Source organism: Lolium rigidum, chromosome 2 (assembly GCF_022539505.1).
Source record: "Lolium rigidum isolate FL_2022 chromosome 2, APGP_CSIRO_Lrig_0.1, whole genome shotgun sequence".
NCBI classification, from domain to species: domain Eukaryota; kingdom Viridiplantae; phylum Streptophyta; class Magnoliopsida; order Poales; family Poaceae; genus Lolium; species Lolium rigidum.
The window spans coordinates 220,853,846-220,923,835 of NC_061509.1; the positions used below are offsets into that span (position 1 = coordinate 220,853,846).

At 43.9% G+C, this 69,990-nt stretch overlaps 3 protein-coding genes across 3 annotated transcripts; all 3 read left to right on the forward strand.

Annotated features, from left to right (window-relative positions):
- Window positions 1–46,398: 46,398 nt before the first annotated feature.
- On the forward strand, window positions 46,399–49,771 carry LOC124693003 (ADP,ATP carrier protein 1, mitochondrial). The gene is made up of 4 exons (XM_047226443.1): window positions 46,399–46,506; window positions 47,758–48,258; window positions 48,669–49,040; window positions 49,161–49,771. The coding sequence occupies exons 2-4, from the start codon at window positions 47,767–47,769 to the stop codon at window positions 49,455–49,457; spliced, it is 1,161 nt and encodes a 386-aa protein (XP_047082399.1). The 5' UTR covers window positions 46,399–46,506; window positions 47,758–47,766; the 3' UTR covers window positions 49,458–49,771.
- Window positions 49,772–51,673: 1,902 nt separating this feature from the next.
- LOC124693004 (threonine--tRNA ligase, chloroplastic/mitochondrial 2) lies at window positions 51,674–56,001 on the forward strand. Its single transcript, XM_047226444.1, has 8 exons — window positions 51,674–51,994; window positions 52,206–52,352; window positions 52,446–52,593; window positions 52,677–52,930; window positions 53,318–53,695; window positions 54,108–54,416; window positions 54,509–54,709; window positions 55,620–56,001. Exons 1-8 carry the CDS (start codon window positions 51,716–51,718, stop codon window positions 55,878–55,880), a joined length of 1,977 nt encoding a protein of 658 aa, XP_047082400.1. The 5' UTR covers window positions 51,674–51,715; the 3' UTR covers window positions 55,881–56,001.
- Window positions 56,002–57,728: 1,727 nt separating this feature from the next.
- LOC124693005 (rho GDP-dissociation inhibitor 1-like) lies at window positions 57,729–60,008 on the forward strand. Its single transcript, XM_047226445.1, has 5 exons — window positions 57,729–58,001; window positions 58,127–58,193; window positions 59,052–59,270; window positions 59,344–59,468; window positions 59,574–60,008. Exons 1-5 carry the CDS (start codon window positions 57,729–57,731, stop codon window positions 59,652–59,654), a joined length of 765 nt encoding a protein of 254 aa, XP_047082401.1. The 3' UTR covers window positions 59,655–60,008.
- Window positions 60,009–69,990: the final 9,982 nt, after the last annotated feature.

Consider the following 69,990-nt stretch of genomic DNA (forward strand, 5'->3'; position numbering starts at 1 on the left):
TTACATAAGAACATATTGCAAGCATTATAAGACTCTACACTGTCTTCCTTGTTGTTCAAACACTTCACCATAAAATATCTAGACTTTAGAGAGACCAATCATGCAAACCAAATTTTAACAAGCTCTATGGTAGTTCTTCATTAATAGGTGCAAAGTACATGATGCAAGAGCTTAAACATGATCTATTTCAGCACAACAATTGCCAAGTATCAAATTATTCAATACAATATACCAATTACCACATGAAGCATTTTCTGTTTCCAACCATATAACAACGAACGAAGCAATTTCAACCTTCGCCATGAACATTAAAAGTAATGCTAAGAACACCAGTGTTCATATGAAACAGCGGAGCGTGTCTTTCTCCAATACAAGGAATGCTAGGATCCGAGTTTATTCAAACAAAAACAAAAACAAAAACAAAAAGACGCTGAAAGAACATTTCCCGCCCTTTTGGGTTTTGTGTGTTTGACGTCAACACTAGTTATAATTTTATGTGTGTTGATGTAGACAGGTACAAGATTTCAAGATATATACTTGGCTGATGAATTGGAACGACAAAAATGATGCTTTGCTGGTTTTTCTCTTCCGGCGGAAGTTCCGGCCACTGCCAGCGGAACTTCCGCCCAGGGGCGGAAGGTCCGGCCACCGCCAGCGGAACTTCCGCCCAGATTCTCCCCTCAGAGCACCTCTCAGTTGAAGCTTTTGTTTAGCTGGCCGGAAGTTCCGGTGCAGTTGGCCGGAAGTTCCGGCCAGCGGAACTTCCGCCCAACTTGCGGGCTAGTTCCAGAAATCGGCAAATTGTGGCTCAGTATGTCCAGTAAGGTTTTCTCGAAATTCCGGAACTTGGCCGGAACTTCCGGTCGCCGGAAGTTCCGCCCTAGTTCCGCCCCAATCTCTTTCTGACCAAGTCGTCTGCGCGGAATTTACCTGGCGGAAGTTCCGGCCCACTTGGCCGGTACTTCCGGTGCCAGCCGGAACTTTCGGCCCTCCTGGCCGGAACTTCCGGTGTTACTGGAAAGCGTACAAACGGTCAGATCTAAGAGCTCCAATCATATAAATAGCTCTCTTCTCCAATGGGACAAGTTGCTCAATCGTTGCACAAAAATCTGCCAAGCTTCACCACCATTAGAGCCACCTCAAGAACTCAAGATTTGCAAGATCTCCTTCATCCCCCAACCAAAGCTCTTGATCTTGGAGATTCGAAGGAGAAGACACCGATCTACATCCTCACCGAAGTGATTTACATTTCCCCCTCATTTGTTTGAGGGCCCCCTTGCTAGTGTTCCTCTTTGGATCCCTAGTTGTTTTGTGTTGATGTATTGTTGTTGATTGTTGTGTTGTTACAGATTTGGGAGCCTCCAATTCGGTTGTGGATGTGTGCCCCAAGAACTTTGTAAAGGCCCGGTTTCCGCCTCGAGGAAATCCCTTAGTGGAAGTGGGCTAGGCCTTCGTGGCGTTGCTCACGGGAGATCCGAGTGAAGCCTTCGTGGCCGTTGGTTTGGCTTTCGTAGCAACCACACTCCTCCAAACGTAGACGTACCTTCTTGCAAAGGAAGGGAACTACGGGAATCATCTCCGTGTCATCGCGTGCTCCACTCTCGGTTACCTCTATCCTATTCTATCTCCTATATATTGCGTAGCTATATCTTGCTTAGTTGGTAACCTTGTCATATAGATAAATTCACTTAGTTGCATATCTAGAGAATTTACCTTTGTGTCAAGCCTAAATTGAAAAAGAACTAAAATTTGGTTAGCACCTATTCCCCCCCCCCCCCTCTAGGTGCGACATACGATCCTTCCAATTGGTATTAGAGCCTCGGCTCTTATTTCGGGCTTAACCGCCTAAGAGTATGCCGGACGATGGGCCTGCGGAAGGGGCCGCTAAGATGGTCTCCATGGATGACTTCAATTCGTTGAGGTCCTCCATGGAAGCTCAAATGGAAAGCATGAGAAAAATGATTTCCGAGCTTTTGACTCCGGTCCCTCCCATGGCTCCCGCCGTAGAGGTAAAGGACACGGGTGTGTTAGAAGAGGGAGGTGCTTCGGCATTGATACGTCCAAAACGTATCTACTTTCCCGAACACTTTTGCTATTGTTTTGCCTCTAATTTGTGTATTTTGGATACAACTAACACGGACTAACGCTGTTTTCAGCAGAACTGCTCTGGTGTCTCGTTTTTGTGCAGAAATCCAACTTTCGGGAAAATCCTCGGAATTTATGCAGAAGGCCCTATTTTCCTAGAAAACTGACGGAGCCAGAAGGACAAGTCAGGTGGAGGCCCGAGGGCCCCACACCATAGGGCGGCGCGGCCCAGGGGGGCCCACGCGGCCATGTGGTGTGGCCCCCTCGGCCGGCCTCCGACGCCCTCCTTCGGACTACTTATTGGCCTCGACCTAAAAACGCACGGGGAGAAGTCGAAGTCGCCAGAAACCCTCCAGAACGCCGCCACATCGCGAAACTCATTCGCGGGAGCCAGAAGTCTCCGTTCTGGCACTCCGCCGGGACGGGGAATTGGAGGAGATCATCGCCGCCATCACCGCCAACGCCTCTACATCAACCAGCCATGTTTCCCCCATCCATGTGTGAGTAATTCCCCCGCTGTAGGCCGAAGGGGATGGTAGGGATTGGATGAGATTGGTCATGTAATAGCATAAGATTGTTAGGGCATAGTGCCTAGTGTCCGTAATTGGTACTTTGATGATATTGTTGCAACTTGTTATGCTTAATGCTTGTCACTAGGGCCCGAGTGCCATGATCTCAGATCTGAACATGTTATTGTTTCATCATGATATTCATTGTTTATTGATCTTACCTACAAGTTGTATACACATATCACTGTCCGGAACCAATGGCCCCGAAGTGACAGAAATCGGGACAACCGGAGGGAATGGTAGCGATGTGAGGATCACATGTGTTCACGGAGTGTTAATGCTTTGCTCCGGTACTCTATTAAAAGGAGTACCTTAATATCCGAGTAGTTTCCCTTGAGGCCCGTGCTGCCACCGACTGGTAGGACAAAAGATGTTGTGCAAGTTTCTCATTGCGAGCACGTACGACTATATATGGAACACATGCCTATTGATTGCTTTGTGCTTGGACACCGTTTTATTATTATCTGCAAATGCCCTGCTATGATTGTTACATGAGTTTCTCTCATCCATGCAACGCCCGTCATCCGTCCCCGTGCCTACAGTATTTTAATCCTGCTGTTTACTAAAATCACTACTGCTGTCTTTGTTACTCTGCTGCTCGTTATTTCATTATCGCTATCTGCTATAAAGCTGTTACTATCGATAAACTCTTGCGAGCAAGTCTGTTTCCAGTGCAGCTGAATTGACAACTCCGCCGTTAAGGCTTCCAAGTGTTCTTTGTCTCCCCTTGTGTCGAATCAATAAATTGGGTTTTACTTCCCTCGAAGACCGTTGCGATCCCCTATACTTGTGGGTCATCAAGACTATTTTCTGGCGCCGTTGCCGGGGAGCATAGCTTTATTTGGAAGTTCACTTGGATTGATATTGTTTGCTGCAAATTCTCCATCATGGGTAAACCTCGCGATTCTAAAATCGCCATATTGCCATCCACTACAAGAAAAGGTACAATTCTGAGTACCTCCGCTACACTTGATTCACCATCTGTGATTGATAAACTTGTTTCACCGCCACATGCTTCACATGCGGGTACTTCTGCTGAATCTGAAAACTCTCATAATATTGATAATATTTCTGCTGTGCTTGATGATAGTGGTTCATTGGGATCCTTTCTAGATTCTACAATTGCTAGGTCTAGACAAATTGAAAATGCTGAAACTCCTAATGAAAATGCTACTACACCTGTTAATTCACCTGAACTTGATTATTTTAGTGATGATCCTGATGAAGATTATGTGGAGCTTAATGATGATTTTATTGAAAAATGCAATGCTACTACTGATGCGAGAAAAATTAAAAAGTTGCTTGCGTAACATGCTCGTTAGATATAAACTGTCTCCGATCCTAAATTTGCCACATCTCCTATAAACATTAAGGATAAAGATTATGATTTTTCTCTTGATCTATCTCATATAGCTATTGTTGAGAAAACACCCTTTTGTGGTACTCGAAAAAGAAAGTGCTGTTGAACATATGACTGAGTTGTCTACTCTAAGTAGCTTGTTTTCTGATGATGTCAAGATGCGTACTTACTTTGTTGCTAAAATCTTTCCATTCTCATTAAAGGATGACGCTAAAACTTGGTATAATAGTTTGCCACCTAACTCTATTAAAAGTCCAAAAGAATTGCTTGATGTTTTCTTCCGTAAATACTTTCCTGCTAGTGCTCAACATATTGCTTTGCAGAGAATCTATAATTTTGACCAGGGAGATGGAGAGAAATTGCCTGAGGCTTGGGCGAGATTCTGCTCTCTTATTAGAGCTCGGCCTGATCATGATTTGGAAAAGCATGATTTACTTGATATATTTATAGTGGACTAACCATTGAGTCTAGGGCATACCTGGATAGTTGTGCTGGTTGTGTTTTCAGGAAAAGATCTCCAGACGACGCTGAAGAATTATTGGCTAAAATAGGCCGGAATCATGATGATTGGACTACGCCTGAACCAACTCCGACACCGATACTCGAAGAAGAGGGGTATGATTAAATTAAATGATGAAGATATGAGGGAAGCCAAGAAGTCTCTCAAGGAGAAAGGTATTAAATCTGAAGATGTGAAGAATCTTCCCCCATAGAAGATATATGTGAGATAATTCCCCTTCATCCATGATTGAGGTAAACTCTCTTCAACGCTTTACTAGGGAAGATATTTCGTATTCGAAACCTCCCGCACAATGCTTAGATGAGTTTGATAATTATATTGTTAAGCAAGAAAATTTTAATATGAGAGTAGAGAATCATTTAATGGAAAATTCTCGAGCTATTAGTGAATTGCATGATATTGTAGAGAGAACCTCCAATGATGTTAAGATGCTTGTTAAACATTTTCATATGGTTCAAACTCAAATTGATCAACTCACTAAAGTGCAAAATGACTTGTTGGGAAGTAATTCTAAAGAGAAACATGCTTATGAAGTAACAACTAGAGGTGGTGTCTCTACCCAGGATCCTCTATATCCTGAAGGGCATCCCAAAAGAATTGAACAAGATTCTCAATGCATTGAACCTAGTGCTCCTTCTAAGAAGAAAAAGAAGAAGAAACATAAAAATGTTGTAGAATCCTCTGAACCCGCTAATGATCCTAATAGTATTTCTATTTCTGATGCTGAAACTGAAAGTGGTAATGAACATGATAAAGATAATGATAAGAAGGATGCTTCTGATAAAGAAGAGGTAGAAGAAGAACCTGAAAATCATGCTAAAAATAAAAAGTACACTAAAGAAGATTTTATTGCTGAGAAACATGGTAATGAAAGAGAACCTTGGGTTCAAAAGCAAATGCCTTTTCCTGCTAAGAAACTAAAATCAAAGGAAGAAGAACACTATAATAAATTTTGTGACTGGATGAAACCTTTATTCTTGCAAATCCCTTTGACTGATGCTATTAAATTGCCTCCTTATTCAAAGTATATGAAAGATATTGTTACTAACAAAAGGAAAATCCCCAATGAGGAAATTTCCACTATGCTTGCTAATTACTCTTTCAATGGCAAAGTGCCAAAGAAGTTGGGCGACCCAGGTATACCTACTATTTCTTGTTCTATTAAGAATAATTATGTTAAAACTGCTCTATGTGATTTGGGAGCCGGTGTTAGTGTTATGCCTTTTTCTCTTTATAAGAGACTTTACTTAGATAAGTTGATACCTACTGATATATCTTTGCAAATGGCTGATAAATCTACTCGCTATTCCCGTTGGTATATGTGAGGATGTTCCTGTTCAAGTTACTACTAACCGCTTGATATTAACTGATTTTGTTGTGTTGGAAATGCCTGAAGATGATAATATGTCTATTATTCTTGGGAGACCTTTTCTTAACACCGCAGGGGCTGTTATTGATTGCAATAAAGGAAAGGTTACTTTCAATGTTGATGATAAAGAGCATACCGTCTATTTCCCCAAGAAGATTGATAAAGTATGTGGAGTCAATACTATTTTTAATGTGAGAACTATCAAAGTGGGAACTATTGATTGTCCTATATATGAGCCTAAAGAAGAATATCAAACTCTCGTGATTGGATCCATATCAATACAATTCAAGGTAACATGATTGATTTGAGGTTTATTTCTTCTTATGCTATGTAAAATTTATTTGGTGGCAAGACTTGATCAACCTTGTTAACGAATACTTTTTATATGCATAGAGGAGGTAAACAACATCTCTTTCTTCCTCCACTTGCTCTAGTTGCTGTAGCACTTTTAATTTGCAAAGTTCCTTAGTTATTTAAAGATTTCAAAAAATTTCCTGGCCAGTAATAATAAACTAAATACCCAGAAATGTGCATTTTTCAAAGTTTTCAAAAATTCGTAAAAATTATACCGTTGGTCCTATTTTTCGACGAGGCACCTGGGAGCACCAGAGGATGACCTGTGGGGCACTCCAGGGTGCCACACCACAGGCCGGCGCGGCCAAGGAGGGGGGCGTGCCACCCTGTGGTGTGGGCCCCTCCTTGCCCCACTTTGCCATCTCTTTCTCCCAGCATCTTCTCTCTCCCGAAAAAACTCGCACCAGGTTCCTCTCACTCGCGTTTTTGCTCAAGAGTTCAGAATTTTTCGATCTCTTTGCTCAGCCCAGATTTTTGTCTGAGATTTGGCACATTTGCTCTCCGGTATGTGACTCCTCCACCTATCCAAGTAGAATTTTGTTTGGTTGAGTATATCTTGAATATTTTGCTGCAGTAGGTAACATGTTTAGTGAGCTTGCATGCTTGTTCTAAGTTGTATAAACTAGTTTTGATGCATGATTAGTACTCTAGCAAGTTCCTATAGTAGTTCCCCTTGATTATATGTCACCAAATCAAATTTTATATCACTTGTTGAAAATTTCAGAGAAGAGATGAAGAAGTTCAACTTTGGAGAGTTGTTCAAGAAAGGAACAACCAGCACCGAGAGGCCTTCTAGGGCCGCCACCCGGCTTAGGCGATCGTACAATGAGGATATCATCGCGCCTAGCTTCGCGCCCGAAGAGGACAACGGGGCTCCTAATGCTTCATCCTTCCCATGTTATGATTTTCTGACAAATGCAGGGATATTGGATGATTTCTTCACCCTTGTTAACAAGGCGGGCTTAACCACCTACGTGGGAGACGAAAGGGAGCAATACTACATGCTCACCAAAATTTTCGTCGAGAGCTTCCAGTTCAACAATACGCAATATGAGCCAACAGTTGCATTCAAGATCTATGGTAATCTTGTTACTATGGAATTGAAAGAATTTTGTCGTGCATTGGATATTGCCCCTGTAGGTACAGCAAGTAGGATTGATGACAACCCCCGGGACTTGTTGAAGCTCTATCGAGGGATCACCGATGATGATTGTCGCACCATTCAGCGTGGCAAGATAAGGAACATTCAACTCCCCGCCATTAAATATTTTGCATGTTACATTGCTACTAGCATTCTTGGTAGGGAGAACACTAGCAATATTTCTAGTTACCATCTTGCTTTCTTGAATATTGCACTTACTGGTCGGACATCTTATCACCTTGGTTCTCTTATTGCTCGCCGCCTGTCTAATAGGGGGCCTATTTTTGGAGGAACTATTGCACTGCGCGTTTTAACATATTTAAGACTTCCTCTTGATCCTAATGATGTGCCATTGATCCCTAGGAGACTCGATATTGCTGCTATGAAGAGTCATCATTTTGTTACCACTGATTCTACTTTAGATAATATGGTCTATAGAATGTTGTTTGCTGACGGGGATGAGAAGGAAATCCCTCTCCCCCAACCAGGTTTGTTCAGTATTGACAGGCAATCATGGTCGTGCACTAAGGAGGAGGTGGATGAACATATGAAGATACAAGACTTCCACTAGCGGCATGACTCCGAGGACGCCGAGGCTTCCCACGATTACACCGTCACGTATCCGGGTGCTTCTTCTAGCACATACCCGGAAGATGATCCATCTTCGTCGTACTACGGAGATACTACCTCATGGGATCGATGGGATTGAACTCCACTTAGGCCAAAAGCCTAAGCTTGGGGGGAGGTATACCGGCATCACTCATTCTTTGCATATTATGATTGCTGGATACTTGTACATACTTGTTTAGTTTCTTTGAGTGGTTTTCTAATGAGAGGGAGATGATATTTGGGGAAGTGCTGCCTGAAAACAGATTCTGGGCTGTTACTAGAAAAATTCGTGCGCACAGCCAGAACGTTATTTTGAGCTGCCAATTTTTGTGCAGGTTTCCCAGGTTGTTATCTAACTTTCATTAGTTGAACACTTTTCGAGCTGAGCAACATAAGATTTTTGTAAAAATCGATTTCTATACTCGTTGTCGAGTTTTGGCAGATTTCGCCATCTCGCTTTTCTGTGTTTCTTTTAGTTTTCATTTTCTTGTTCTTGCTTTGTTTCTTTCCTAAAACACAAAAAGACCAAAAATATTTCTGTTGTTTCTCTTCACCATTTGTTTGCTTTGGTTTCTTGCATTTGTTTCGCTTTATTTGCTATTGCCAGTTTGCTATAAGAAAACCCAAAAAGATTTTGCTTTGTTTGTTTGTTTCCTCTTGTTCTTGTTCTCAAATTCAAAAACACCAAAAATATTTGCTGTTCTTCTTTGGTTTGTAAAGTTCATCTTGAGTTCAATGGTCTTCGGTGGCTGGAGCGTGGTTTTCATTTCATATTATCCAAGCTACACAAGTGAAAAGGCAATAATGACGATTTACGACAATTGGATTGTGGTGAGAGGCTGGTATGAACTCTATTTGTTTTCATTTTTGTACATATACTCATCCATGTGAGCACATGTGAGGTATATGTTATTTGAGAAAGTCTAGTAGTTTATGATCTCTCATGTTTAGCTCCAATCTATTAATATGAGTAGCATGTCATGGATGTTTGCTTGCATTGTTTTATTCATAAGTAAGTATGGCATTGTGGTACCCTCCTCTGAATAATTCATTTCTATCGACTTGGCACATGCTCACGCATGCATATGACTGAACAAAAAGTCAATTAAGCCTCGATGATTTATATTGCTTTAGAGTTCTTGTATCACTTTTATGCCTCCGTTAATTTATTTTGCCGCAAGCATGATTATGACGATTCATCGCTCTCTTGATTTGTCGCTCCCTAGTCTATTGCTAGCCTCCACTTGTACTGAGCGGGAACGCTGCTCGTGCTTCCAAACACATGAAAACCAAGTTATTCCGGAGTGTCCACCATAAATACCTATGCATGGCATTTCAAACCATTCCAAGTAAATTCTCATGCGCTACCTTTAAAACCTTCAAAATGCTTCTCAATTTGTGTTTATGTTTCATAGCTCATGAGGAAGTATGTGGTGTTTAGCTTTCAACCTTGTCATTTACTTTTGACGGACTCTCATATGGACTAGTGGCACATCCGCTTATCCAATAACTTTGCAAAAAGAGCCGGCAATGGGATTCCCGATCCCAAATTAATTAACTTAAATAGACACTCCTCCATGGTTTGTGATTGTTGGACTGGCACCCGAAGGATTCGGTTAGCCATGGCTTGTGTAAGCAAAGGTTGGGGGGAGTGTCATCATCATAATAAAAATAAAATAAAAAGGCACTCCTTCATGGTATGAGATTGTTGGCAGGCACCCGAGGATTCGGTTAGCCATGGTTTGTGTACGAAAGGTTGGAAGGAGTGCCACATAAATATGCAATAATTCATGGGAGCCGCTCTTGAAAGTCCGGTTGGCGAGGTAGTTAGTGTACCCATTACCATTCGTTGACAACAACAAACACCTCTCAAAATAATTTTACTCCTGCTTTACAAATGAAAAGCTCTAGCGCATGTTAATCCCTGCTTCCCTCTGTGAAGGGTCAATCTTTTACGTTTATGTTGTGTCTCCATTATTTCTTTGAGCACTATCTTGAGAGCACAACTGTCATTCTTAGTATAATATGCTTGTCTCAAAATATGATTGATAGTGGTATAACTTTGATGCATTTATCTTTTGACAATCACTACTTCTAGTCTTTCTATGAACTCCGGAGGTGCCCGGGCATTTATGTTTTGCCAATCAAATACGAGCAAGCGAGATACCACTTTATCATACTCTCTTATGAACATTGCAATCCCGCTTATATACATGATTCATGATGCTTATTATTAATTGTTGGTACCTCTTCATGATTGACATAGCTGTTAGATGATCTTATTTGCATGTATCTCATTATGAACTCGCTTAAGTATTAGCCATAGCATGAGAATATATACATCATATGAGCAAATGTGTTCGTGAAAGTTCTTTTATCGCTCGGTTGTTAACTCGAATTGCTTGAGGACAAGCAATAAGCTAAGCTTGGGGGAGTTGATACGTCCAAAACGTATCTACTTTCCCGAACACTTTTGCTATTGTTTTGCCTCTAATTTGTGTATTTTGGATACAACTAACACGGACTAACGCCGTTTTCAGCGAAGCTGCTCCGGTGTCTCGTTTTTGTGCGTAAATCCAACTTTCGGGAAAATCCTCGGAATTTATGCGAAGGCCCTATTTTCCCGAAAACCGACGGAGCCGAAGGACAAGTCGGTGGAGGCCCGAGGGCCCCACACCATAGGGCGGCGCGGCCCGGGGGGCCCGCGCGGCCATGTGGTGTGGCCCCTCGGCTGGCCTCCGACGCCCTCCTTCGGACTACTTATTGGCCTCGACCTAAAAACGCACGGGGAGAAGTCGAAGTCGCCGTAAACCCTCCGAACGCCGCCACATCGCGAAACTCCGTCGCGGGAGCCGAAGTCTCCGTTCGGCACTCCGCCGGACGGGGAATTGGAGGAGATCATCGCCGCCATCACCGCCAACGCCTCTACATCAACCAGCCATGTTTCCCCCATCCATGTGTGAGTAATTCCCCCGCTGTAGGCCGAAGGGGATGGTAGGGATTGGATGAGATTGGTCATGTAATAGCATAAGATTGTTAGGGCATAGTGCCTAGTGTCCGTAATTGGTACTTTGATGATATTGTTGCAACTTGTTATGCTTAATGCTTGTCACTAGGGCCCGAGTGCCATGATCTCAGATCTGAACATGTTATTGTTTCATCATGATATTCATTGTTTATTGATCTTACCTGCAAGTTGTATACACATATCGCTGTCCGGAACCAATGGCCCCGAAGTGACAGAAATCGGGACAACCGGAGGGAATGGTAGCGATGTGAGGATCACATGTGTTCACGGAGTGTTAATGCTTTGCTCCGGTATTCTATTAAAAGGAGTACCTTAATATCCAGTAGTTTCCCTTGAGGCCCGGCTGCCACCGGCTGGTAGGACAAAAGATGTTGTGCAAGTTTCTCATTGCGAGCACGTACGACTATATATGGAACACATGCCTATTGATTGCTTTGTGCTTGGACACCGTTTTATTATTATCTGCAAATGCCCTGCTATGATTGTTACATGAGTTTCTCTCATCCATGCAACGCCCGTCATCCGTCCCCGTGCCTACAGTATTTTAATCCTGCTCGTTTACTAAAATCACTACTGCTGTCTTTGTTACTCCGTTGTCGTTATTTCATTACCGCTATCGCTATAAAACTGTTACTATCGATAAACTCTTGCGAGCAAGTCTCGTTTCCGAGTGCAGCTGAATTGACAACTCCGCTGTTAAGGCTTCCAAGTGTTCTTTGTCTCCCCTTGTGTCGAATCAATAAATTGGGTTTTACTTCCCTCGAAGACTGTTGCGATCCCCTATACTTGTGGGTCATCAGGCATTACCCTCTTTGATGACGCGTAAAGCACACGCTCGTTGGGAACCCCAAGTGGAAGGTGTGATGCATACAGCAGCAAGTTTCCCTCAGTAAGAAACCAAGGTTTATCGAACCAGTAGGAGTCAAGAAGCACGTTGAAGGTTGATGGCGGCGTCTCTGGAAGGTTTTCCGTATCGTGGCTCTCGGTATCGGGGGTTTCGTCATGGAGGCTTTAAGTAGGCGGAAGGGCAAGTCGGAGGGGGCACAGGGGCCCACACCATAGGCCGGCGCGGCCGGGGGCCGCGCCGCCCTAGGGTTTGGCCACCCCGTGGCCCCACTTCGTTTCGTCTTCGGACTTCGGAAGCTTCGTGGAAAAATAGGCCCCCGGGCGTTGATTTCGTCCAATTCCGAGAATATTTCCTTACTAGGATTTCTGAAACCAAAAACAGCAGAAAACAGCAATCGGCACTTCGGCATCTTGTTAATAGGTTAGTTCCAGTAAAATGCACGAATATGACATAAAGTGTGCATAAAACATGTAGATAACATCAATAATGTGGCATGGAACATAAGAAATTATCGATACGTCGGAGACGTATCAGCATCCCCAAGCTTAGTTCTGCTCGTCCCGAGCAGGTAAAACGATAACAGAGATAATTTCTGGAGTGACATGCCATCATAATCTTGATCATACTATTTGTAAAGCATATGTAGTGAATGCAGCGATCAAAACAATGTATATGACATGAGTAAACAAGTGAATCATATAGCAAAGACTTTTCATGAATAGCACTTCAAGACAAGCATCAATAAGTCTTGCATAAGAGTTAACTCATAAAGCAATAATTCAAAGTAAAAGCATTGAAGCAACACAAAAGAAGATTAAGTTTCAGTGGTTGCTTTCAACTTATAACATGTATATCTCATGGATATTGTCAACATAGAGTAATATAACAAGTGCAATATGCAAATATGTAGGAATCAATGCACAGTTCACACAAGTGTTTGCTTCTTGAGGTGGAGAGAAATAGGTGAACTGACTCAACATTGAAAGTAAAAGAATGGTCCTCCATAGAGGAAAAGCATCGATTGCTATATTTGTGCTAGAGCTTTGATTTTGAAAACATGAAACAATTTTGTCAACGGTAGTAATAAAGCATATGCATCATGTAAATTATATCTTATAAGTTGCAAGCCTCATGCATAGTGTACTAATAGTGCCCGCACCTTGTCCTAATTAGCTTGGACTACCGGATCATCACAATGCACATGTTTTTACCAAGTGTCACAAAGGGGTACCTCTATGCCGTCTGTACAAAGGTCTAAGGAGAAAGCTCGCATTGGATTTCTCGCTATTGATTATTCTTCAACTTAGACATCCATACCGGGACAACATAGACAACAGATAATGGACTCCTCTTTTATGCATAAGCATGTAACAACAATTAATAATTTTCTCATTCGAGATTGAGGATATATGTCCAAAACTGAAACTTCCACCATGGATCATGGCTTTAGTTAGCGGCCCAATGTTCTTCTCTAACAATATGCATGTTTAACCATAAGGTGGTAGATCGCTCTTACTTCAGACAAGACGAACATGCATAGCAACTCACATGAAATTCAACAATGAATACTTGATGGCGTCCCCAGTGAACATGGTTATCGCACAACAAGCAACTTAATAAGAGATAAAGTGCATAATTACATATTCAATACCACAATAGTTTTTAAGCTATTTGTCCCATGAGCTATATATTGCAAAGGTGAATGATGGAATTTTAAAGGTAGCACTCAAGCAATTTACTTTGGAATGGCGGAAAATACCATGTAGTAGGTAGGTATGGTGGACACAAATGGCATAGTGGTTGGCTCAAGTATTTTGGATGCATGAGAAGTATTCCCTCTCGATACAAGGTTTAGGCTAGCAAGGCTTATTTGAAACAAACACAAAGATGAACCGGTGCAGCAAAACTCACATAAAAGACATATTGTAAACATTATAAGACTCTACACCGTCTTCCTTGTTGTTCAAACTCAATACTAGAAATTATCTAGACCTTAGAGAAACCAAATATGCAAACCAAATTTTAGCATGCTCTATGTATTTCTTCATTAATGGGTGCAAAGCATATGATGCAAGAGCTTAAACATGAGCACAGCAATTGCCAAGTATCACATTACCCAAAACATTTATAGCAATTACTACATGTATCATTTTCCAATTCCAACCATATAACAATTTAACGAAGGAGAAACTTCGCCATGAATACTATGAGTAGAAACCAAGGACATACTTGTCCATATGCTACAGCGGAGCGTGTCTCTCTCCCATAAAGTGAATGCTAGGATCCATTTTATTCAAACAAAACAAAAAAAACAAAAACAAACCGACGCTCCAAGAAAAAACACATAAGATGTGATGGAATACAAATATAGTTTCAGGGGAGGAACCTGATAATGTTGTCAATGAAGAAGGGGATGCCTTGGGCATCCCCAAGCTTAGACGCTTGAGTCTTCTTAATATATGCAGGGGTGAACCACCGGGGCATCCCCAAGCTTAGAGCTTTCACTCTCCTTGATCATGTTGCATCATACTCCTCTCTTGACCCTTGAAAACTTCCTCCACACCAAACTCGAAACAACTCATTAGAGGGTTAGTGCACAATAAAAATTAACATATTCAGAGGTGACACAATCATTCTTAACACTTCTGGACATTGCATAATGCTACTGGACATTAGTGGATCAAAGAAATTCATCCAACATAGCAAAAGAGGCAATGCGAAATAAAAGGCAGAATCTGTCAAAACAGAACAGTTCGTATTGACGAATTTTAAAATGGCACCAGACTTGCTCAAATGAAAATGCTCAAATTGAATGAAAGTTGCGTACATATCTGAGGATCATGCACGTAAATTGGCTTAATTTTCTGAGTTACCTACAGGGAGGTGGACCCAGATTCGTGACAGCAAAGAAATCTGGAACTGCGCAGTAATCCAAATCTAGTACTTACTTTTCTATCAACGGCTTAACTTGGCACAACAAAACACAAAACTAAGATAAGGAGAGGTTGCTACAGTAATAAACAACTTCCAAGACACAAAATAAAAACAAAGTACTGTAGGTAAAAACATGGGTTGTCTCCCATAAGCGCTTTTCTTTAACGCCTTTCAGCTAGGCGCGGAAAGTGTGTATCAAGTATTATCAAGAGATGAAGTGTCAACATCATAATTTGTTCTCATAATAGAATCAAAAGGTACCTTCATTCTCTTTCTAAGGAAGTGTTCCATACCTTTCTTGAGAGGAAATTGATATTTTATATTACCTTCCTTCATATCAATAATAGCACCAACAGATTCGAAGAAAAGGTCTTCCCAATATAATTGGACAAGATGCATTGCATTCAATATCCAAGACAACAAAATCAACGGGAACAAGGTTATTGTTAACGGTAATGCGAACATTATCAACTTTACCCAAAGGCTTCTTTGTAGAATGATCAGCAAGATTAACATCCAAATAACAATTTTTCAGCGGTGGCAAGTCAAGCATATTATAAATTTTCTTAGGCATAACAGAAATACTTGCACCAAGATCACATAAAGCATTACAATCAAAATCTTTAACCTTCATCTCAATGATGGGCTCCCAACCATCCTCTAGCTTTTTAGGAATAGAAGCTTCGCGCTCTAGTTTCTCTTCTCTAGCTTTTATGAGAGCATTTGTAATATGATGCGTGAAAGCCAAATTTATAGCACTAGCATTAGGACTTTTAGCAAGTTTTTGCAAGAACTTTATAACTTCAGAGATGTGGCAATCATCAAAATTCAAACCATTATAATCTAAAGCAATGGGATCATCATCCCCAATGTTGGAAAAAATTTCAGCAGCTTTATCACAGGCAGTTTCAGCAGTTTTAGCAGTTTCGAGCGGTTTCTGCGCTTTGCATTAGAAGTGGAAACATTGCTAACACCAATTCTTTTATTAGTATTAGTAGGAGGTGCAGCATCATGTGTAGCATTAGCATTACAAGTGGTGGTAATAGTCCAAACTTTAGCTACATTCTTCTCTTTAGCTAGTTTTTCATTCTCTTCTCTATCTCACCTAGCACGCAGTTCAGCCATTAATCTTATATTCTCATTAATTCTAACTTGAATGGCATTTGCTGTAGTAACAATTTTATTATGATGATTCTCATTAGGCAAAACTTTTGATTTCAAAAGATCAACATCAGCAGCAAGACTATCGACTTTAGAAGCAAGTATATCAATTTTCCCAAGCTTTTCTTCAACAGATTTGTTAAAAGCAGTTTGTGTACTAATAAATTCTTTAAGCATGGATTCAAGTCCAGGGGGTGTGTTCCTATTATTGTTGTAAGAATTCCCATAAGAATTAGCATAGCCGTTGCCATTATTATAAGGATATGGCCTATAGTTGTTACTAGAATTGTTCCGGTAAGCATTGTTGTTGAAATTATTATTTTTAATGAAGTTTACATCAACATGTTCTTCTTGTGCAACCAATGAAGCTAATGGAACATTATTAGGATCAATATTAGTCCTATCATTCACAAGCATAGACATAATAGCATCAATCTTATCACTCAAGGAAGAGGTTTCTTCGACAGAATTTACCTTCTTACCTTGTGGAGCTCTTTCCGTGTGCCATTCAGAGTAGTTGATCATCATATTATCAAGAAGCTTTGTTGCTTCACCAAGAGTGATGGACATAAAGGTACCTCCAGCAGCTGAATCCAATAAATTCCGTGAAGAAAAATTTAGTCCTGCATAGAAGGTTTGGATGATCATCCAAGTAGTCAGTCCATGGGTTGGGCAGTTTTTAACCAAAGATTTCATTCTTTCCCAAGCTTGAGCAACATGTTCAGTATCTAACTGTTTAAAATTCATTATGCTACTCCTCAAAGATATAATTTTAGCAGGGGGATAATATCTACCAATAAAAGCATCCTTGCATTTAGTCCATGAATCAATACTATTCTTAGGCAGAGATAGCAACCAATCTTTAGCTCTTCCTCTTAATGAGAAAGGGAACAATTTTAATTTTATAATATCACCATCTACATCTTTATATTTTTGCATTTCACATAGTTCAACAAAATTATTGAGATGGGCAGCAGTATCATCAGAACTAACACCGAGAAAATTGCTCTCGCATAACAAGATTAAGTAAAGCGAGTTTAATTTCAAAGAATTCTGCTGTAGTAGCAGAGTGGAGCAATAGGTGTGCATAAGAAATCATTATTATTTGTGGTTGTGAAGTCACACAACTTAGTATTTTCAGGGTTGGCCATTTTAGCAACAGAAAATAAAGCAAACTAGATAAAGTAAATGCAAGTAAACTAATTTTTTTTGTGTTTTTGATATAGCAAACAAGATAGCAAATAAAGTAAAACTAGCAACTAATTTTTTTGTATTTTGATTTAGTGCAGCAAACAAAGTAGTAAATAAAACTAAGCAAGACAAAAACAAAGTAAAGAGATTGAGAAGTGGAGACTCCCCTTGCAGCGTGTCTTGATCTCCCCGGCAACGGCGCCGGAAATTTAGCTTGATGACGCGTAAAGCACACGCTCGTTGGGAACCCCAAGTGGAAGGTGTGATGCGTACAGCAGCAAGTTTCCCTCAGTAAGAAACCAAGGTTTATCGAACCAGTAGGAGTCAAGAAGCACGTTGAAGGTTGATGGCGGCGTCTCTGGAAGGTTTTCCGTATCGTGGCTCTCGGTACTGGGGGTTTCGTCACGGAGGCTTTAAGTAGGCGGAAGGGCAAGTCTGGAGGGGGCACAGGGGCCCCACACCATAGGCCGGCGCGGCCGGGGGGCCGCGCCGCCCTAGGGTTTGGCCACCCCGTGGCCCCACTTCATTTCGTCTTCGGACTTCCGGAAGCTTCGTGGAAAAATAGGCCCTCGGGCGTTGATTTCGTCCAATTCCGAGAATATTTCCTTACTAGGATTTCTGAAACCAAAAACAGCAGAAAACAACAATCGGCACTTCGGCATCTTGTTAATAGGTTAGTTCCAGAAAATGCACGAATATGACATAAAGTGTGCATAAAACATGTAGATAACATCAATAATGTGGCATGGAACATAAGAAATTATCGATACGTCGGAGACGTATCACTCCTCTACCAAACCCATGGATGGTGATAACTCAACTACTATCAAATCTCCCATTGCATCTCCTAGGGGAACTAGTGGAGGTGAGAGCTACAATCGAGTGGCTCCGCCTTTCCTATCTCCCGACATCCCGGTTCCCCACCCTCATGTAAACATTTGGGGCGACCCACCTAAGTTTAATGTTAAAGATTACGATACATGGCAATTTGAGTTTCGCTCTCATGTTTGCAGTGCCTCAAATGAACTTTGGAGAATCATCGTGGAAGGCTTCAAGCCATACAACCCCGACAAGTTGACTAGAAGAGAAGCGGTTGATAGTCAACTCAACAACACCGCCTTGCACATGATCCAAACTAGTGTGGGGACACAAGAATTGTCTCGTGTTCGGAATTTCACCACCGCCAAGGAAGCTTGGGATTGGTTGGCCGCTAGTTGCATTGGAAGTGATAGCATGAGAAGGAACAAGTACCAGTATCTTCGGAATCAAGCCGAAGGATTCATGAGGCTACCGGATGAAGATCATGAAGCCATGTATGGAAGGCTTCTCACCGTTGCCGATGCATTCCGGAATGTGGGTGCCACCCACATCAATGACTCTTGGACCAAGGAGAAGTACATCGAGTGCATGATGCCGTTTGAACCCATTGATGTCAAGACTCTTGTTGGGAGAGAATGCTATTCCTCTCTCACTTCTCAACAAGCCGTGCATGAGATGCAAGCCCTCAAGGTGCTCGAGCAAAACTCCCGTGATTCTCGCAATCGTGCCATTGGAATGTCAAAAGGGAACAATCTTGCCTTGACGGTCAACTCCGTAGAAGAAGTGCACCCTCAAGAACAATATAGGGCATCTTGGAGAATGTCCTATCCGGAAGATTTGAAATGCCACTACCATGATCACATGGCATTCCATGCAAAGTACTTTTGGGTTGATCCTTCCAAGGCCAAGGAAGACAACATCAAGAGAAACAACAAAAGTGGGTTCACTAGCTTTGGTCCAAAAACAAGATCGTGCTACAACTGTGATGACAAGCGCCATTTCATCGCCGAATGCCCCTATGAGAATAGGGAGAATCATAATGGAAGGCTCATTCCCAAGGACAAGAGCAAAGACTCAAAGGGCAGATATTCAAAAATCCCCAACAAGAAATTCTACAACAACAAGACCAAGAAGGGCAAGAGGCCCTCAAGAGTTGTGCTAGTGACTAGAGAAGAATATTCTTCCGATGAAGTTGAAAGTTCTAGTGATGATGAAGAAGAAGAAAGCTCAAAGGAAGTGGCCGCCATTGTCACTACCAACATTCCCTCTTCATCTCTCTTTGAATCCCCCAATTAGAATCCTCATATCAAGAATGCACATTGCTTCATGGCAAGGTCCACCTTGGACACATCTATTGTGCTATCAACTCAAGAAGAATATACCTCCGGAGATGATGAAGTTGATGATGAAGAAGATGCAACCTCTAATGGATTGGTCGCTCTTGCCTCCCTCTCCACTAAATCTTCATCACCAAGTGAATCCCTCAATGAGGTCATTCATGTGGAGGAAGAAAGTTGCCTCATGGCTAAATCCTCCGAGGTATCATCTCCTAGCCCCTCTATGCCTAACATATCAAGTGATCTAGGGGTTGATCATGCTAGTCTAAAAGTGAAACAAGAAATGCTAGAGTTTGATGAATTCATTCTTAACTTACATGGTAACACTAAAAAGCATGTTTCAAATCTCATGGTTCGTATGGCTCAACTAAATGATACTCTTGAGAAAAATGTCAAATAGAGAGAGAAGACTCTCTTGAAATCCATGCTCTTAAAAATGCTCTTGAGGAAAGTCAAGAAACTATAGCTTATCTTGAAGAGAGGCTAGAAACTATTGAAGAGCCTCAAGATAAAATTAACAAACTCATCAAAGATAGAGATCTTGCTAGGGCTAAGACTAAAGTGCTTAAAAAGGAAAAGGCCCAATTTGGTGTTGATCATGAGAAACTTGTGAAGGACCTAGATGAATTAGACAAAGCTCACAAAGCTTTGAAGAGTGAATACACTCTCCTATCCAAGTCTTATGAGCAACTTCAAATTAGGCTTGCTTCATATGATGTGCCTAGTTCCTGTAACCCCTCATGTGATCATGCAAATATTATTGAGGAAAATGCTAGGTTGAAGGATGAACTTGCTAAGGCCTCCTCTCCCCAAAGTAAACTTTCTTTGAATGATCTTTTGAGTAAGCAAAAATCAAACAATGGGAAGGAGAGCCTTGGTTATAATGCCAAGGTAAAGAAGACGAACAAGCAAAAGGCCAAGCCCGCACGAGAGAAGAAGAAAGTCATCAGTAATGGTGAAGCTCCTAAGGGCAAAACCATTAATGATGATGATGCGGGAAATACTAACCCTCACTATGTTCTATTTAAAGATTATTATGGTGATGTTTATGCTAAATATGTTTGCCCATATGATGGTTACATTGCTTGGTCTATTTGGGTCCCAAAGACCCTCGTTGCTAACAAAAGAGGACCCATTGAGAAATGGGTACCTAAATCCAAGAATTGATCTCATGTAGGACTATGCCGCTGGAGGTTCAAAATGGGTACTTGATAGTGGATGTACAAGTCATATGACCGGCGGCAAGAACCTCGTCAAGGAGTTGAGGCCAAATATAAATAATATCACCGTCTCCTTTGGCGATAATTCTACATCCGAGGTATTGGGTTTTGGCAAGGTTGTGGTTGCACACAACATTACTCTTGTGGATGTCATGCTTGTCAAAACCCTTGGTTACAATTTGCTTTCCATTTCCGCCCTTGGCAAGATGGGTTTCGTCGTCTTTATTGATAATGATATTGTGGTCCTCTTGTGGAGCAAGACTCTAAAAGTCGCTTTTGTTGGGTATCGCGAACATAACTTGTATGTGGTGGACTTTTCGGGGACCACCACTACAAATGCGATGTGCCTATTCGGAAAGGCGGATGTGGGTTGGTTGTGGCATCACCGCTTGGCCCATGTCAACATGAGAACTTTGCAAAGTCTTCACAAGGGGAACCATATTGTGGGACTAATGGAAAATGTGTCTTTTGCCAAAGATCGTGTTTGTAGGGCTTGTGTTGAAGGCAAAATGCATGACTCTCCGCATCCAAGCAAGACCATTATCTCTTCCAAGAGGATCTTGGAGCTCCTTCATGTGGATCTCTTTGGTCCCGTTACTCATGCAAGTCTTGGTGCGAAGAAACATTGCTTGGTGATTGTTGATGACTACTCAAGATACACTTGGGTCTACTTTCTCAAGACGAAAGATGAGACTCAACAAATATTCATTGACTTTGCTACCGAGGTGCAACGCCAACACAACCTCCTCATTATGGCAATAAGAAGTGACAACGGCTCCGAGTTCAAGAACTATACACTCAATGATTTTCTTAGTGATGGGGGGATTCGTCATCAATATTCCGCTGCTTACACCCCTCAACAAAATGGTGTTGCGGATAGGAAGATCCGGACTCTTATGGATATGGCAAGATCTATGATGGCGGAGTATAAATCCCGCTATAATTTTTGGGCCGAAGCCATCTCCACCGCTTGCCACTCTTCTAACCGGCTCTATCTCCGCAAGGGCTTGAACAAGACTCCATATGAAATACTCACCGGGAACAAGCCTAATATCTCATACTTCAAGGTGTTCGGGTGTAAGTGTTTCTACAAAATCAAAGGAGTTCGTTTATCTAAATTTGCTCCTAAAGCTTTGGAGGGTATATTTGTTGGTTACGGTGCCGAATCTCACACTGATAGAGTCTTTGATGTATCCTCCGGGATTATCATCGAATCTTGTAATGTGAGGTTTGAAGAAAATGATGGCTCCCAAGTGGGGCAAGTTGATGTGTGTGCAGGTGATGAAATACCTCAAGATGCCATAGTAAGAATGGGTGTGGGATTTTTCCGCCCCATTGAGGGACACGGTGTGGCGTCTCGGGAAGGACTATGCTCTACCACGGTGGAGCCCTCATCTTCTCAACATCAACAAACCCCATCTCTTGAAGCAAATTATGCACCAACCCAAGAACAAGAACAAAACCCTCCCTCTTGTGTGCAAGATCAAGGACAAGATCAATCACGGATTCATGATGGATCCGATGAATATCCATTCAATATTCTCATCTCACCGGATAATGTCCAAGATCAAGCACATGAGGATGAGCAATCTCAAGAAATTGAGGAAGCTCAAGTTGAAGGTCAAGACGAGGACCCAAACGATCAAGTTGATCAAGTGAAACCTCCAAGGCCTAGAAGAACCAAGGAGGAGATCGAGGCCCGTCGTCTAGCAAGAAGAGAAAGGAACCTTGAAATTCGCGAACACACTCATGACAAGGTCCTTGGTGATTTAAGGGCAAGTGTTACCACAAGAAGGCAATTGGCTAATTTTAGCAATCATCATGCTTATATCTCCTTAGTGGAACCCAAGAAAGTATTTGAATCCCTTGAAGATTCGGATTGGTTGGAAGCTATGCACGATGAACTCAACAACTTCACGCGCAATAAAGTATGGACCTTAGTAGAGAAGCCAAAGGGGTGCCGCAATGTTATAGGCACTAGATGGATTTTCAAGAACAAGCAAGATGAGTTTGGAAATGTTGTGAGGAACAAGGCAAGATTGGTGGCTCAAGGTTTCTCTCAAGTTGAAGGAATTAACTATGGAGAAACTTATGCTCCCGTGGCTCGCCTTGAGTCCATCCGTATCCTTCTTGCTTATGCATCGCATCATAACTTTAAGTTACAACAAATGGATGTGAAAAGTGCATTTCTTAATGGTCCTTTGCATGAAGAGGTTTATGTTAAGCAACCCCGGGGTTCGAGGATCTTAACTTTCCTAACCATGTCTACAAGCTTGATAAAGCACTTTATGGTCTCAAACAAGCTCCTAGAGCTTGGTACGAGCACCTTAAAGAATTGTTGGTAGACCGTGGGTTTGATGTTGGGCTAATCGATCCCACTCTTTTTACTAAGAGGGTCAATGGGGAGCTTTTCGTTTGCCAATTATATGTTGATGATATTATCTTTGGCTCTACTAACAAAGCTTTCAATGATGAATTTTCAAAGCTTATGACCGATAGGTTTGAGATGTCTATGATGGGAGAGATGAAGTTCTTCCTTGGTTTTGAGATCAAGCAATTGAGAGAAGGAACCTTCATCAATCAAGCAAAATATCTCCAAGACATGCTCAAGAGGTTCAAGATGACCGAGATGAAGGGTGTGGCCACTCCTATGGTTACCAAATGTCATCTTGCACTAGATCCCAATGGTAAAGAGGTGGATCAAAAGGTATATCGCTCCATGATTGGATCCTTGCTTTACCTTTGTGCATCTAGACCGGACATAGTGTTGAGTGTTGGTGTGTGTGTGCAAGGTCAAGCTTCTCCTAAGGAGAGCCACATTATGGATCTCAAAAGAATCGTTCGATATTTGGTTGATACCCCAAGATATGGTATTTGGTACCCCAAAGGCTCAAGTTTTATTCTCAATGGATACACCGATGCGGATTGGGCGGGAGACAAGGATGATAGGAAATCAACTTCCGGGGCTTGCCAATTCCTTGGTAGGTCCTTGGTGTGTTGGTCTTCTAAGAAGCAAAATTGTATATCTCTCTCCACCGCCGAAGCCGAATATGTTGCCGCCGCAAGTGGATGCACTCAATTGTTAGGGATGAGGCAAACTTTAAAGGAATACGGTGTCATTTGTGACAAAGTGTCTCTATTATGTGACAATGAAAGTGCCATCAAGATTGCCTATAATCCGGGGCAACATTCAAGAACGAAGCATATTGAGATCCGGAATCATTTCATTAGGGATCATGTTGCACGTGGTGATATTGAGCTTATCTATGTTCCTATGAAAGATCAACTTGCCGATATATTCACGAAGCCTCTTGATGAAGCAAGGTTTTGCTATTTGAGGAATGAGCTAAATATCATTGATTCAAGGAGTATAGCTTGACCATCTTGCAAACACACCTTTGTCTCAAAACTTTATTTGGTTTAGATGTGGGCATGGAAATAGGGGAGTGCGGTTTAAATTATTGAGCTATCCCTCCCCCATAATGCCAACATTAAGAAATCATTCTCGTTATATCATATGTTGATATGTGAGCTTCAATGATGAGTAGTGGTTTGGACCCAAGATATATCTTCGCGGTGCCATGCCATAACACTCGTATATGGTGGCCTAGGCCACCACACTCTTCTTTGTGAAGAGTTGGAGTAATTTGGATCTTAATTGGATTTTATTTGACATCTCTTTGTTTTTATAGGAAATCGCTCATTTTTTGCCTTCATTTGCATTTTTGCAAAAATGAGTGATCATGTACCATCTTACAGTTTGGATCGTCTGTCCTAAGCCTATCACATCTAAGCCATATCCTCTATCTCTCCGAGTGCACCTATTCCCTGTCAAAATCCTGTTCTGGCTCTGTTTTCTGCTTCACCGGAAGTTCCGGTCGTTCGGACCGGTACTTCCGGCTGGATCCTTCCTGCCAGCCTCTGCCAGCTGTGTCGCTAATCTGTCCGTGCAATTTTTGTGGGACTGGAAGTTCCGGCTCCAACGAGCGGAACTTCCGCCCTTACGGTTTTCCCACTTAACCGGTCGGGAACGGGGAGGCAGTTCCTGCCCCCCATTTTTCCCCAAACCAGGATCTGTTCGTGCTCTCCTTCCCTGTGTGGCGGCTGCACCCTCTCCGGCCAGATCTGCTTCCTCCGGCGACCCCCACCGGATCGGCTCCGTGGATTGGCATCCCCTTCCTCTCCTCCACCATGGCTCCTCCCGGTTTGTGCCCTTTCCCTCTCTATGTGTGGGTGGACCTCACTAGATGACCTATAGGGCATACTCTAGGTTAAGCTATGGTAGAATATCTCTAGATGCCTTCCCCCTACTAGATCTTGCATAGGATGTTGTGGTAGTGCAGATTCACAATGCCATTGCCGCGAATCTGGTGAGAAATTTCGCTGTCCTCAAATAGCCGGATGTTCCGGCCTGTTGCGCCGGAACTTCCGCCCCGAGGCGGAACTTCCGCCGGTTCTCACCGGAACTTCCGGCCTGGCCTGTTTTCTGCTGTGTACTCAATATTCTGTGCAGGCTCTGGTTTTGACCTCCTTGTTTGTGTGCACTCATTTATCTTTCCTATCCTCATGATTGTATCCCACGTAGCTCCAAGAAGAGAGGCAAGGGTCATGTGGATGAGATTGAAGAAGAGGTTGAGCGCACTCGACCATCCAAACTCACGACCCGTCAACAATTCGCTCTAAGGCATAAGTCACCCGCAGTTCTTGGCAAGCAAGTTCATGTGTCAGTAAAGGGCATGCAGTATCTTGAGTACAAGGAGCTCCGGGATGTGAACCCTTATCTCACCCCTCGGAACAATAGGGTTACGGATAAGCGCTTCCACAACAAGACTCAAGAGGAGATATTTTATGAGGTCTATGTGCCTTTCAAGAAGGGGGTAGCCCCTCAACACGCCATTGACACCGCCAAGATGGTCGCCACAAGATACTTTGCAGAAGCTTATGCTATGTGTGGTGAGTTTGGGCTCTATCCCATTATGGAGCTCAACAAGGACTTTGACATCGGTTTGATTCATCAATTCTATGCCACCGTTCACTTTGAACAAGATGAAGCTAGAACTTTCCGGTGGATGAGTCATGACACCCTCCTTGAGGCTAACTTGGCAAGCTTTGGAGATGCTCTTGGATACCCTCGCTCTCCGGGAGTGGATGCAAATGGTTGGAGGTGTCATGATAGTTCTTTTACTCAAACCAAAGAAGTCTTGGAACACCTCTATATCAAAGGTTGGGGTATTCCGGGCAAGAGTGCGGATCTTCTCCCTACTTGGGACATCATGCTTCGTGTCTACCGGGAAACTATTGGACCCAAAGGTGGCAACCTGGATGAGTTGCATTTATATGAAGTGGATCTCATGGCAAACTCTTTTGCTAAAAAGGGCACCGGTGAGAGGCTTGATGTGATGGACTACATCTACAATGAGATGTGGTCATGTGTGATGGAGAAAAAGCTTCCCTCATTTGCTCCTTACATTATGAAGCTCATTGAAGACACATGGGTTGCTACTCGTCAGACTACTCTTCTTCACTCTATTCCTCTCAACATCACATCTCATGAAGTGAAGGTTCTTCGGGTCAAGCGCCACAACGCGCCCATTGAAGATGTTCCCCCCATGGTTGAGAAGCCACCTAGTTGGGCTTCTAAGCTTGCCCGCCGCATGCGACAGATTTTTTGTCTTACCTCAGCGATCAATCACCGTCAGTATCAGCAGCATGTTGAGGCCAAGAAGTCTCGGCTTCGTTAGAAGAGCATTATGCGGGCTCTCAGTGTGGACGTGTCTCCTCCCGGATCCGAGGAGAATATCACTCCGGAGGCTGAGTGGGTCTCTCAGCATGGCGTTCCTCTCCCTCCAGATGGCCTCGAGATCGAGTCTCCTCCTCACACTCCACCCTACCCCGGCGCTCCATCGGATCTTCCTCCCGGCTGGGCTAACGCCGACCCTTGGGACGCGTAGTTTCTCCTATCCCTTTTTGGTGCCTTGGTGCCAAAGGGGGAGAGTCAGACCTTATTAGGTTGCTCTCCGTTGGTGAATGTACTAGGACGTCGCCTAGAGAGGGGGGGTGAATAGGCGGTGTATAAAAACTTCTACTTGAGAGCTAAACTAGGCGGAATAAAACTACACATGTGTTTACTAGTTTAGCTCAAGGCCTATCAACAAGGGGTTTGCCTAAGAGCACCAACAACCTATGCTAGCATGATGAGCAACAAGGGATAACAAGCTAGGTATAGCACATCAAGCAAGATAGATATCACAATGTAAAGCGCATAGGTAAAGGAGCTCGGGTTAAGAAGTAACCGGTGCACGAGGAGATGACGATGTATCCCGAAGTTCACACCCAAGGGTGCTACGTCTCCGTTGGAGCGGTGTGGAGGCACGAGGCACTCCAAGAAGCCAACTAGGGCCACCGTATTCTCCTCGAGCCTTTCCACCAAAGGAAAGCCTCGATCCACTAAGGGACCTTCAGGGTGGTCACCGAACCCGTACAAGCTTGGGCAAACACCCAAGTATCACACTTGAGGCAACTCCACAACGAGGAGGCTCTCAAGTACACGGCCACAAGAGGCAACACACACCACCAAGGAAACACACTCCACCTAGGATGTTAATGCGCCACAAGAGGCTAACACACTCCACCAAGGAAATGATGCGCCACAAGAGGCTAACACACTCCACCAAGGAAACGATGCGCCACAAGAGGCTAACACACTCCACCAAGGAAACACTACCACTAAGGCAAGAACACCACTAAGGTAACAAGGCCTCTACGAGATCGAAACCCCGGAGAGAACCCAAACCGATGCACCTAATGCAATGGCTAAGAACACCACTAAGATGCCCAAGTTCTTCTCTCCCAAATTCCAACAAAGCTACACAAGCTATTGGAGGAATAAGGGAGGAAGAACAAAGAGTGGAGAAACACCAAGAAACTCCAAGATCTAGATCTAGCAAGATCCCCTCACTTGGAGAGGGATTCAATTGGTGAAGCTCTAGATCTAGATCTCCTCTCTCCTTTCCCCCAAAAATATGCAACAAGTAGTGGGGGGATCAAGAGGAGGATCAAACAACTCAAGGTCAACAATGGAGGAGAGAGAATGGAGGGGAAGGGTTAGTTTGGTCGGAGGTGGAAGAGAGGTATAAATAGGGGCTCCAAAATATAGCTGTTGGGGGCTGGAAAAACGGTCAGATTCGCCCCAGGCGGTACTACCGCTGTGTGAAGCGGTACTACCGTTTTTCCCCCAAAAAGCAGATCTGAAAATCGGGCCAAAACCGGTAGTACCGCTGCACAGAGCGGTACTACCGCTTGTGATGAAATAATGCAGATGAAAGAGAGAGAGGCAGCATGCGTGTGTGGCAGAGGTGGGGCCAGGCAGCAGCGCATGCAGCAGCAGGCATACGGCGCAGCAGCAAGTGGGCTCGCGTGATTGCATGCGCTGCGCGTGGGGCCGCCAGTGTGGGCGTGCGTGCAGCAGCCAGCAACGGGCGGGAGCCAGCGGACGGCCAGGCGCGGGTCAACGCGTGAGCGCGTCTCCCGCCGTCCCGCGCGGGATCGAGCGAGGCGCGCCTCACGTGCGTGCATGTGGCGCGGGAGTGGGCTGACCGGGCGGCAGCCCAATGCGGAAAGGTGAGGGCGCGGGGCAGGCTGGCCAGGTGTGGGAAGCTGCTGGGCCGAGGAGTGGGGCGCGGCCTAGTTGCGGCTGGGAGGAAGAAAAAGAGAAAAAGAAAAAAAGAAAACGATGGGCCGGTACTACCGCTTTGGTACCGGGCCGGTACCGTAAAATATACGGTAGTACCGGGCTGGTACCGGCCTGGTACCGCTCCGGGTCCAGTAAGCCTAGGAGGGCTGTGCGGTACTGGGCCGGAAGCCCAAGCGGTACTACCGCTCCCCTTTTTTCTTTTTCCTTTTTCTTTTTTCTGCAAAACGAGAAATGCGATAACTCGGGCTAGGAAACTCGGAATGACATGAAACCAGTTTTGTTGGAAAGAGGGCGACAAGAGCTACCTTCTCACATGATGAAATCATGGAAAAGAGTGAGTGATGATTTTCTCATGGTCATAGAGGTGTAACCTCTCAATACGATATATCGAGAAAATCATCACTCTCTCGCGTGTAACATGCGATGCAACCGAAATCCGTTTCATGCATAAGAACCAAGAAGAACCAAGAACACGATGCAATGCATGCAAGGTTTGAGCTCTCTCCGATGATGCGACTCACTATCCTATCGAGCACAAACCTAGTCCTTGCGCGTTCTTCTCGAGTCGGCAAACTCCGTCTTCATACTCTTCATGATTGTACATGCCACCGTCTTCCTTCAACGTACACGCCACCGTCTTCTTCCATCTTCAACGTCGTCTTCTCTCTTCATCTTCTACGCCGTCTTCTCTCTTCATCTTCAACACCGTCTTCGTCTCTCTTCGACACCGTCTTCGTCATTGTACTCCGTCTTCTCCATCTTACAACCTTGAGTCCGACATGGCTATGGACTTGACCTAAGATTGATTCTCAAAGCAACCGTTAGTCCATAGGGATTGTCATCAATTACCAAAACCACACATGGGCAATGGACATGTTCTTTCAATCTTCCCCATTTTGGTAATTGATGACAATCTCTTTGAGAGGGTTTAAATATGGAATTTAGCGAACAACCCAAGTTGAATATTTAGAACAAACTCCCCCATAATATATGCATGTGTGAATGAACTTGAATTTCATTGCATATACTGACAATTAAAGCCTAGCGGAGTATCCTCTAAATATTCAACCATGCAAAGCAATAAATGCTAGGCATGAAAGGCAAATGCTTAAGAACCAACAAAAGCAATTCCCTTAAACCCTCCAAACTTCTCCCCCATTGGCATCGATTGCCAAAATGGACGAAAGGTTTGGAAGGCCAATATAGTGAGCGTTCCTCCATAAGTTGTGCATTTCTCATAATTGTGAGTGAAATCAAATGCACATATTCAATGACGAATATTCGGAGGAAATCAAACTATATTGAGGATCAAAGATTGCAAGAGGATGTGAAGGTGAGAAAGCTTCGACAAATGAAGCAAGCAAACAATGATCCAATAAGAAACACAAGCTTAATAAAAGGCAAGTCAAAACGAAGCTTGTGCCAAAATCAAGTATGAGTGCGTGAAGATGCAAATAGGATAAAACAAGCACTCATGACCAAGATCTTTGTGGAGTCATTAACAAGTCAAATAAGAATAAAGGAATGGACTCCATCAAAGAGGGATATCAAAAGATATGCACCATCTCTTATGTGTATAAGTTTCTCTAAGTGGACAACATCACGAAGACGTTTATCCACAAAGAAACATGCACACACAAGATAGGTACAAGAGAGATAGAGCAAGATATCCAAAACAATCATGCTCAAGGACTTATCTCATTATAGGAAAGTAAAACCAAATATCAAGTAATGAGATAGCCAACTCCCAAAGAAAGCAAGGTTCAAAATAAACCAAACCCTCAATGCTTTTCATGATGGCACAAAGTACCGAAAAGAAAAGGTTTGTCTTCCAAGTCAAATTCTTGAAACAAGAGAGTGTTCTAGCAAACATAGGAGAGCTCCCCCAAAATTAGTGCACCATTTAGGATTTTGCATTTGAATACAAAATGCACAAATGCGGGATCATTGCTCCACCATTGTTTATCAAAACACTAACAAGGTTCAAGTAAGATATGGGTGAGCATAAGAAGCAAGGAAGACACTTGGGAGTCTAACCCACAAAAACAAATTCTTGGCAAGAATTGAAGCAATTGAGCACATGAGCCAAGTGCGAGGATGATCCGGAACAATTCCACACAATTTATTACCCATTGTCCAAGGACAAGAGGTGTATAGGAAATACTTCCATATGGTACTTTGTGAGTATGTCCAAGATCATCTTCACAACTAAGAAAGCATAAGTGGGATTTGTTTGAGCACACATGTCACATAGGAACAAGATAATCTATAATATCAATTCTATGTGACACAACCTCAAATGTCCACATTTTTTAGGCTTGTAAGATGCACATAGCATAATACTCCCCCATAATGTGATAAGGATATTTTTCGTGCAAGAGGCAAATAAGAACCAAGTGAGATAATTAATGGACATTATAGAATTTTAATTCATCATGTCGCACATTTTAGGATTGTGAAGTGCATAAAGCATGTCACTCCCCCAAAATGGGATAGTCCACTAATTTCTCACATGAGCCAACAACTAAGATATCAATAAGATGCAATTGGCTCAATGAAGGACAATTGTACATGATGTGCCACCCAACATATATAATCAAGCAAGCAAGATAAGCAAGTAGGAGGCACAACATACACAACCACATGCAAGGTACAAAACCAACACATGTAAAAGGGGAGAAAGTAACTTTCAATGTAAAGGAGTTGAGGACTCGTTACCGCAAGGAGGTGCATGGGTAAAGGATGAAAGGAATAGTACTTGACTTGAGGAAGTGAGAATGATGAAGATCACCTAAGTCTTCATGAACTAGTCAAGCCTCCATGCCCTCCATATGTACCTATTGATCAAATTTTGGCTTGTTGGTCCCCAACCAAGTTGGGTCCTAAGAAGTTAGTCACAATAGGCTTGGCAACCCAAATGGTTCTTTTTGAGAAACCACATTGAGTGCCCATATATTTGGCAAACACATTTCCAACCTTATCCTTGCAAAGAGAATAAGCACCACCGATCAAGATAGGGTTGGATGAGTTACCACTAGTGCAAAAGGAGGAGATGTGGCCCTTCTCGCGGCATATGTAGCATGTTCTTCTCTTCTCCTTCTTCTCACTTGATTTCTCCACAACGGGAGCCTTGGCTTGATCCTTCTTGGGTAGCAGCCTTTCTTCAAGTCGAGGTAGACCTTGAGCTTGACCTTGAGGAAGACCATGAGATCCATCTTGAGGCCGCTTCCCTTGTTTCTTCTCGCCATGTGGCTTCTTCTTCAAGGGGCACGATCTAACATGATGCCCTTCAATCTTGCACTTGAAGCACACAATCTTGGCGGGGTCCTTCACATGCCCATGGCCCTTCTTCCGCTTGTGCGTGGTGGACTTGTTCTTGTTGTTGGAGTTGAATCCAAATCCACTCTTGTCATTGGGGGATTGCTTCCCTTCATGACCCTTTACCAAGTCCTTCTTCAAAGAAGTGACTTGGGCCTTGAGCTCTTCGATTTCCCCTACATGGTTAGTAATAACACAAGTACTAGAGGAAGTGGAAGCTTCATTGTTAGAGCAACAAGGCAAGGTATGTAATTCACCACAAGATATAGCAATAGCATGGGTGGGTGAATTACTAGCACTAGCACATGGAATTGTAGAGCAACAAGGCATAGAAGGTAGTTCACCACAAGATAAATCAATAGCATGAGTGGGTGAACTAATAGCACTAGCACATGGCAAAATAGCATTTTGAGAGGTAGTGCTAGTACTCACATGAGGCTCACAAGATTTTACCTTTGGCATGATAGCCTCATGAGCTAACTTTAGCAAATTATGAGAGACTAGAAGATCATCATGGGAGCTAGAGAGCTTTCCATGACTTTCTTCCAATTTCTCATAATTGCTTGTTAGCAAAGCAAGTTGAGCCCTTAGCTCAACATTCTCCTTCAAGATGGAAGCTTCACAAGAGGTAGAGTTAGTAGCACAAGCATTATCAATTATAGCACAAGAAGAAGGCAACTTAGGAAGCTCTATTAGGTTGAGAGCCTTAAATTGCTCATGTGACTCGATGAGTTTGATGAGCTCACTCTCAATAGCCCTAGAGCTACTTTTGAGAAGCTCAAAATCCTCAAGGAGTTTAGCATGAGCACTTACTAGCTCAACATTTTTAGTTCGAAAATCATGTGCCACCTCTAAAGCTCTATCACGAGATTCCTCTACCATAAGTATATTTAGAGCAAAGTTCTCCTCAAGAGTTTCATTGGTGGTTTGTTGTTCTTTAAGAGCTTCACTAAGAGTTGCAATCTCGTTTGCATCCTCGCGCTCATTCCCTTCCATTTTCTCAATAAGTTTTGTGCTCTCAATGGCAAAAGCCAAGATTTCCATGAAGTTAGAGCAAACAAATTTCTTCTTATGAAGAGCATGAAAAACCGACTCTCCCAACTTGTTTAAGGAAGCAACATTAAGTCCTTCCATATCATCATCCTCATCGTCACTAGATAGATAGGGTTCCAAGGAAGGAGATACCTTAGAAGCCTTAGCCATAAGGCAAGTGTAAGAACCGTGAGATGAAGAGGATGAAGTAGTTGAAGCTCCATCCAAGATCTTGTCTTGGCCCATAGTATCTTCGGTTTTCTCTACATTGTTAGTCACACAAATACTAGAGGAAAACGAAGCATTCTTATCATGGCCACAAGACAAGGCAATCATATCAACATGGGATGAAGATATGCAAGGACTATCAACACTAGCATGTAAAGCATTTATAGTGCTATAAGTGTTCAAGTCCAAAGATGAAACATTGCTATGGGATAGGGATGAAGAATCATCAAGAGAAGGCTCACCATCAACAATGCAATGTTCATCACCACTCACCATATCATTACCTTGTGTCTTACCACACATTGGTGAAGTGGAAGGAGTGCGATCATCCTCAATGGTCTTGGACCCACCATATGTATCTCGAAGCTTTGTCCAAAACTCATGAGCACTCCGGAAAGGCGCGATGGAGGAAATCACTACATGACTCACAACATAGCAAAGCACTTTAGTAGCTTGAGCATCTAGATAAGAGTTTTTCTTCTCCTCAAAGGTTGGATTTTGTGGATCCTTAGGAGGAGAAAAACCCATATCAAGAATTTGCTCCACATGTGGGTGCATGCCCCTAAAATAATCAAGCATGTAGAATTTCCAAGCATCATAATTAGTGCCATCAAATGTAAGAGAGGAAATGTGCACTAATCCTCTAGTCGACGTCATACTCTCTAGGCGGTGAAGCCCAACACGATAAGAGAGCCCTAGCTCTGATACCAATTGAATGTACTAGGACGTCGCCTAGAGGGGGGGTGAATAGGCGGTGTATAAAAACTTCTACTTGAGAGCTAAACTAGGCGGAATAAAACTACACATGTGTTTACTAGTTTAGCTCAAGGCCTATCAACAAGGGGTTTGCCTAAGAGCACCAACAACCTATGCTAGCATGATGAGCAACAAGGGATAACAAGCTAGGTATAGCACATCAAGCAAGATAGATATCACAATGTAAAGCGCATAGGTAAAGGAGCTCGGGTTGAGAAGTAACCGGTGCACGAGGAGACGACGATGTATCCCGAAGTTCACACCCAAGGGTGCTACGTCTCCGTTGGATCGGTGTGGAGGCACGAGGCACTCCAAGAAGCCAACTAGGACCACCGTATTCTCCTCGAGCCTTTCCACCAAAGGAAAGCCTCGATCCACTAAGGGACCTTGAGGGTGGTCACCGAACCCGTACAAGCTTGGGCAAACACCCAAGTATCACACTTGAGGCAACTCCACAACGAGGAGGCTCTCAAGTACACAGCCACAAGAGGTAACACACACCACCAAGGAAACACACTCCACGTAGGATGCTAATGCGCCACAAGAGGCTAACACACTCCACCAAGGAAATGATGCGCCACAAGAGGCTAACACACTCCACCAAGGAAACGATGCGCCACAAGAGGCTAACACACTCCACCAAGGAAACACTACCACTAAGGCAAGAACACCACTAAGGTAACAAGGCCTCTACGAGATCGAAACCCCGGAGAGAACCCAAACTGATGCACCTAATGCAATGGCTAAGAACACCACTAAGATGCCCAAGTTCTTCTCTCCCAAATTCCAACAAAGCTACACAAGCTATTGGAGGAATAAGGGAGGAAGAACAAAGAGTGGAGAAACACCAAGAAACTCCAAGATCTAGATCTAGCAAGATCCCCTCACTTGGAGAGGGATTCAATTGGTGAAGCTCTAGATCTAGATCTCCTCTCTCCTTTCCCCCAAAAATACGCAACAAGTAGTGGGGGGATCAAGAGGAGGATCAAACAACTCAAGGTCAACAATGGAGGAGAGAGAATGGAGGGGAAGGGTTAGTTTGGTCGGAGGTGGAAGAGAGGTATAAATAGGGGCTCCAAAATATAGCTGTTGGGGGCTGGAAAAACGGTCAGATTCGCCCCAGGCGGTACTACCGCTGTGTGAAGCGGTACTACCGTTTTTCCCCCAAAAAGCAGATCTGAAAATCGGGCCAAAACCGTAGTACCGCTGCACAGAGCGGTACTACCGCTTGTGCTGAAATAATGCAGATGAAAGAGAGAGAGGCAGCATGCGTGTGTGGCAGACGTGGGGCCAGGCGGCAGCGCATGCAGCAGCAGGCATACGGCGCAACAGCAAGTGGGCTCGCGTGATTGCATGCGTTGCGCGTGGGGCCGCCAGCGTGGGTGTGCGTGCAGCAGCCAGCAACGGGCGGGAGCCAGCGGGCGGCCAGGCGCGGGTCAACGCGTGAGCGCGTCTCCCGCCGTCCCGCGCGGGATCGAGCGAGGCGCGCCTCGCGTGCGTGCATGTGGCGCAGGAGTGGGCTGACCGGGCGGCAGCCCAATGCGAAAAGGTGAGGGCGCGGGGCAGGCTGGCCAGGTGTGGGAAGCTGCTGGGCCGAGGAGTGGGGCGCGGCCCAGTTGCGGCTGGGAGGAAGAAAAAGAGAAAAAGAAAAAAGAAAAAGATGGGCTGGTACTACCGCTTTGGTACCGGGCTGGTACCGTAAAATATACGGTAGTACCGGCCTGGTACCGGCCTGGTACCGCTCCGGGTCCAGTAAGCCTGGGAGGGCTGTGCGGTACTGGGCCGGAAGCCCAAGCGGTACTACCGCTCCCCTTTTTTCTTTTTCCTTTTTCTTTTTTCTGCACAACGAGAAATGCGATAACTCGGGCTAGGAAACTCGGAATGACATGAAACCAGTTTTGTTGGAAAGAGGGCGACAAGAGCTACCTTCTCACATGATGAAATCATGGAAAAGAGTGAGTGATGATTTTCTCATGGTCATAGAGGTGTAACCTCTCAATACGATATATCGATAAAATCATCACTCTCTCGCGTGTAACATGCGATGCAACCGAAATACGTTTCATGCATAAGAACCAAGAACACGATGCAATGAATGCAAGGTTTGAGCTCTCTCCGATGATGCGACTCACTATCCTATCGAGCACAAACCTAGTCCTTGCGCGTTCTTCTCGAGTCGGCAAGCTCCGTCTTCATACTCTTCATGATTGTACATGCCACCGTCTTCCTTCAACGTACACGCCACCGTCTTCTTCCATCTTCAACGTCGTCTTCTCTCTTCATCTTCTACGCCGTCTTCTCTCTTCATCTTCAACACCGTCTTCGTCTCTCTTCGACACCGTCTTCGTCATTGTACTCCGTCTTCTCCATCTTACAACCTTGAGTCCGATATGGCTATGGACTTGACCTAAGATTGATTCTCAAAGCAACCGTTAGTCCATAGGGATTGTCATCAATTACCAAAACCACACATGGGCAATGGACATGTTCTTTCAGTTGGGTATTTGCATGGGGGAGTCACAAGCTCGTGTTGGCTTTGATTTTTATCGCTTGTGACTTCGTTTATCTTTGTGGTGTCGAACTATGTTCTTAGCTTTTATGTGGTTTGTGAACCTTATCTATGTGTATGGAACCTTATCGTTGTGTTTGGTAAACTCCGGATGTGAGTCTTCTATGGTTATCTATGTGTGTATGATCTATTTAGCTATATGCATATCACTATGTTGTATTACTAACCCATGGAAGACGGATGCAAGATATAGGGGGAGCTTCTTATGTATTAATGCTCATAAATAGGGGGAGCTCCTCTATATCTCTCACATTCTTGTTGTTTACATTATTCATTCCTTGCAAATACTTGTGTTGTCATCAAACACCAAAAAGGGGGAGATTGAAAGAACATTTCCCGCCCTTTTGGGTTTTGTGTGTTTGACGTCAACACTAGTTATATTTTTATGTGTGTTGATGTAGACAGGTACAAGATTTCAAGATATATACTTGGCTGATGAATTGGACCGACAAAAATGATGCTTTGCTGGTTTTTCTCTTCCGGCCACTGCTAGCGGAACTTCCGCCCAGGGGCGGAAGGTCCGGCCACCGCCAGCGGAACTTCCGCCCAGATTCTCTTCTCAGAGCACCTCTCAGTTGAAGCTTTTGTTTAGCTGGCCGGAAGTTCCGGTGCAGTTGGCCGGAAGTTCCGGCCAGCGGAACTTCCGCCCAACTTCCGGGCTAGTTCCGGAAATCGGCAAATTGTGGCTCAGTATGTCCAGTAAGGTTTTCTCGAAATTCCGGAACTCGGCCGGAACTTCCGGTCGCCGGAAGTTCCACCCTAGTTCCGCCCAAATCTCTTTCTGACCAAGTCGTCTGCGCGGAATCTTCCTGGCGGAAGTTCCGGCCCACTTGGCCGGTACTTCCGGTGCCAGCCGGAACTTTCGGCCCTCCTGACCGGAACTTCCGGTGTTACTGGAATGCGTCCAAACGGTCAGATCTGAGAGCTCCAATCATATAAATAGCTCTCTTCTCCAATGGGACAAGTTGCTCAATCATTGCACAAAAATCTGCCAAGCTTCACCACCATTAGAGCCACCTCAAGAACTCAAGATTTGCAAGATCTCCTTCCTCCCCCAACCAAAGCTCTTGATCTTTGGAGATTCGAAGGAGAAGACACCGATCTACATCCTCACCGAAGCAATTTACATTTCTCCCTCATTTGTTTGAGGGCCCCCTTGCTAGTGTTCCTCTTTGGATCCCTAGTTATTTTGTGTTGATGTATTGTTGTCAATGCGAAAAGAGGCAATGCGAAATAAAAGGCAGAATCTATCAAAACAGAACAGTCCGTAAAAGACGAATTTTTTAGGGGCACTTAACTTGCTCAGATTAAAAAGCTCAAATTGAATGAAAGTTGCGTACATATCTGAGGATCACACATGTAAATTGGCAGATTTTTCTGAGTTACCTACAGAGAGTTCTACTCAAATTTGTGACAACAAGAAATCTGTTTTTGCGCAGCAAACCAAATCTAGTATCAACCTTACTATCAAAGACTTTACTTGGCACAACAATGCAATAAAGTAAAGATAAGGAGAGGTTGCTACAGTAGTAACAACTTCCAAGACTCAAATATAAAACAAAAGTGCAGAAGTAAAATAATGGGTTGTCTCCCATAAGCGCTTTTCTTTAACGCCTTTCAGCTAGGCGCATAAAGTGTGAATCAAGTATTATCAAGGGATGAAGCATCAACATTATTACCAGGGGAGTTGGGAGTTCTCTCAACAATGCATTGTATCTTGTCTATGTAAGTAACTAATTTTTTTGGTGTTTTTAATATAGAGAAAGCAAACAACACAAATGAAATAAAGTAAAGCAACTAATTTTTTTGTGTTTTTGATATAAATAAAACAAATAAAACAGAAAATAAAATAAAGTAAAGCAAGACAAAAACAAAGTAAAGAGATTGGAAGTGAGAGACTCCCCTTGCAGCGTGTCTTGATCTCCGCGGCAACGGCGCCAGAAAAAGTGTTTGATAACGCGTGAAGCACACGTCCGTTGGGAACCCCAAGAGGAAGGTGTGATGCGTACAACGACGAAGTTTTCCCTCGGTAAGAAACCAAGGTTATCGAACCAGTAGAAGATGAAGGCCACGTGAAGGTTGTTGGTGGAGGAGTGTAGTGCGGCGCAACACCAGGGATTCCGGCGCCAACGTGGAACATGCACAACACAACCAAAATACTTTGCCCCAACTTAACAGTGAGGTTGTCAATCTCACCGGCTTGCTGTAAACAAAGGATTAAACGTATGGTGTGGAGAATGATGTTTGCTTGTGAAGAACAATAGAGAACAAAGATTGCAGTTGATTGTATTTCAGATGTAAAAGAATGGACCGGGGTCCACAGTTCACTAGTGGTGTCTGATACGTCCCAAACGTATCTATAATTTCTTATGTTCCATGCTACTTTTATGATGATACTCACATATTTTATACACATTATATGTCATTATTATGCATTTTCCGGCACTAACCTATTGACGAGATGCCGAAGAGCCAGTTGCTGTTTTCTGCTGTTTTTGGTTTCAGAAATCCTACAAAGGAAATATTCTCGGAATTGGACGAAATCAACGCCCAGGGTCCTATTTTTCCACGAAGCTTCCAGAAGACCGAAGAGGATAAGAAGTGGGGCCACGAGGCGACGCCACACTAGGGCGGCGCGGCCCAAGCCCTGGCTGCGCCGGCCTGTTGTGTGGGGCCCTCGTGTGGCCCCCTGACCTGCCCTTCCGCCTACTTAAAGTCTTCGTTGCGAAACCCCCAGTACCGAGAGCCACGATACGGAAAACCTTCCAGAGACGCCGCCGCCGCCAATCCCATCTCGGGGGATTCAGGAGATCGCCTCCGGCACCCTGCCGAAGAGGGGAATCATCTCCCGGAGGTCTCTTCATCGCCATGATCGCCTCCGGATCGATGTGTGAGTAGTCCACCCCTGGACTATGGGTCCATAGCAGTAGCTAGATGGTTGTCTTCTCCTCATTGTGCTATCATGTTAGATCTTGTGAGCTGCCTATCATGATCAAGATCATCTATTTGTAATGCTACATGTTGTGTTTGTTGGGATCCGATGAATATTGAATACTATGTCAAGTTGATTATCAATCTATCATATATGTTATTTATGTTCTTGCATGCTCTCCGTTGCTAGTAGAGGCTCGGCCAAGTTGATACTTGTGACTCCAAGAGGGGGTATTTATGCTCGATAGTGGGTTCATGCCTCCATTAAATCTGGGACAACGACAGAAAGTTCTAAGGTTGTGGATGTGCTGTTGCCACTAGGGATAAAACATCAATGCTTTGTCTAAGGATATTTGTGTTGATTACATTACGCACCATACTTAATGCAATTGTCCGTTGTTTACAACTTAATACCGGAAGGGGTTCGGATGATAACCTGAAAGTGGACTTTTTAGGCATAGATGCATGCTCGGATAGCGGTCTATGTACTTTGTCGTAATGCCCCGATTGAATCTCATAGTACTCATCATGATATATGTATGTGCATTGTTATGCCTTCTTTATTTGTCAATTGCCCAACCGTAATTTGTTCACCCAACATCTGTTTATCTTATGGGAGAGACACCACTAGTGATCTGTGGACCCCGGTCATATTCTTTACATCCGAAATACAATCTACCGCAATTGTTCTTTACTCGTTCTTCGCAAACAATCATCATCATCCACACTATACATCTAATCCTTTGTTTACAACAAGCCGGTGAGATTGACAACCTCACCGTTACGTTGGGGCAAAGTTCCGTGATTGTGTTGTGCAGGTTCCACGTTGGCACCGGAATCCCCGGTGTTGCGCCGCACTACACTCCGCCGCCATCAACCTTCAACGTGCTTCTTGGCTCCTACCGGTTCGATAAACCTTGGTTTCTTTTCGAGGGAAAACTTGCTACCGTACGCATCACACCTTCCTCTTGGGGTTCCCAACGGACGTGTGTTTCACGCGCAATCAAGCATTTTTTCTGGCGCCGTTGCCCGGGAGATCAAGACACGCTGCAAGGGGAGTCTCCACTTCCAATCTCTTTACTTTGTTTTTGTCTTGCTTTATTTTATTTACTACTTTGTTTGCTGCACTTAAACAAAACACGAAAAAAATTAGTTGCTAGTTTTACTTTGTTTACTGTCTTGTTCTCCATATCAAAAACACAAAAAAATTAGTTACTTGCATTTACTTTATCTAGTTTACTTTATTTAGTACCACTAAAAATGAGTAATCCGGAAGTTGAAGTTCGTTCCTTTAAGCAACAAGGGGGAGAAAGTTTTAAAGATGCTTCGTATAGAATTAGCGATGCTCATCATAGGTGCATTAAGAAACACTCCACTATTATACTACTTAGGAACTTTTATGTTGGTATCTCTAGCTGGAATAGGTATGTTCTTGATACTCTTGCGGGAGGTAATTTCCTAGGCACTCCTGCTTTAGAAGCTAGTTGCATCATTGAGAGTCTAGTTGGAATACCACCTGTTAATGAAACTAAAATTGAAGTCTCTCTTGAAGATGTCATGAAAAAGTTGGAGGTCATAGAGAAAGATCTTCCAAGTATTGAGACTAAATTGGGAATATTACTTAATAGCACTGATAAACTTGATAAATCTCTAGGTGGAATTAATGAGAGAATTGCTGTTTTAGAAACTTGTGCTACTCATGATAATCGAACCCATAGGATTAGCGAACTTGAAGAAGCTATGGGAACCTTGGGTTCAACTTTTTCTTCTCTTAAGTTTAAGGAGAAAGCTTATGTGGGTAAGGAGCAAAAATTCATGTATGTCTCTAAAGTGCCTAAGCCAAAAAACTATTATAGGCCTAAAATTGACAAAGCCCTTAGCACCACTATGGATGATGTAACATCTAAGATACCTATTGATGTTGATGCTTCATCTCTTGATAATACTTGATACACACTTTCTGCGTCTAGCTGAAAGGCATTAAAAAAAAGCGCTTATGGGAGACAACCCATTATTTTACTACAGCACTTTTGTTTTAGATTTGAGTCTTGGAAGTTGTTACTACTGTAGCAACCTCTCCTTATCTTTATTTTATTGCATTGTTGTGCCAAGTAAAGTCTTTGATAGTAAAGTCAATAATAGATTTGGATTACTGCGCAGAAACAGATTTCTTGCTGTCACGAATTTGGGTATGGTTCTCTGTAGGTAACTCAGAAAAATCTGCCAATTTACGTGCGTGATTCTCAGATATGTACGCAACTTTCATTCAATTTGGGAATTTTCATCCGAGCAAGTCCGGTGCCTCTTAAAAATTCGTCTTTACGGATCGTTCTGTTTTTGACAGATTCTGCCTTTTGTTTCGCATTGCCTCGTTTTGCTATGTTTGATGGATTTCTTTGTTCCATTAACTTTCGGTAGCTTTGTGCAATGTCCGAAGTGTTAAGAATGATTATGTCACCTCTGAATATATGAATTATGCACTCGACTCTCTAATGAGTTTGTTTTGAGTTTGGTGTGGAGGAAGTTTTCAAGGGTCAAGAGAGGAGGATGATACAATATGATCAAGAAGAGTGAAAAGTCAAAGCTTGGGGATGCCCCCGTGGTTCATCCCTGCATATTTTAAGAAGACCCAAGCGTCTAAGCTTAGGGATGCCCAAGGCATCCCTTCTTCATCGACAACATTATCAGGTTCTTCTAGTGAAACTATATTTTTATTCCGTCACATCTTATGTGCTTTGCTTGGAGCGTCTATTTGTTTTTATTTTCGTTTTGTTTGAATAAGATCGGATCCTAGCATTCTTTGTTTGGGAGAGAGACACGCTCCGCTGTTTCGTATGAACACATGTGTTCTTAGCTTTACCTTTAATGTTCATTGCGAAAGTTGGACTATTTCATTCATTGTTATATGGTTGGAAACGGAAAATGCCGCATGTGGTAAATGGCATAATGTCTTGAATAATGTGATACTTGGCAATTGTTGTGCTCATATAGATCATGTTTAAGCTCTTGCATCATGTACTTTGTACCCATTAATGAATAACTACATAGAGCTTGTTAAAATTTGGGTTGCATGATTGATCTCTAGAGTCTAGATATTTTCTAGTTAAGGTGTTTGAACAACAAGGAGACAATGTAAAGTCTTATAATACCTACAATATGTTCATATGTGAGCTTTGCTGCACCTTTTATACTTGAGTTTGCTTCAAACAACCTTGCTAGCCTAGCCTTGTATTGAGAGGAATTCTTCTCGTGCATCCAAATCCTTGAGCCAAATACTATGCCATTTGTGTCCACCATACCTACCTACCACATGGTATTTCCCCGCCATTCCAAAGTACATTACTTGAGTGCTACCTTTAAACTTCTATTCTTTGCCTTTACAATATATAGCGCATGGGACAAATAGCCTTAAAAACTATTGTGGTGAAGAATATGTACTTATGTGTCTTATTTCTTAATAAGTTGCTTGTTGAGCGGTAACCATGTTTCTGGGGACGCCATCAACTCTTTCACCTTTGTTGAATATCATGTGAGTTGCTATGCATGTTCGTCTTGTCTGAAGTAAGGGACATTTTCATGATCAAATGGTTTGAGTATGCATACTGTTAGAGAAGAACATTGGGCCGCTAACTAAAGCCATGATTCATGGTGGAAGTTTCAGTTTGGACACAAAACCTCAATCTCTTATGAGAAAATTAATTGTTGTTGAATGCTTATGCATTAAAGAGGAGTCCATTATCTGTTGTCTATGTTGTTCCGGTATGGGTGTCTAAGTTGAGAATGATCAAAAGCGAGAAATCCAATGTGAACCTTCTCCTTAGACCCTTGTACAGGCGGCATAGAGGTACCCCTTTGTGACACTTGGTTGAAACATATGCTATGCAATGATAATCCGTGTTAATCCAAGCTAATTAGGACAAGGTGCGAGCACTATTAGTATACTATGCATGAGGCTTGCAACTTATAGGATGTCTTATACATAACACATATGATTTATTACTACCGTTGACAAAATTGTTTCTTGTTTTCAAAATGAAAAGCTCTAGCACAAATATAGTAATCCATGCTTCCCACTGCGAAGGGCCTATCTTTTACTTTATTGTTGAGTCAGTTTACCTACTTCTTTCTATCCCAGAAGCAAACACTTGTATCAATTGTGTGCATTGATTCTTACATGTTTACCTATTGCACTTGTTATATTGCTTTGTGTTGACAATTATCCATGAGATATACATGTTGAAGTTGAAAGCAACCGCTGAAACTTATATCTTCCTTTGTGTTGCTTCAATGCCTTTACTTAGAATTTATTGCTTATGAGTTAACTGTTATGCAAGTCTTATTGATGCTTGTCTTGAAAGTATTATTCATGAAAAGTCTTTGCTATATGATTCATTTGTTTACTCATTATCTTCATCATTGCTTTGAATCGCTGCATTTATCTCATATGCTTAGAATAGTATGATCAAGATTATGATAGCATGTCACTTCAGAAATTATCTTTGTTATCGTTTACCTACTTGAGGGCGAGTAGGAACTAAGCTTGGGGATGCTTGATACGTTCCAAACGTATATATAATTTCTTATGTTCCATGCTACTTTTATGATGATACTCACATGTTTTATACACATTATATGTCATTATTATGCATTTTCCGGCACTAACCTATTGACGAGATGCCGAAGAGCCGATTGCTTGTTTTCTGCTGTTTTTGGTTTCAGAAATCCTACAAAGGAAATATTCTCGGAATTGGACGAAATCAACGCTCAGGGTCCTATTTTTCCACGAAGCTTCCAGAAGACCGAAGAGGATAAGAAGTGGGGCCACGAGGCGACGCCACACTAGGGCGGCGCGGCCCAAGCCCTGGCCGCGCCGGCCTGTTGTGTGGGGCCCTCGTGTGGCCCCCTGACCTGCCCTTCCGCCTACTTAAAGTCTTCGTCGCGAAACCCCCGATACCGAGAGCCACGATACGGAAAACCTTCCGGAGACGCCGCCGCCGCCAATCCCATCTCGGGGGATTCGGGAGATCGCCTCCGGCACCCTGCCGAAGAGGGGAATCATCTCCCGGAGGTCTCTTCATCGCCATGATCGCCTCCGGATCGATGTGTGAGTAGTCCACCCCTGGACTATGGGTCCATAGCAGTAGCTAGATGGTTGTCTTCTCCTCATTGTGCTATCATGTTAGATCTTGTGAGCTGCCTATCATGATCAAGATCATCTATTTGTAATGCTACATGTTGTGTTTGTTGGGATCCGATGAATATTGAATACTATGTCAAATTGATTATCAATCTATCATAATGTTATTTATGTTCTTGCATGCTCTCCGTTGCTAGTAGAGGCTCTGGCCAAGTTGATATACTTGTGACTCCAAGAGGGAGTATTTATGCTCGATAGTGGGTTCATGCCTCCATTAAATCTGGGACACTGACATAAAGTTCTAAGGTTGTGGATGTGCTGTTACCACTAGGGATAAAACATCGATGCTTTGTCTAAGGATATTTGTGTTGATTACATTACGCACCATACTTAATGCAATTGTCTGTTGTTTACAACTTAATACCGGAAGGGGTTCGGATGATAACCTGAAAGTGGACTTTTTAGGCATAGATGCATGCTGGATAGCGGTCTATGTACTTTGTCGTAATGCCCTGATTAAATCTCATAGTACTCATCATGATATACGTTTGAGACGTATCAGTGTTCACTGAGGGTTCTTTTATGTTTTTGGTGTTAGCGATTGTGGTTATTGTGGTTACGCTGTTTTGTGTTGGGAGGGTTCGTGTTGGCATGTCTTTATCGGTTTTCGTCTGGTCTCCCGTAAATAAACATGGCATTATTTTCTTCTTAACTAATAGCTTGGGCAATTTTTTCCGCCTTGTTTAAATTTATTTTACTACATCCGTTCCAGCTTATATGCCATGCTCGTATTTCAGGGTTGTAAATTTCACCAATCGTAATACAAACTATACATTACATAAATTTACTATATATCATTAGGAATTCATAAGTTCTACTTTCTAATACTATAGAATTTATGTATTGCATAATGGACAGAGATTTGATGCACATGGGCATCAGTGATCCCGTTTTTCAAATAAATAAATAAAAATCATATTTTTTTAGTTCAGATAATTCTGAAAACAAAATCTACATATAGCCAATAATGTATCGCACAAACTTGGAAAATATAAATTTCAAATAATTTATATTTTAAGCTACACAAAAATGACAAAATGCAGACCTGAGTAGTCATTTTCAGATCTCCAAAAACATGTCAGATTTTGTTTTTTTTTTCTAGCACAAAGTAAAAAAGAATCTTGGGTTTACATTTTGCATGATTGTGAGATGTATCACTCACAATCTCCAAAATTAATTTTCAGATTTTTAGTAACTTATAAACATTTTTTTTAAAAAAATGGCGAGAGCACTGGAGCTCGGGAGCCAAAATCACTTTTCGTTGCACAATCTATATTATCTATATTATATTGATCAATTTAACGATTTAGAGATGCGTGCAGGCCTTGTAAACCAAGATAGAGGGAGTAATTTTTCTATGGACATCGGGCGTCAACTCTAGAAAAATGGGTGGGTCAAACACCAAATGGAACACCTCTATTTTGCAACCGGCACCTTTGATTTACAAACACAAATCGCCCTACCACACCAGAGCCACCCTTGGTGCAAAATGGCCTTTGAGGCGAACAATGGACGGTCCATACTCGCACCGTCAGAAGAACGGGTACACCGATCTAGAAAAAGAGAGATGGAAAAGTGTGAGCATACTTTCTTTTCAAGAGAAAAATTATACAGAAACCGTATAAACAAAGGATATGATTGAGCTAGGCCACGGCGGTACAGCCTAGCTGACCATTCCAAAGGGGCAGAAAAGAAGAGGCCGCGATATTCCAACCCTTTTCCAACCCACTTGCACGTTCCCCACGAGCCCATGTTCTCATTCCCACACCACCGGGTGCCACCGGCTGGCCCGATCTGACCCTCCAAAGTCCAAACACGACTCTTCCGTCATTTTTTTCACCCTCCTTCTCGGACCACCAACCACCGCGGGCCACGTCAGCGTTCGCACGTCTCCACTGGACCGAGCCGGAACGACCTGCCCACCACCCACGTGGCCCACCGCCGCCGATCCACCAACCGCGCCCAGATCGACGGTCCAGATCGGGAAATGGCCGGGATCCCTCCCACCCGCCCACCGCCAGCGCAGCCGCAGCCGCGTAACGGCTCCACCGCCCGCGACCCGACCCGCTAGGCTCCAGCGGAGGGCGAAGATAAAAAGGCACGCATCCCAGAAACCCTAGCCCTCCCTCTTATATTCGCCCTCCCCCGCTCCGCCTCGCCAGTCCTCTCTCGCTGAAGACCGGAAGGAGCGGAGCCGCCGAGCACCACCCCCGTCGCCTCAGCCTCCGCTTCCGAAGGGTGAGTTCTCCCGTCCGCCCATCCATGGCCGCCTCTCGGCTTCCCCGTTCTCGATCTGTCTATTTGTGGCCGCGCTATTGTTTTCTCGGGGTCTGTGGTGTGTATATATAGATCTGCCTCGCAGCTCATCTCGTAGATCCATTTCCTTCGGTACGTTTGATCGTTGGTGGTAGTTGACGGTGGTACTGCTCAGATCCGTGTTGCCTTCCTCACCGGTAAGGCGGATCTGCTATCTGTTTACTCGTTGTCCCATCTGTTCGTCAGATCTCGTTTGCTTCTGTGTGGATGCGCGTTTTTTCTTTTCATTCAAGTTGCACACGGTTGCTTAGCCTATCTAGATCGTGGCGTTGGATCGGGATCTGTAGATCGGGAAGTCATTAAAACATCTGGGTCCATGTTCTAGTACGTGGGATCAAAGGAGGCCGTGTTGGGCTGTCGGATCTACTGTTGTTTTGTGCTGTCTAGTGTGCGATCTGACGGGTCTTCACCCCGTCCAAAAATATGTCGAACTTGTTTCGTCTTGAGGGCCTTCTTTTAGCCTTTCGTTTTAGACACTAGTATCATCTTGTAGATACTACACTTATAGCACAAATGAAACTGTTTGGCCATTTCCCACCTTCTGGGATGGTACACACGATTGTATTATTCCATATTGTCTTCTACTTCTGTCCTTGTTCGGTTCCAATTTGCCTAGTATTGCTGTAGAGTTAGATAATTCTTGTTTAGTCTCAGGTTACATGTTTTTCTACAGTGCTCTTCTTATTTAGATATTTCTGCTCGTCAATCAGCCTAATTTAATGTTCATTTGGCACTGCCTGTGCTGATTCCATACGGTGCAATTGCTGTATATCCTATTTCCGTAATTCTCACTGTTCCCATGTTTCATAGATAGTTTTTTTTGTAATTAAAGCGTTTCAGTATCCTGTTCATGCGTTTGCACTAGTGGTAGTCTTGGTATGCTTGTAACACTAGTTTATTCCATCAGTTCATATGATTTGTTTCTGTTTTTCATGCCTGTCGGAACTTAGTTAATCATGTTTAATTGTTATGTTTCATCAAATTTCCATTGTATCTGTACTAGTTTAATTGATACGTAACTAGGGATTGTGTCTTCAGCTTCCCTCTGTCAAATGTATGATATTTATATTTTTGTCTTATTCACTCCTTGTTTATGATATTATGGAAGTTTTATCTATTTCACCTGGATCAATCATCCTTACTGATTAGTGTATTAATCTCTTGGTTCTGCAGGACTGTACAATGGCGGACCGGGCCAACCAGCCATCTGTTGTGCAGAAGTTCGGTGGACAGTTCCACCTTGGCTCCAGCTTCTCTGGAGTCGTCCGTGCCCGCAACATGTGCCCGTCTGTGTCAGCCTATGACAGGCGCTTCAGCACAAGCAGCTACATGACCCAGAGCATCTACGCTCCAACAATGTCCTTCAATGGCAGCAACATGGTGTCGACCTCTCCCATCTTTGCCAACTCGCCACCAGAGAAGAAGGGTGTCAAGAACTTTGCCATCGATTTCCTCATGGGAGGAGTGTCTGCTGCAGTTTCCAAGACTGCTGCTGCTCCCATTGAGCGTGTCAAGCTTCTTATCCAGAACCAGGATGAGATGCTCAAGTCTGGCAGGCTCTCTGAGCCATACAAGGGTATTGGTGAGTGCTTTGGCCGCACAATCAAGGATGAAGGTTTTGGCTCACTGTGGAGAGGAAACACTGCCAATGTTATCCGTTACTTCCCCACCCAGGTATCTATCTCTTATTTTGTCTTCTATGACATATTTTGCATTTGCCTTTGAACATGCTCGGTAATGTGTTGTTTGATTATCAGAATATCCAACTATAAATTTAAACCTCTTGGTATTGTTTTGAATCATTACCATATCGTGCATACGTTCTGTACCTTTTGATGCTATCATTTAACTATTATGAACACCTTGACCGTGCATTTATTTATATACTTCAAAATGTCTGGTACAGCATTAGCCTGTGAAATTGGTTCAGTTCAAGTGTTCATGTTTTATGTAGTTTGCATCAATATCAATCATATATGACTGAATATTCTTGAATGCTGAAATGTATACAGTATCTTGTATGTGTATAAAATTTCCTTCAAAAAATTTCTGGTGGCCTAACATTCTCTTGTTCTGTTCTGTAGGCCCTGAACTTCGCCTTCAAGGATTACTTCAAGAGCCTGTTCAACTTCAAGAAGGACAGAGATGGTTACTGGAAGTGGTTTGCTGGCAACCTTGCTTCTGGTGGTGCTGCTGGTGCTTCCTCGCTGTTCTTCGTGTACTCCCTTGACTATGCTAGGACAAGGCTGGCCAATGATGCCAAGGCCTCCAAGGGAGGAGGTGAGAGGCAATTCAATGGCCTTGTTGATGTCTACCGCAAGACTCTTAAGTCAGATGGTATTGCTGGGCTTTACCGTGGATTCAACATCTCTTGTGTTGGTATCATTGTCTACCGTGGTCTGTACTTTGGTCTGTATGACTCTCTGAAGCCAGTTCTCCTCACTGGCACTCTCCAGGTTTGTAGCTTCTTTCAGCATTCAATTCTACTTTGGCATGTCTCTTATGAACACATTCTTATCCATCTACTTTTGAATGCCTCTTATGAACTTGTTCTTATCCAACTCTTCTGTTTGCAGGACAACTTCTTTGCCAGCTTTGCTCTTGGTTGGTTGATCACCAACGGTGCGGGTCTTGCCTCTTACCCCATTGACACCGTCCGCAGAAGGATGATGATGACCTCTGGTGAGGCTGTCAAGTACAAGAGCTCGTTCGATGCTTTCCAGCAGATCCTGGCGAAGGAGGGTGCCAAGTCTCTCTTCAAGGGTGCTGGTGCCAACATCCTCCGTGCCATTGCTGGTGCTGGTGTGCTTTCCGGCTACGACCAGCTCCAGATCCTCTTCTTCGGCAAGAAGTACGGCTCAGGCGGTGCCTAAATGGGGAGAAATGATGACGAACAAGAGAACTCTGTTCCCAGTCCTGCCCTTTCAGGATCTGGTGAACTTTATCTTTTTAACGTTGAAAGGCAATAATTTCTGTAGAGGGTGGATTTTCCCAACATTCGTTTTTGGTGGAGGCATCGAACTCCAATGGTTGTCGTAGGTTGCGGCAGCAGTCCCAGACAATTACTATCTTAGGGTTGAGTTTGAGTTCGAGTATGTGCCCTGAACCATATCGGGCAATTTTCCTTCCATACATTGTCCTCGGATCAAATGAGTTAAGTCAAGTTTAAGCTGGTGGTGTTCACTCATTTTCCTGATTGCCTTGTTTTTTTGATTCAATCTGTTGATTGCCGTTAGCAGTTTCTTGGTAGATAATGTGTTGGCTGCCAATGTTCCTTTATTTTCCTATTTGCGCTTGATAGGTGACCATCTTATAATCATTAATCTGCACTCTTGGCTGCTTATTTTCTTTTAGTTTTTCCTTGCTCTTTTTCGTATTCAAAATAAACTTCCGCACCACCTGTTACAGTGTTCGCTTGTTAGCTTGCCTGCAAAAATTCATGTGAATTGTCAGGGGCATTATCTCCTAGATGGAATGTCTAGGTATGTTAGCTTTCCTTTGGCAACCGGTTGAGACACGCCCTTGAACCCCTTTGATTATGAACTTTGGTGTCGGCACTTCTCGTATAAATGGGATGGCATCACGAAGGAAATCATCCTCAACAAGGCCTTGTGTAGATGAAATGTCTGCTTATGTTTGCAGTGTGAACTTCTACATCTTCATCCCATAGTTTGCTGGTAACCGATTTGGACAAGTTCTAGCCGTAAATAGTGTTTACACCAGACATCAAAACTCAAAAGAGGTCTCATAGATTGCGTTTTTCTGTAGGGCTTCTTTGATTCATGGAATTTATATTGAATTTGGATCCTATTATCTTTTTTCCTATAAAAGCTGCCTGATTTATAGAAATATATCCCTAGGAACTAATCCCATAGAAATCTTGGTAGTGTCAATTTTATAGAAAAAATATTAGATCATACCTTATAAAAAATTCTTTACATAGAATTTAATTAGGTATGACATCTAAATTCTACTTCTTTGATATTTCTTTGTTTTTGCCATGAATCAAAAGAGCACTTATATGTTGCTACATCTTACTTGGCCTTTATTAGTTGCCACATATTATTAGACCCATTTTTCATAATTTGCCTTATATCTCCTACATATCTTTTTATATCTCTTCAACTCTAAAATACGTCGTGAAATACAATACACTGTACTCTCTCCGTTAGGGATTACAAGGCCTCCTGGTATACCTATGTCGTAAATTTTACTAATGTAATAACATATACATGTTACAAAACATATATCATGAGAAAACCGGGAATGGTGTTTTGGCACCCGGGAGCATATGCTCCCGGTTGTTAAACTTCATTTTAAATACACTTTTAAAATGTTGAAAATTTCAAACACAAAATTTAGTTGGTACATTTCGAAATTCTACAAGTTCACAAAGTGGTTCCACAGAAAACCGACATTTTGATTGTCATCTGTAAAAAAGACAAATTTTGATGTAGAAAAAAGGTTGTGTACGAGACGTTTTGTTTCTCTTTTTCATACAAGTCACAAAAAATGTCGATTTTTCATGAAACTTGATGTGCGCACGTAAAATGTCGATACGCAAGCGAGAAAATTTTTGTACGAATTTTTTCGACATTTTAAAATAGTTTTTCGGGTGGCAGGAGCATATGCTCCCATGTGCCGAATTGAATTTCTGAAAACCTTAGATGTTCTACTTATGGTCACATAATTTTTGTATAGTATAATTCATGTTATGTTCGTTAAATTCACGATCTAGGAATATCTGGAGACCTTATAGTCAATAACAGAGGTAGTACTATACTACGGAAAACCATTTTTGAACTAGGAAGCATATGCTCTCGGTAAGTCGGTATCGGAGAAAAGATTTCAAATTGTCAAAGAAAATCTGACAAAAATTTGGCGCATTTATATACTAAGGTCTCTATTTTATTGAATAAGGTATACATGTATTTTAAGATAAACTTTAACCGAAAAAACGAGTAACAAAATCTGGATTACTAGTCTGAACAGAAAGGAACGATTTGAGGGGTGTGAAGTGTAATTTGAGGAACGGCGGTTCCATCTAGACGATGAGAGGATATCCAACGACCAACGGGCCAAGGGCCAGAACGCCCGCCACACGCTGCCCCCGGACCTCGGCGCCGCCCCAATGGCGACTCTCTCCGCTCCCTTGCTCCGTTCTCTCCTCCCTATACGCTCCTCGCCGCGCCGCTTTCCGGCCGCCGCCTTCTCGCACAGGTTCCGTCCACTCGAATCCCTCTTCTCCTCTAGGCCCTCGCACACCGTCGTCCGCTCCTCCTCCACCGCGTCACCGGAAGCGGCCGTGGCAACGGGAGAGGTAGCACAAAGTGAAGCTGTCGAGGAGGAGGCGCGGGTCGTGCTCCCCACCAACGAGTCCTCCGAGAACCTACTCCGCATCCGCCACACCGTAATCCCCCCACCCTCCATTCCCCCTCTTCCATAGTGCTTATTATGCCGCAATGCCTGTTGTTGTCTCAATCAATCAATTTGTTAGCGTTGGATGCGTGGTGCTGACTGCTGTTGGCTAATTTCGTGTTCGACTGATCGGTATTATTAGTGTCCCAAATTGTTAATAATGGCAGTATTGGTTAATTTCTCTTGCGTGCTCACTGTTGCAGTGTGCCCATGTCATGGCCATGGCCGTCCAGAAGCTGTTTCCCAACTCCAAAGTGACCATAGGACCCTGGATAGAAAATGGCTTCTACTACGACTTCGACATGGAGCCCCTGACAGATAAGGACCTCAAGAAGATCAAGAAGGAGATGGTGAGCATCCATTGACTGCATTTGATCACGAGTGGGTTGGATAAAATTTTGAGGGAGGGATCATTTGACTTGTTTACCATGGTATGTTGGTAGGACCGGATCATCCGGAAGAACCTCCCACTGGTGAGGGAGGAGGTGAGCAGGGAAGAGGCTCAAAAGAGGATCGAAGCGCTTAATGAGCCATATAAGCTGGAGATTTTGGAGAGAATCAAGGAAGAACCCATCACAATTTATCACATTGGTAACTGTTGCTGCCTGTTATTTGTTGCTGAATACTGGTTGGTGGATTTATGTACTGACCGCCAAATTTGTTGGGTCATGCAGGAGAAGAGTGGTGGGATCTGTGTGCTGGCCCTCATGTTGAGACTACTGGCAAAATACAAAGGAAGGCTGTTGAGCTTGAGTCTGTCGCTGGTGCTTACTGGAAAGGCGATGAGAAAAATCAGATGCTACAAAGAATATATGGGACTGCGTGGGAGAGTGAAGATCAACTGAAGGCTTACATCCACTTCAAGGAGGAGGCCAAGCGCAGAGATCATCGGCGACTAGGTCAGGACCTTGATCTATTCTCTATAGAGGTATGGATCTTACTTCTAAATTTCCTTACCAGACCAATCATAGCCTTGGCTTTTCCATCCACCTATTATCCAACAATACCAGTTTGTAGAATAAGAACATTCTGAGTCCAAATACTAGAATGGAGTGTTGTGCCATGGGATACGAATATTGACCTAGCACCGAACAAACTGCATGCCTGCAACTAGCAATATTTGTCGATGTTTCATCTGTATTTTCTGTAACTTGTCACCGTGTCAATTCTAACAAACTATCTGGCATCGGGTAAACTCTGTTACTCTAGCATTGGTATCCATACCTGCCTACTGTATAATTGTATATACCATGTATGTTGTGTGCCCATGAGCCTTTTCAATTAATAGTGACTGTAGCCTCTGAACATTTAACAGGAAGATGCTGGTGGGGGTTTAGTATTCTGGCACCCGAAAGGTGCTATTATCAGGCACGTCTTAGAAGATTCGTGGAAACAAATCCACCTGCAACGTGGTTATGATCTACTGTACACGCCACATGTTGCGAAGGCTGATCTCTGGAAGATTAGTGGACATATAGATTTCTACAAAGAGAACATGTACAACCAAATGGATGTAGAAGATGAGCCATATCAACTTCGGCCCATGAATTGCCCTTACCACATCTTGGTATACAAGAGAAAGCTACACTCATATAGGGATCTACCCATCAGAGTGGCAGAGCTTGGAACTGTCTACAGATATGAGCTCTCTGGTGCTCTGCATGGGCTGTTCCGTGTAAGAGGGTTTACACAGGTATTTCGTTGATTCTGATTCTCTTATAACTTTCCGCCTGATTGCATGATGACGTTCTCCTGTTGCCCGCAGTTACCAGATAAATATTGAACGTTATTTTTAAAGGTTTTCTTTTTCTCTGGTCTGTTTTTGATAATTGTATCCTACCTATTACGAATTCTTAAGCAAAGCCATTGGCCATTAACTTGCACTCCAAGGGGACACCTTTCTTGTGTCCTATAAACAAAATGTTGAAGTTTTGAGTCCCGGCCCAATTCTGTATCTTAGTCTAGATATGTTATTTTGTTAAATTAGCTTACTACTCCGACATTTACTAACAAGGCTGCACTTCGTGGATGCAACAAGTTTTTAGAACATGCATATACCTTATCAACTGTTCTTGGTGTTGCTTATAAATATGTTAATTATGCAGGATGATGCCCACATATTTTGTCTCGAGGACCAGATAAAAGATGAAATTAGAGGGGTTCTTGATTTAACTGAAGAAATACTGGGGCAGTTTGGCTTCCGGCGTTACGAGGTAAACCTTTCAACCAGGCCAGAAAAATCTGTTGGCAGTGATGACATATGGGAAAAGGCAACAATTGCTCTGAAAGATGCGCTAGATGACAAAGGTTGGGGGTACACGGTTGATGAAGGGGGAGGTGCTTTTTATGGTCCAAAAATCGATCTTAAGATTGAGGATGCTCTTGGAAGAAAATGGCAATGTTCTACTGTGCAGGTTAGTCATATATCTTTCTACGAATAAAAAGTATATCTGTGGTTTCATTGAGGAAAATGCCATATAACACCATTGATTTTCCTCTATTTTAGGTTGATTTCAATTTGCCTGAACGGTTTGACATCACTTATGTCGACTCAAATAGTGAGAAGAAGCGACCTATCATGATTCATAGAGCTGTCCTTGGGTCTTTGGAGCGCTTTTTTGGTATCCTAATTGAAAATTACGCTGGTGACTTTCCACTTTGGCTTGCTCCAACCCAAGCCCGTATTCTACCTGTGACAAACAATGAGGTTCGCTCCATTTACTTTGCAATACTTTCACGTGTTGTTAAATTATGGGAAATTGTTTGCTACTTACTAGATTTGTGCAAAGCATAGAGCAAAGAAAGGTATTCCCTCGGTCCATAAAAGGATGCCAGAAATTTGTCTAGTTCGGATGTATTACACTAAAGAGTGTCTAGATAAATCTCAATTTAGACAAACTTTCGACATCCTTTTATAGACAGAGGTACTACTATATTATATCTAAATAACCGAAGGAAATACAACATTATTATTTTTACTTGATTCTAGCGAAAAGTCCTTTTGGATCCTGGGCACCACTGCTCTCATCGTATTAAAAAAATTCAAAAATTATATTTATATGTTCAGAAAAATTATGGAACATATTTCTAAAAAGGAGCTGATGATGAATCCCACTAACATACAAAATGCCAATTACAAATGTTTTGTTTTCTGAGCTACACAAAAATGACGAAGTCAGATTTTTTTATGGAGATTTGAATCACTATACTCAGATCCACACATTTGTTATTTTTGTGTAGCCCAAAATACAAATTATTTCCAGTTGAAAGTTTACATGTTTGTGGAATACAATACTGGGTACATCATAATTTATTTTCAGATTTTTCTGAAACTTAGAAATATGATTTTCAGTTGCCTTCTTAAAAAGGGATCACTGGTGCCCATGTGCACCAAATCTCTTTCCTGATTCTAGTCGCTGTTTCTTTTACGAGTGTACATTACATTACATTTTGTCAAAATTGCTGTTCCACTGAAATATCGTTTCTTGTCCTTTTGTTCTAAGAATTCTTGTGAAACTTTTTTCAAGAAGTAGATACTTACAGGACACACACACACCAGATGTTTGCCTTCTTAACGTCAATTACGAAGCCATGACACCGTCCTTTCATATTTTCAGCTGCAATACTGCCAGGAGGTGGCTTCAGAGCTGAAATCAAGAGGCATCCGTGCTGAGGTATGCCATGGTGAGCGCCTGCCAAAGTTAATCAGGAACGCCGAGACACAGAAGGTGCCGCTTATGGCGGTTGTCGGTCCTAAGGAAGTCGAAGCCAGGACACTCACCATCAGGTCCAGGCATAGCGGGGAGATGGGCACCATGCCCGTCGACGACTTCATCAGCAAAGTCCAATCCGCTATCGCCGACAAATCTTCCTTGTAGATGCTGCCATTCGTACTGTAGAGCAATAGATCTTCTGCACATACTCCATACTCCGCCCACCGGTGCTTCGGATGAAGCTTAGCAACTGAAGTCTGCAGGAGAAGATCCAACAGTTTTTTGCACAGTCGCCAATTCGCCATCACCACGTTTTACTCCGGAACAGAAGCCCAGATTCTTCATTGTAGATATACTACTTAGTTTCTGGGCAGGGGTACTTAGTTAAACTACTCACCACATTATAATGCAACTTTCAGCTGCACCTTTTTGTTATAGCCCTGTGATCTTGCACATCATTGGCATGTCATGAATCTGCAGGCAGGGAAAAGCTCGATTGCTAGCTGTGCCATGAATGGGCGGGCGTATTTGCTACGACAATTTGCCTGGTCGGTCAGACAACACTCAGATTGTAATGGTTTCAGAGGTGGCCTGTGGCCACTTGCCGCTGCAGAACGGGAGCAATTGCGCACTGCTCGGTCGTTAAGACGAGATGAATTGGTCTGAACCTGTGGCTGTGGGGCGGTGCCGGGGACCCAAATTGATTGATTGAGCATCACTTGCTCCGCGTGGAACGGCATCATCGTCGTCCTGCTGCAGATCCACGCATGATTGGGGCGCGATGGACGGACCTAAATTTACCGGGCAAGTCGACAGCACCTGGGACAAAAACCTGCAGGATGGAGTACACTGGGATAGGATGGTGACACATCTGAGTTGCCTCTCAGATCTTCACCTGCCCCGTCAGTAAAAACTCCAGCAGCTCGTCAGACTCTCCAGTGATTCGAAATTCTACCGCCAGTTTCTTGACAGAACTACTCTGCCCGGTCTGGGTCGAAATCCAACACATGAAGTATGTCAGGCTATTTTTTTTGTGAAAATATAGAAAGACGCAGATGTTCAATAATACGTACATACACTTACTTCTATAAAACACGCACGTACGCCTCGATATCGACGGGAATGTCGCCTTTCGCTGAAAGAATACTCCGTCTTTACAACCTGAGATTTGAATTCTAGTGAAATGAGGGTACCGCTATGTTTCTAACCATCCAGCCGCAGTTTGATTCTCACAAGTCTGTCAAGCTTCTAGCATACAAATTACAAAGTGCAAGTTGCAACTTCCGTCTTTACAAATGAAGCAATTGCTTCTGCTAAAAAAATGAAGCAATTGCCGGATAGATCCAAAATCCGAAGATAGTAAGCGCCACTTGGAACCATTGTTTAGTTGCTTTCAGCTTTGGCAGCAATGATTTGTGAGACGGGAAAATGCTAACTAATTAATCTGCACTCTACGAGCAGGGTTGTGCACGCAAGGGAAAACATTAAAACTCCCCTCAACTAACGCTACAGTTGTACCAGTGCGCGGGACGACGAGAGGAGAGGAGAGGGCTTGCAATTGCAGCGCGAGTCGTGACCCTCACGTCGTCTCCACTCCCCTCCCTCCCTCTTCTTCTTCTTCCTCCACCTCCCTGGTCGCCTCCTCCTGCAGAGAATTTAAAACCTCCTTATCCTCTCTGGCGCGCTGCTGCCATTGCTAGCTGCTGGATCCAACCATTCCTCCCTCCCCAGTCTCTTTGTATCTCTCTCTCTCTCTTTTTGGAGCCTTGCGCCGCGTTCCTTTCCCCCTGTCATAGCCCGCTTCGACGTTTCTCTAGCAGCGCCTTGTGCTTTGCGAGCTCTCTATCTCTCCTTTTGGTGCACCCAGCTCTCTCGGTACCCGTGCCGTGCCACCCCCTCATCCTCGCCGCTTTTTCGCCACGCTCTCCTCTTTTTGTCTCCACGTTCTTGGCCGGCCGCCCCGTTGAACGAGCTCATTGTGGTGGGAGCTGCAGCGCACGAGGGGCGGTGAGGATGTCGTCGGCGGTGGAAGTGGCCATCTCTTGCTCCAAGACCGTCGACATCGCGCCGGCCGCGCCGGAGGAGGTGAAGGACCGCGCGGTGGTGCTGGAGCACGGCAACGGCGACTGTGCCGCCGCCGCGACGAACGGGAAGAAGTGCGCCGAGGCGGCGCCGCATTGCCGCAAGGCCGAGGAGGAGGAGGAGGACGAGGACGGCGAGAAGGTCCCCGAGCACATCGACCTCGGCCCCATCCTCAGCATCAAGGACCAGCTCGAGAAGGACAAGGTACTCCCTCCCTTCGCGCCATATCGCTCCTGAATTCTCCTTTCTTCATGCTACTCTTGCAATCAGTGTACTGCCGTTTCTGTTGATCGATCGACGAATGCGTTATGCGCGTGCTTGATTTGCAGGATGACGAGAGCCTGAGGAGGTGGAAGGAGCAGCTCCTCGGCAGCGTGGATTTGAACTCCGTCGGAGGTAAGCCTCTGCAACCAAAAACACAGCTTCAGTTTCGATCGTTGCTGCCGTTTAATTCCGATCATCCTTGCGCTTAATGGCTCGCAACAGTAGTATGAGTGTATGACAACGGACAACCGGCATCAGTTTCGCATGTGAGCACCGCCGTGTTGTCAACACGTACGATCCCGTGAACCGTCCGTAGCTTTCTGTGATCAATCTGAAAGTGTATCTATCTGGGCACCGGCCGGCCGGCCGGCCGTGCCGTAGTAGTAAACAGAAGCAGAGAAATTGTAAAAGGTGGTGGGGTTGGCCGGCCGGACCCGGACGGCCGGCGGTCCGGCCTTTGTCTTTTCGTGCTAATCATTTTCGCAAGAAAAGGATTGGAGCCCTCTATTTTGTTGATTGCACTGGTTTGGTCGGTCCCCGTACATGGCCGTGCATCGTTATCTCGTCTTCGCCAATGATGATGCGAATTCAGAATTTCAGATCCAGGGTACTGACGAACACTGCCTTCTTCTTGCCCTGAAAGTGATATGTCCGGGGAATATTGCTTTCTGATTGTTCATGGTGATAGTTCAGTTTCTTTTCTAATAACGTGACGAGACGATTTTAGATCGAAGGTACAAGTGATAAGGAGTGCATTCTTCAAACACTGAAAGCGATCTGTCCGGGGAATAATGCGTTCTGATTGTCGTGGTGATAGATAAGTTTCTCTGCTTAGCAGAACGAACCATTACGCAGGTTCCTGGTTTCAACAAGAATTTGCCAGCGCCTGCAATTCACATCAGAAACTGCTTAGAATTCAAATTTTTGTCCAGCTGGACGCAAGAATATTCAGAAGATTTGAATCCGCGACACTGAATTGATTTGCTGCAGAGACGCTGGAGCCGGACGTGAAGATCATGAGCCTGTCCATCCAGTCCCCGGGGCGGCCGGACATCGTCCTGCCGCTGCCGGTGGAGCCCAACGCCAAGGGCGTGTGGTTCACACTCAAGGAGGGCTCCATGTACAAGCTCAAGTTCACCTTCTCAGTCAGCAACAACATCGTCTCCGGCCTCCGCTACACCAACCGCGTCTGGAAGACCGGCATCAAAGGTGAGATCAGCTAAACGAACTGAGTAAAACGACCGATTCTGCAGATGACTAATTATTTGGTCTGCTGGCGCAGTGGACAGCACCAAGGAGATGCTCGGCACGTTCAGCCCCCAGCCGGAGGAGTACACCTACGTCACGCCGGAGGAGACCACGCCGTCGGGGATGTTTGCCAGGGGATCATACTCTGCCAGGACAAAGGTAAATTAACCGACTGATGATCACACAAGCCTGTCGAAATGTGCAGCTTATGCTGCTAATTCAGGGTTCATAGGCAATCCTCAACGTGCTTCTTGGTTTTGGCAGTTCCTCGACGACGACCGGAAGTGCTACCTGCAGATCGACTACACATTCGACATACGCCGGGACTGGCCGTCGTCGAGCTGAGCCTTTCCCGTGAGCCAGCTCGTGGCCGGCCTGCCTGGGTTTACAGTCACCGTTGAAGCAGAGGGTCGTCGTCTTTGTTTCGTTTGCCTTTGCCTTTTCCCTTTTTCTTTTTTTCCCCTTCTTATTACTGTCGCTATTAGGGTTATGTTCTAGTGTGCCTGCGTGTATATTTTCTCTTCTGTTCCGCTGTGCTGCGTTAACAAACGTCGTAGAATCCGTCAGTGTGTTTGAGCTTTGCCGGGTTCTGGTTCCCGATCGAACTGTATGCTGACTTCATGTAATGCACCAGAGCAACGCCCAGCTTCATGCGCCTCGTCTTCGTGTAATGCTCAGAACAGAGTATCTGTCACTCACTTTCTGAATGTTGTTGGAATTCATCTTCTGACCTTGGTTATTTTTTTGTTTGTTTTGGCTTCGCATTTCCGGGGATGGAAGAATTCTACTACTACGTCTGTCCATAAATAGATATCTTAAACATCGGAGGGCAGGGCAGGGTGCGCTGCTGCCCGATTTGAGCGAAACAATCAACGTTGCAACCTACCTCATTTGCAACATCTCTGCAATATTTCTTTACGGGTGTGAAAAAGTTATGCAAAAAACACAGCAATATTATGCAACAAATTCCCATTGGTCCCAACAAATACCCTTCAAAAATCACCACATCTATGCAACATGGAGGTCAATGCTTGCATCACCCTAGGCAAACATTTGCAACAGACATCTAGACATGAAGTCATCGCAACATATCACTCATGTGTTTCTAACAAAACACACAGTAGTCTGCAACATGTGGAAAACACATGTGCCTTGAGCTAGCCAACGACGAATCAGACTTGCTGAAGCTATGTCACACTTAATGACCCCAATACCCGTTCCCTTTTGTTCCCCGTATTCACATGCTAAATATCGAAGTAAACCTTAATTTCAAGTTGCCAGGTCAGCCATGGCTATACCTTAGTGAACCAACATGGGAGAGGAAGTGGTGGAAAATAGGGCGGATCACAATCTTCACTCATATTTTGCTTCAAGAGTTGGGAGGCGAATTGTGTGACACGATATACTCCTAACCAACTGCCTCGGGCAGAGCCAAGATTACCGAGGGTCTGCTCTTTCACCTCTAGGATCCAAGGACAAGAAACCTCCAAGGATATGTATCAGATAAAGATAAATGCATCAGCGAGGACGAGTATGAAGACGTTGATCATGGAAGCGACTCTGGGACGTACTGGAAAATCCATGAATTCACAAAACTACATAATGAACTTGCAAAACAATATGACAAAAAGAAATAAGAGTAATTTGTGTGGTGATGAATAATTTTAATTTCCTTTTTTCATATACTCATTTCAACCAGATGATCCATCCGAATGGATAAATTTATCTTTTCCTATAGTCCTTTCAATAAGATGATTCATGATTACGGATTTTTTTTCTTATGTCGTGCCTACGTACTACTTACAGAATATAAGTAAACAGATCCTTGCTAGGATTGTTCCAAGTACACCATGCTTGCTGTAGTAAACAGATCCTTTCAATAAGATGATCATGATTACAGATTTTCTTCTTCTTATGTCGTGCCTACTACTTACAGAATATAAGTAAACATATCCTTGCTAGGCTTGTTCCAAGTACACTATGCTTGCTACAGTATGATGGTTTCTGTTTCATGATTCTCTTCAGTTCACTCACGAGTAATGGAAAAAAGTTTTCCAACGTAAGTGAAATAATGGAGCCGAATTGGAGCATCAAGCCCAAAATGTCTACAATTTGTGAAGACCATATCTAAGGTAATACATGACCAATCTTCTCCCTTTTTTAAGAAAATTAGATTACACTTGCCCAAGAAAAGCATATTTTCAAACACATAAACTTCACTTGAAAGTTAGAACAAAAATCAATTCATGATGTATACATACACGTATTGTTGCGGTTGAGTGATTGCAAGAACATGATGGTCTAGAAAAGTTTGAAGACAAGAATAAACATTAGAGTTGCATAACTGTAAGGGTACATTGCCCTATGTGTGGTTTCGGTAATTAATGACAACCCCTATGGACTAATGTTTTCATTGAGTTTATATGAAGGAATATTCCATAGGTACTACTTGCTCTCCATGTGTTGGATTCAAGTATGGATGCCATGAAGATAAAGATATACCTTGTGTATTGGCATCAAGATCATCGGTATGAAGATATATACATGATATGATCAAGAAGAAGAAATGAAGATGGAGTTCTTATGTGGAACTCAATATTAGCCATGCTCTATCTTATGTGAGTATGAGAAGATACAAGGTTGAGTTGGGCAAGTTCAAGATGAGCATCTTGAGTGGATCACATGCTTGAAGCTTGCCATCCATTTGGTGATAATGGACATGTGAAGATGTGCATCAATGGAGCTTTCCCATCATAGTGTATGGGGGAGCATTTGTGAGTCTTCACAAAGCAACATTGATCAAGTGAGGCATTCCGGCTTGAGTGAAGCTTGAAGAGTTATCATCAAGATCAAGCGGGATGCGCAAGGCAAAGGTATGACCTTGCTAGGTTTTCCTTTTACCGGTCTCAAGGTGGATGTTGGGAGACCGGATTATAGGATAGATAGCCGCACTATCAAGAGGGGCTTTCGGTTGGGTAACTTGATCACATCGTCTTAGGGAGCTCAATCCTTTGCATACTTTGCATATCCCTATTGCTTCTTGGTGTTTCTCTGTGAGAGGTTCTTGAGCTTGTTGCTAGCTTTACAACAAGCCCAAGTTCATCGAAAACGGAATCCGCATGCATCTTCTATTGCGTTTTCGAGTTTGGACGTCTTCACCGTTTCTTAACGGTGGGAGACTCCCTCTCTAAAATCATCTAAAATATTCTGTGAGGAGTCTCCATATTTCCAGTTTTTGTTGGGGTTCTATTCGTCGTTATCTTTCCAACAAAATTGGTTTCATGTCAATCGGGGTCCGGACACAAAAGTTATCACAGTTTTTGTATAACATGATTTCCTGCTGGCCCGGTTTCTAGCCCGGCGTGACCGGCCGTCCGACCGGATGGCCCGGTTCAAACCGGCCCTCGGACCGGTGCCATCCGGGCACTATCCAGTAAGCTTTTAATCTTGGTCCGGTTACTAGCCCGGCGTGACCGGCCGTCTGACCGGATGGCCCGGTTCAAACCGGTCCCTGGACCGGTGCCATCCGGGCACTATCCAGTAAGCTTTTCAGCTTGGTCCGGTCACTAGCCCGGTCGACCGGTCTGTGGACCGGATGGCCCGGTCTGTGGCCCGGTCTGACCGGGTCCTGAACCGGACGGGCCGGTCCCAGGCCCGGTTGACCGGCCTCCTCGACGGCTGACTCAGCCCAACTTTTCCCCAACGGTTATATTTGCTCTTGGGCTATAAATAGCCCTTCTTCCACCTTGGGCTGAGTAGTTCTTCCCATTCTCTCTCCTCCATTGCTACTATTTGAAGAACTTGCTCTCCCCTTGATTCCTCCAACCATTCTTGCTCATATTTGAGGATTTGAGAGAGGGGATCTAGATCTACTCTTCCACCAAACCAATTCTTCTCTAAGTGAGGGAATCTCTTGGGATCTAGATCTTGGAGTCTTTGGTTGACTTCCCCTTTGTTCTTCCTCTCCAATCTCATCCTAGCATTCGTTGCTTTGGTGGGATTTGAGTGTGAAGGACTTGAACACCTCCGGTGTTCTTGCTTTGCATCATTGCATAGTGTGGAGCTCTCCACCACGATTTGTTCGAGTGAGAGACCGTGAGCTTGTTACTCTTGGAGGGTGACCTCCTAGTTGGCTTGGTGATTGGTGCTCCGGTGATCTCTTCAAGAAGATTGTGAAGAGGCCCGGGCTTCTCCTTCGTGGAGCTTGTGAAGTGGTTGTGGAGCTTGCCATCTCCGGAGCGGAGGAAAAGCTAACCATAAGGAAAGGGCCATTATCCTTCGTGGGTGTGGTTCGGAGAATAGGGTGAGCCTTCGTGGCGCGGGGAATCCTTCGTGGGACCTCCACTCCTCCAAACGTGACGTACCTTGTTGCAAAGCAAGGGAACACGGGAATACATCCTCGTCTCCGCGTGCCTCGGTTATTTCTATACCCGAGCTCTCTTTCCTTGTGATAGCCATCGTGCTTGAAGTACATATATCTTGCTATCACTTGTGCTACATATATCTTGTGCCTATCTTGCTTAGCTCTAGTTGCTATTGTTACACTTAGTTGAGCTTAGCATATTTAGGGTTTGTGCTTGTAAACTAAACGATAGTTTAATTCCGCATTCATACAAGACAAATCCGCAAGAGTTTGTAATCGCCTATTCACCCCCCCTCTAGGCGACATCTCGATCTTTCAATAACGCTGATCCAATCACATAATTCAACACAACTTGCTAAAATTTGAATTCAAATTTTTTGAAGCTGCATAAAACTAATTCAATTGCGTTTAAGACAAGAGAAAACAATTAGGCGTCCGGCAAGCTTTCAGTGGCACCGCGAACAATGCTTGCAGCACAATATAAGCCCATTTGAAGAGCGCCAAGCTTTCAGCATGTGTGGAACTTTGTAGCGGTTTCCTCCCAGCTGCTTGAACATTTCACATATTCAGTCTTGCAAACCGAGAAAGATTTTGCTGCTGCGCTCGGGTGGGTACTCATTAAATGTATTTTGCACCTTCAACATGTTGTCTACAATAGAAACAACACTAATAATCAAAATCAGCGCAACTCAAAGTTAACCTTATTTAAGATAAGCTTATAGTTTTGCAAATACACGGAGATAACTTGTGGAAAAGTGATTGCAATGCCGCAAAAAACCTAAATCCAGAACATTAGATTCGAGGAGTGTTGGCATGTGAGACGGATGTCCCACCCTTAAGCTTGAGCCGCAGCAACAAATTCAGATATTTGTCCTTGCATTATCCACAGGAATGTCTCACCATTATGGCAGGAAGAAAAAAAGCTTATCATGTGCTGCCAGCTTACATCTTGAGTAACCGCCGAGAGTACTATGATGACATACACAATGAAATTAAGCACCATGTCAATAAAAATCATACCCAATTACTCATCATGCAAATATTACGAATAAAAATAAAATAAAATCGTTACCATGGTTTCAACACCTCTTTCTGTTTGCTTCTTCTTAGTATGTTAGCAACCAAATTACTAGTTTTTCATCAAAAACTATCATGCCGTTAGCATCATGGCGTGTTGGAGCAACCGTGGAAAATAGTATCGCCTGTACCACAACGTAATCATGCCATTTTTTATAATACATTTATAGTAATGTAAACATTGAAGTAAAAATAATTATTGCCCACCTTCTCAATGAAGTTTTTCTCTTTGTGTGCTCTAGTACGAATCATCTTCACGAGGTGCCAAATCGTAATTTTGGCTTCCACGATAGGGGTAGAACAATTTCTCGTCAATACGTATGATATTGTAAATCTTTTTAAAAGTTTGACCTTCGGTATTGTAAGCATCAAAATTTTGAGCAACAAACCCCTTAAAGAGATGTACAATGTTTCTCGGCCTATCTCCCGTAAAAATTTGAGCTTACAATCCCGGAGGATCCAACTTTTAAAGAGATGAGCAATGTCATACACATTGACGAGAAATGGTTCTACTGTTCCCGCGGTAGCCAGAATTACTATTTGATGCTTGGTGAAGAAGATCCGTACCGTAGCACACAAAGCAAAAACTCCATTGAGAAGGTGAGCAATAATTTTTTTTCATTATTCGCATGATTATAAATGTTGTGTTAACAATGACATGATTATGTCGTGGTATAGGTGATGTTCTTGGCCGCAGTCGCTCGGCCACGCTATGGTGCTAATGACACGATAATTTTCGATGGAAAACTAGGAATTTGACCGTTTACATAGGAAGAAGCGGCAAAGAGAAAGAGAAGAAATGAGATGTGGTAAAGGTTTCATTTTTTTTGTAATATTTGTATGACAAGTAGTTGGGCATGGGTTTTTATTGACATGGTACATAATTTCATTGTGTAGGTCACAACATTACTCCCAATAGTCACTCAATATGTAAAACAATAACATGATAAACCTTTTGCTTCTACCATCAGGGCGAGAAGGCCTACAACCGGGGGAGAAGGACTACAACCGGGCGTGGCATGCCAATATTTATCCAACGGGATAATGCAAAGACACATATCCATGTGGATGCCCCTGAATTTTTTGCTGCTTCTCAAGCTAAAGGGCAGGACATCCGTCTCACATGCCAAACCCCCCGATCTAAATATTCTAGATTTAGGATTTTTCCGGCACTGCAAACACTTTTCCACAAGTTATCTCCAAGTATTTGTAAACCTTAGCTTAGTTTAAAAAAGGTTAATTTTGAGTTGCGGTGATTTTGACTATTTATGCAGGTTCTATTGCAGACATCGTGTTGAAGGTGCAGCAAAATTTGATGAGTACCCATCCAAATGCAGCAAGCCATCAACAAAATCTTACTCAGTTTGCAAGCCTGCATATGCGAAGTGCTCAAGCAGTTTGGAGGAAACCGCTACAAAGCTCCACACATGCGGAAGGATGTGCTTGAGAGGCTTAGCGCTCTCAGAGTGGCATTAGAATGTGCCGCAAGCATTGTTCGCGATGTTATTGAAAAAGTTTGTCGGATGCATGTTGGTTTACTTGTGTCTATTGGTTTTATTTTGAAATAGTATTATGCAACTTTAATTTTTCCAGTCCAGCTTTTAGCGTTTTTCTCTTGAATTATGTAATCAGATTAATGCTATGCAAATTTTAATGCAATACATGTGTGTATGAATACAACATGAATTGAGTTTTTGTCCTAAATAAGTGAGAATTATGTATTGCAAAGTATCCTTTCCTTGGACAAGCGGTGTAATTTTTTGTCTCACAAAAGGGGAGAAGATTGCCACTGTATTGCCTTAGATCTTTTTTTTCTTTCAGATTTGGGCTTGATACACCAATTCGGCTGCATTTGTTCACCCCCGTTGGAATTTTTCCATTACTACCATCATACTAGCATGCATGGTGCCCTTGGAACAAGCCTAGCAAAACGAAGCCTTTGAGGAAGCCTAAGACGAGTAGCACACATACCTTTTTTTTAAAAAAAATCCTTAATCATGAATCATTAGATTGGAGGAAGTGAAAAAAGATAAATTTATTCATTCGGATGAACCGTCTTGTTGAAAGCGGTACATGACAAAAGAAAATTAAATTTATTCATCACCACACAAGTAACTCCTATTTCTTCATGTCATGTTGTTTTGCAAGCTCGTTATGTTGTTTCAAAAAATCTTCAAGTACATCCCGGAATTGCTTCCATGATCCACGTCTTCATACTCGTCATCGTCGGTGTATTTATCATTATTTGATGCATATCCTTGGAGGAATTTTTTAACTTGGCCTTCAAAGCGTATGAAAAGGGATGCCACATCCTACACCCGCTACACAGTAATGGATGAGCTTCTAGGGCATAGCCATACACATTGCATGGTCCCAACTCGCCGCCATGGACCTCCTTCTCACCTTGACATTGGGTGTCCTCAGTACTTAACAACTCGTCAGTGTCTCCTTTCTATTCTCCATGGACTGGGAGAGGCAACGGAGAGGCAAACCAAGAGATGGTATCTTGTCCTTCTCCATGGAATCTAGATGTGCGTGAGAAAGATGAAAAGAGGGTCTTGGTACGGCAACAAGCGCCGCTGCTGACCCAAGTGACGTCCCCGGCGTCAACGAAGACCCCTAACCTGGAGGCGGTTTTCCGACGGTGATGCTCATGGACTCGATCGCGTTTGTGCGATCACTTTTTGGTGCTTTCTGTTATATTTCTGGGCTTGGTTGTAATTTATGGTTTCTTAGAGGTCCTTTCCAAAAAATGTACACACAACTTGTTTAATGCAGAATCTGGAGCATAAGACCATACGAACTAAAGACCTCAAGAACTCGTATCATATGATAATTATAGACAACAAATGTTTTCATATTCTTATTAGACAATAAAAATACCAAGGACGTTGTTGATATACATCAATGCATAATTGCCCATTTATCAATCCTCTTGCATGCATATTAGAGTGTGCTAATTAGCAAATAATCTTGTAGTGGCCTGGAAGCAAACTAGCTTTCACCGTAAGGTGGATCTGACTTCTCCTCCTCGAAATAGGCTTTCGCCCCGCTTTATAAATAAAGCCACAACGGCCGAACCGATACAAGGTGGTGAGGAGAACCTCTTACAAAGCAGATCAAGAATAAACAAAAAAGAACACGAAAACCAAAACTTGCGGCGACATGGAAAACGGCCCGAGTTGCAACGGAGCTCCACAACGGCGCCCCCAAGAGGGTAACGACGCATTACGCCGCTGCCGTTGAGACCGCAAGGTCTAGGTTTTCACCCGGAGCCATCCCGCAGGGAGGATGCCCACAACGACGCCCCCAAGAGGGTTGCGACACCCGCAGGCATCGTCGTCGCTGGCGCCGAGGCGCTGAGCTTTCGCCCGGAAGCATCCTCACACCACGCCCGGAGAACTTAGCCGCTCGTAGCCACCGAGGTAGGTTTCCGAAACAAGATCTGGGAGCTACCAAAGCCGAAGCGCCGCCAACCCCAGGAACACCCATCGCCCGCTCCACGCCATCCGCATGACCGAAGAGTGGGACCACCACCACCGCAACGTTGCCCGCCGTAGAGCCAACCGTGCAGTCCGCCTTCCGGGGCCGCTGCCCCGGCATCCCACGAGCTCGAGCCCATGACCTAGCCACCACGCGGCAACGCCGACGGATTGGACAGGGCAGGCCAACACCATAGCTAACAGTCATCAAGGCCAGCGCTAGTTAGGGGAGGGGATCCGCCCTCCGGCACACAAGGTGCCCACCGTCCGGACGTGGTAGCACTACCAATTAGGCCTAGATCAAGCCCGACCGCCTGCCAGGCCCGGAACAGGCCCCATTAGACGTGCTACCGCGCTGCTATGCCCACGTCGCCGATGCCATCCAACTGCATCTCTGTGCCGAGCCAACCCATGCCGCCACCGGCAGACCACCATGTGTTAGGCAAACGCCAAGAGCGGCGTCACCGCGACCTCACTCCTCGCAAGACGGCCCCGACCGAGGCCGCACACCGCCGCAAAGGAGCACCCCCGCCGCAACGCCCGGGGACATAGTTGCACCGTAACCGACGCCACCACGCCGCCGATCAATCCCATCACTTTGTCGGCATCCAAGAACTCGCCTTTGAACGCCGGCAAGAACATCCGACGGCCCGCCCGAGCAAGATAGGGGACGAACGCAGAGCTGCCCGGGCCGCCAGATCTAGGCCCACCTGGCCCAGACCTAGATCCAGCCGCAGTGCAGCCCAGAGGGTGCCCCGCCGGCGGTGGCCCTGCCCAGGCCCGCCTGGCCATGGACAGTGCCCGCAAGGCCCAGATCGGGGCCGAGCTACCCCATCCTGCGCCGCGCCGCCAGCCTGCCCCCTCCGTCGCCGCGTTCCGCCGCCTGCCCTGGCTCGCGCTGCGCCTCCACCGCCTTCGCCATGAGCCGCCGCCGCCGCCATGCCTTGCCGCACCGTCGCCGGACCGAATCCCGGACGCCCCGAAGCGCACCGCCGCCGGCCGCAACTGCCCCGCGCAGAGCCCCGCGCGCGCGGGTGAGGAAGAGCCCGCCGCCGCCGGCACCACGCGGGCTTTGCCCGGCGGCGCTCGCCGGCGGCGGCGGGAAGGAGAGGAGGAGGGAGGGCGGGGCGCGGGGTGAGACTAGGGTTCGCCCCGGTCGCCCGCGGGGAGCGACGCGGAGCGAAACGTTTCCCTTCCAGTACTTTCAACCGCTCCGACTTCTCTACTATCATGTTTATTTATACGACTGTTAAGGTGGCTCTGACTTGTGAATAATAAATGGAAGTACGTAACTAATTGGTTTACTTCAAATCACCCATCACCCCACCAAGACTAGTCACACTGAGAAATATCATACACTAGTATCATGTACATGATACTAGTTTATAATATCAACTCCACAATGCATAGTATCATAATATGGTATTCCCTCCGATTTATATTAATTACTCCAATATTGATGTATCTAGAACTAAAATATGTTTAGATACATCTATATTAGAGTCAATTAATATGAACCGGAGGGAGTATCATATTTATATCATATTTAATGTTTTATAGAATCTTAATGCAAATGTGTGTATATAATGTATTTATCATGAAATTTTCTAGATTTATGTGTCATGATACGGTATCATATTATGATACTACTCTCATCTGACACATCAAATTTTTACCAACATGGCATGCATAATATTGTTTATGATACTATTGGGCTAGTCTAAGCATATACGAACAGCCGAATCTAGGACCGGATTCA

What these genes read in the sequence shown, in the direction of transcription:
- LOC124693005 (XM_047226445.1), top strand. Translation starts at nt 57,729, where the DNA reads ATGTCGTCGGCGGTGGAAGTGGCCATCTCTTGCTCCAAGACCGTCGAC. An exon ending in ACCAGCTCGAGAAGGACAAG is followed by an intron (nt 58,002 to 58,126) that starts GTACTCCCTCCC and finishes CTTGATTTGCAG; the next exon opens with GATGACGAGAGCCTGAGGAG. An exon ending in CATACTCTGCCAGGACAAAG is followed by an intron (nt 59,469 to 59,573) that starts GTAAATTAACCG and finishes TGGTTTTGGCAG; the next exon opens with TTCCTCGACGACGACCGGAA.
- LOC124693003 (XM_047226443.1), top strand. Translation starts at nt 47,767, where the DNA reads ATGGCGGACCGGGCCAACCAGCCATCTGTTGTGCAGAAGTTCGGTGGA. An exon ending in TCCGTTACTTCCCCACCCAG is followed by an intron (nt 48,259 to 48,668) that starts GTATCTATCTCT and finishes TCTGTTCTGTAG; the next exon opens with GCCCTGAACTTCGCCTTCAA. An exon ending in TCCTCACTGGCACTCTCCAG is followed by an intron (nt 49,041 to 49,160) that starts GTTTGTAGCTTC and finishes TTCTGTTTGCAG; the next exon opens with GACAACTTCTTTGCCAGCTT.
- LOC124693004 (XM_047226444.1), top strand. Translation starts at nt 51,716, where the DNA reads ATGGCGACTCTCTCCGCTCCCTTGCTCCGTTCTCTCCTCCCTATACGC. An exon ending in TACTCCGCATCCGCCACACC is followed by an intron (nt 51,995 to 52,205) that starts GTAATCCCCCCA and finishes TCACTGTTGCAG; the next exon opens with TGTGCCCATGTCATGGCCAT. An exon ending in AGAAGATCAAGAAGGAGATG is followed by an intron (nt 52,353 to 52,445) that starts GTGAGCATCCAT and finishes GTATGTTGGTAG; the next exon opens with GACCGGATCATCCGGAAGAA.